Below are 72,089 nucleotides of genomic sequence, written 5' to 3'. Positions count from 1 at the left end.
GGATGTACAACTTGTAGCTTTATGATTGCTTCTAAATACATTGTGCATCAACATAATGGGCAAAAATTCCTGATTCATTATCCTCTTACATGTCTCAGCACCTATGTAATCTATGCTATAAAATGTCCCTGCGGCCTGTATTATATTGGCAAGACTATCAGAACATTTAGAGAGAGAATTTCCCAACACCACTCCGCAATCAGAGCAGCTATTTCAGGGAAAGACAATGATCAACCGGTAGCAAGACACTTTGCTCAGGAGAAACACAATTTATCAACGTTGCGATATGTAATTATAGATCATGTTTCAGATGATCTCCGTGGTGGAGATAGAGGGAAATGTTTGTTGTGTTTAGAAGCACAGTGGATATTTAAACTGGACACTGTCAGGCCTGGTGGCCTTAATGAACAATTAACATTTAGTTCTTTTCTTTAGAATAATACATCATATAGTTCACAGTGTTATCCGATTGATATTTAATATTTACTATATATAATTATAATATGAAACAAATTATCTATGGACATGGTATTAGTAACATAAGATGTTTTGTAATATGGTTTCATACTAGGTATTCCGGATTGTGCTACAGTTACATGTTTTTTAAACACTTATATGTACTTTGTTTTCATTTTCCATAGTGCATCCCATTTCCTATTTATTCTGGTTGCTATGCCAACGCCCCGACAACCAGCAGACAACACTTTCCGGAAAGGTGGGCGGTGACGACACTGAGGATGTTGACAAGGGGAGTGAAGCTTCGGCCCCCTTATACATCATGTCCTGGTGTTTGGTTGCTAAGCTACATGCCGCCGGCTAGTGGTAGGATGCGGCGTGACGTCACTAAAACGTTTGCGGAGACGTTCACCGGAAGTGACGCACACCGGAAGTGCCGTCGGCCCAGGATCGGGAACTGGAGACGCACGTGTGGAGATGATCTTTTGGAGGGTATTTAGGTAAGAACACTGAATGTTTGTTTGTATGTTTGTTGCTTGAAAAAGGAGTAAAATCCGAAACGTCGCATTTGCCATCCGTGGTGTCTGCCTATTCTTTTACACAAGACCGCTGGAGTGCCTCTCATCTTGTCCATCTACATCCTTCCTGGAGCAGAGCACCGCGGCAGTTGATCCCAGGAATGGGAGTGCCAGTCATTTGCTTGTATATATATATATATATATATATATATTTATATAAAACACAATTTTCATGAATAAGTATACATGATAACGAATACCATAATGATGTAAGTGTTATATTAGAAAAAAAGGTATAGAAATTATTTTCTAAATTATCAAGGAAGAAAACAAAGCAAAAATAGTGAGGGATAGAGGTGGAGTGTGGTGAAATATGTGTGACAGTGAAAAGGTTGAATGAGTGAAAAAGTAACACAATAATTTATTTATTTATTAACAATTTCTTATATAGCGCAGCAAATTCCGTTGCGCTTTACAATTGGACACAATGATAAAACAAAACTGGGTAATAAACAAACAGTCATAGAGGTAGGAGGGTCCTGCTCGCAAGCTTACAATCTATAGGGAAAAGGACACTTACGGCCCTGCAAATAGTCCAAACAAATAAAACCACAAAATGAATTGACTGAAATTAATGTCAGTCTGCTGGGTATATCAGAGAAAAAAAAATGAAATGATATATAAATTGTAACCTTCCTAAAGATAAAAAAGAACTCAGAATATCAGTGTCTGTTTGCTTATTTCCCTCATGGATCTGTTTTCCCCTGTTATACAATGTATCATACAGGTGATGAGAGTCTAAAAGGTGGCAACAAGAAGAAAGGAGGGCTGTTTCTGCTTTCAGCATAAGACCCCAGGGTGCAGGGTGGCCACCTCAAGCTGCAGCTGATGGGAGGAAACTGAAAATAAGAGAAAGAAAGTAAGTACACCTATCAGTGAGGGTCACCCAGTGGGGCTATGGACCATGGTATGGGGGACCCCTGTGCGCAGCACAGTTGTCCCAAGGAAAAGGCCAATGCGCATTTTACCTGGGTCTTTCTCTTTTAATGTAAACTATGACAACAACTTAAATATCATATTGAAGAATAAAAATAATTAATCTAGAAATAATGAAATGCAATATTTGTGTTTTTTTATATGATAGAGATATAAATGCTCAAATGTAACACATAAACATTTGAGTATTAAGAAAACAAAAAATACATATTGCTCAAAGGACAAATGTTCACGAGCAGAGCAGGTAAATTATACAGGTTGAGTATCCCTTATCCAAAATTCAAAATCCCACATTTTTGGGTCCCCTACTGAGATAATGACATATATATTATTTATTATGTGCATATATAGATATATTATATAGATATGTAATATACTATATATGTATATGTGTCATTATCTAAGTAGGGGAACCAAAAATGTGTGTCTGTATTGTGTCGTCAGGGCCGGTGCTAGGGTGTTTGACGCCTCCCTGCAAACTATACATTTTGCTCCCTCCCATAGTTTACAAAGGGATAGCATGCGGCATAAAAGGGGTGTGGTCTCACAAGGAAGGTGCAGTGCCACACAATAGTACTCCCATTTCAAATTACGCCGCACAGTAGCACAATCTTATTCACATTACCCCGCGCATAGAAGTGTTGTTTATACACATAATAGCCCCTGTAGTAGTGCTACTTATACACATAATAGCCCCTGTAGTAGCACCGTTTATACACATAATAGCCCCTGTAGTTGCACCACTTATACACATAGTAGCCCATGTAGTAGCACCGCTTATACACATAATAGCCCCTGTAGTAGCGCCGCTGATACACACAATAGCCCCAGTAGTACTGCTTCTTATACACACAATAGCCCCTGTAGTAGCGCTGCTTATACATATAATACCCCCTGTAGTAGTTTTGGTTACATATAATGCCCTCAGGAGTGCCATTTATACAAATTATGCCCCCTCCCACACACACATAGATACACACATGCATGGCCGGATTAAGGGAGGCGTGACAGTGGCGGCCGTCCAGGGGCCCCAACACAGCGCGTTTGGAATTGGAGGAGTTTACCTCCATTTGTCGCAGTGTCCTGCTTGCCTTGTAAGAGTCCTGTGCAGAGGGGAGTGCCGTCCCTGGCTGCCTGCCTGCTATCTCTATATGAGTGTATCCTGCTGCAGCAGCAGTGGCTTCTTCCTGGCAGCAGTGGCAGCAGCGCCGCTCATCTTACTCTCCTCTACTGCTGCATGCTCTTGCGCTGAGCGGTCCCCCCCTCTCCTGGCTATGAGGATCTGGCAGGGCAGCGCAACCTCCTTCACACTCACATAGTAGCACCTGCCGCAAACAGAATAGGAAGACCCATCTACTACTGGGGTGACTCCTTCCCTACCCATCCCTCCAGATCAGCAGGGGCACCACCTGCCATTAAGACTAATTGGTAAAATGTGGAGCAGACTGAAGCATTTAACCCAAAACTTTTATGGTGTCATGGCAGGATTAATGGAAGGGGGTACATGTTGTGGATTAGGTGGGGGAGGGGGTTTGAGAGGCTTTGCCAGCAATAGTGGGAGCCCCCACAACCTTCGTTGTCCTGGGCCCCCATCTGCCTTACTCCGGCCCTGCACACACATACACACACACTGTAGATACACACTCACACATAGATACACACACACATACACACACACACACACACACACACACACACACACACACACTTTCTCACTCACTCTCTCTCTCCCTCAACATACCATCTGGCTAACTGGCCGGATCTGTAGTAGCACTAGCATTTTCAGTCCTCTGCACTGCAGCCTGGTCCCGTGCAGCTCCGCCCATCAGTGCCATGTAGCTCCACCCCCTTTTCGGCCAGGACACGGACATAGCAAGGGGAGCTAGGAGGAGGCTTCAAGCTGCTGATGCCGCTGCCTGTCAAACAGTTTGACAGGCACAGCAGCCGGCAGCAGCAGGGTCCCAGGTGCAGCACAGGGATGCAAAGCAGGGGGAGTGCCTCTCCTGCCTGGCACCTACCTGCTTTGCATCTCTTTGCTGAGCGGGTAGCGCCGGGCCTGTGTGTGGTGATAAGATCCGAGATAATTCACACAAGTCAAAGAGTAAGACTGCTAAATATTATAATAAAAAATAATATGTCATATAACAAACTAGTAAATATAGCACCATATATAGAATTTATGAAACCCATAATGAACACACAAATACATAAATTAACTCTAACTCTAATAAACTAACTCTAAATATTTTGAGTAAGGGCCAAAGCATAATGATGTCAGCCAAAAGTCCATCCATAAAGTTATTTATCTGGCTTGAGAAAGAAGAATAAATATATGTGTAAGAATACAGTACAATGAATAAAGTAGCCACTAAATCCTCTCGAGTGAGATGAATAAAAAACAGCATCAGTCAGAGTTCTAGACTCAATTTCTAACAGCTTGTGATACAACTGAAAGCATAGTATCCATTGATAGAAAGTGTGTCTATTTTCCTATGGCACTTATGCAAAATAAACTGTGCACTTAAGGAAGCAATGCTGATAAAGAATTCCCACTGGATGTTTTCAATACAGACATGTGTCCACGAAGAATGTGTGCCTGAGAAAAACACCTCTCTCATGCTGACACATATCAAAAACACCTATCTCTCTTTTCAAAGCAGATGCCATGAATAACGCCCACCAGAAAGATCTAAACATGTCAGTTACAATGAATTGCAGGGACAATTGTGCATTTAGAATTCTCAGCAAAATCTAATATGCAATGTATAATGCCAGCTTCTAAAATGCTAGTGATTAACGTACTGTTCATAAACATCCTAGTGACATTTGGTGGACCCCTTCATTCAGTGGTGGATCTTGCCACGGGCAAGCAGGACTTTTGCCCGGGGCGCCACCTTCCGGAGGGCGCCGGCGCCATCCGGAGGGCGCCGCATCATGGCAAGATCTGCCACTGTGCAGTGTGCGCCCCAGCAGTGTCCCCCCGCTGTGCCCCCCCTCCCGCTGTGAGAAGGGAACCAGACGCTACTCATCTGGTTTCCCTTCGTGGCGCTGGTCCTCCCCCACTATGAAGGGAATCAGACGCTAAGCGTCTACTTTCCCTTCATGTAGAGGACCTTTGGTGTGCGGTGCGCGATGACATCATCGCACACCGCACAGCATTGTGGCACAGACGCTAGGGGTCATAATTGACCTCTAGTGCCTATGCTGTGGTATGGGAGAGACGTCATGACTGACGTCTCTCCCATAGATCCGAGGAGAAGAGCGGCGCCGGTCTGCAGGGTCTGGAATCAGGAGCGGGGTATAGTAAGTATACGTTTTTTTTTATTCTTCCCTTTCAGCGGCGCTACAAATGGGGGCGTGACTGACCACGCCCCCATATTAAGCCACACCCCCAACTTTTGCCCGGGGCGCCACAAGGGCAAGAACCGGCCCTGCCTTCATTCTAAGTAAAGCATTCGTTACCTCTAATACCCAGAAATAAAGACACGGAGACTTGAATTTGGCAGAAAAATTGCTAGCTATTTATTTGACCCTAACCATAGCAAACCTGTAAATAAAACTTTGTTAAGATGCCGATTCAGCCGGCATATGGTGGCAGAAAAAAGAACGGCTCTATTAAACTGACGCTAACCTTAAAATGCTAAAATCAAAACCATCCTAATTTAACTACAAACTATCAAAACGATAATAGGTGCTAGCTCAACCCCCACAGTGACTTCCCACCCTGATGGGTGCCCATTCCGCTGCCTCCCGGTCGGGTGGTCGAGCGGCCAATAAGTCGATGGAGGTGAGTGCACCTAAACCAAATCAAACTGTAAATCACTACAGCTTACCATACAACAACAAACTGCCGTTCTTTTCCGCCAATAAATAGCCAACGATAAAACCAGCCAACAATTCAATGCCAAGGCACTCCGTGCCAGAAACTCTACCAACAGGGCGGGAGGGCGGGAAGGCAATTTCACCAACAAGAGAGAGACAAAATGGCTATCCTTCCCTATATATACTAACCTTCCCCTTTTCCAAAGGGCTGTACTTTCCTTTCCAGCTAGGTCCACCCCTCACAAGATGTTTAACTCATTCCTTTCCTATGCTGTCAATTCTCTCTCCTAAACATCCTAGTGACATTTGGTGGACCCCTTCATTCTAAGTAAAGCATTCGTTACCTCTAATACCCAGAAATAAAGACACGGAGACTTGAATTTGGCAGAAAAATTGCTAGCTATTTATTTGACCCTAACCATAGCAAACCTGTAAATAAAACTTTGTTAAGATGCCGATTCAGCCGGCATATGGTGGCAGAAAAAAGAACGGCTCTATTAAACTGACGCTAACCTTAAAATGCTAAAAGCAAAACCATCCTAATTTAACTACAAACTATCAAAACGGTAATAGGTGCTAGCTCAACCCCCACAGTGACTTCCCACCCTGATGGGTGCCCATTCCGCTGCCTCCCGGTCGGGTGGTCGAGCGGCCAATAAGTCGATGGAGGTGAGTGCACCTAAACCAAATCAAACTGTAAATCACTACAGCTTACCATACAACAACAAACTGCCGTTCTTTTCCGCCAACAGCGAAAGACTCCTTCCCAGAGTCTTCGCACCGCCACTATAACCTCACCCTAAGTCCTGCAACACTAGGAACAGATCCTCCAGGAAAAGCATCATCCCCTCATTGGATAGATGCACACCATCAGGCCGAAAAAGGTGACTGTCTCGGAACCGAATCCTAGGGTGGCGAACCACTTGGCCTCCGTGGGACAACACACACTTCGCCACCGCCCAATTCACCTTCTGCCTGGCCTCATCAATTACGCGACCGTCCGCCACACCTTGCCAACTCAACCTTGGCACCATCAAGGAGAACACCAATACACAATTGGTCCATGCTGCGGCCAAACTTGCCAGATCCTGTATCATGGCCCACCGCATCTCCAAAGAAGTCCTCTTCCCCAGGTCATTGCCACCTAAATGGACAACCAACACCCTAGGGACTCCATGCTTGCTGGCCTGACTTACTAGTCTACTTCTCAACTCCGTCCACATCATCCCTTGCCAACCAAGCCAACGAACTCCTCGAGCCCTAGGAAACATCTGTGCCCCCTCCGAGGCCAAAACTGGGCGGCCCAATACACATAAGAGTGGCCAACCACCCAAATAGGCAAGTCATCTTCCAACCAACCTGAAGAGGAGGAAAAGGGGGTAAAAGTGGTTACTAATCATCTATACCATTGTTTAATTTACTGCATTAACCTGAAGGATCTGCCAAAAAGAAAAATTTTGTTTCCGTATTTTGCAGCAGTCGTTGCCTAGCCGATCTGCACGAGCTTCCAGCCAATTTGAAGCAGAACATGAACACACAAATGGGAAAGATGAAAACAAAATTAAGAAAATAACTTTAAAGGGGGGGGAGGGGGGGGGGAGGGGTAAAACATGTAAGAACTCAGCTGGAGGTGAAAGCGTAAAGACCTGCTGAGGGACTCTGATTAGAACAGATTAGCCGAATTGTGGATTAGAATTCAGTCGGTCAAGTCAGGCAAAAAAATCGCAAAATAACTCCAGACCCCCACTGCCGGCTCAAGCCCGCAACGGCGAGTAGCTAATCCCTGAGTAGGATAAAAATGGGTAGACAGACAAACGCATAACACCATAACGTACTGAACTGTAACAACATGATTAAACAACTGCAATTGAACAAAAAGTACGCGCGAGCCAACATCTCATGCAACGGGGCGAATATACCGTCTGTAACTTGCCGACTTCCATTGCCCCACTGCCTGGATCTCAGCCATGAAACATCCCGCCGCCGCAGCCGACGTCACAGCTCCTATGCGGAAGGAATGCGTCCCGAACGCAGCGGGTGGAAGGCCCAAGCTCGCAAAACAGCGACCCAGCATCCAATGAAATTGATACTTCGTCATCGGCAGCCCGTCAGAATGCAGCAGCCATGACCCCCGACTGTCGAACCGTACTGCCTCATACTGCACTGCCAAACTTACTGGGCAAATGCTCTCCTCAAGTGCCGGAACCAAGGTGACCCATCGACCTCTCCCCACCTGGTCCGCCTTAGTGCGACGCAATCTGCAGAGCAAGGACCTCTCACCCACCACCACATCCCCGACAAGCATGCGCGAATCTGCTCGCTTAGAAGGCGCTACCAATACCGATACCCAAAGGCCCCGTGGTAAGCCATTGAGAACGCCAACTGAACAACAGCGACTCAAATATGGACGACGCGACACCTGCCACCGCCCTGATGACAGCCGGCAACAAGGCCACAACAATGGGCCGCCTCCTGTCAGGCGGCGTCGGCGCGACCCCACCCATCCTTTCATCACCTTCAGCAGAATCCCACTCTTCGTCACGTCGGGAACGCCCTTTATTTTGCTGAAAAACGAAATGCCAGCCAAGTACCGGGATACCACCGCTCTGGACCTACCCGAAACACACAGCTGCCAAATAAAAGAAAGCTCCAGAAGCAAAAGGTCCTTAGTTAAAACTTTCGCGATGCCATTCCGCTGGCCACGAGGCCTGGCACCAAGATCCCTCCAGACAGCAACCGAATCCAGAGGCACCTGCTGCATCGGTGAACAGCTGCAACCTAGCGCTGTCCACCGTTGGGGCCTGCCATATACACACCCCGTTGAAGTCCTCCAGGAACGAGGCCCATACGGCCAAATCCCACTTAATCTCGGAGGACAATCGCACGAAATGGTGTGGTCTGGCACACCCCGCCGTCGCCCTTTCTAGCTTCCGGCAGAAAACCCTGCCCCTCGGGATTACCCGACAAGCAAAGTCCAACACGCTCAGCAAGGACTGCACCTGCCGCAGTGTGACCTTAGGCGACCCCTCGAACCGGCAAATAGCGTCGCGGAGCTTCACCTCCTTGTCCCGAGGCAGCCGACACGATCCTGCCACTGTGTCAATCTCAATCCCCAAAAAAGGACAAACAGGAGGCCGGGCCCTCTGTTTTCTCCTCGGCCACAGGAACGCCGAAAAGGAAAAACAGCGCTCGAATGCTGAAAAGCAAATCGCCGCACCGCGAAGAATATGCCGGACCCGCACACAGGAAGTCATCGAGGTAATGGGCGACCCCGTGACCCCCTGACGAAGACTCCACGGACCAATGTAGAAACGTGCTAAACCGCTCGAAAACCGAGCAGGAAACGGAACATCCCATCGGCAAACATTTATCGATGAAATACTCCGCTCCCATCCGGAAATCCATAAAACGGAATGAGTCCGGATGTAGCGGCAGCAACCGAAAAGCGGACTCAACATCAATCCCAGCCATGAGGGCCCCAGTCCCGTAACTGCGGACCATCTCCAACGCCTCGTCAAACGACTGATACACCACCGAGCCATGAGCCGGCGGTATTGCGTCATTGACCGACGCCCCCGACGGGTAAGAAAGATGCTGAATGAGCCGGAAAGCGCCTGGAGTCTTCTTGGGAACCACCCCCACGGGAGAGATGATCAAACCATCCACCGGGGTTGATATAAACGGTCCCTCCATCCTGCCCAACCTGACCTCCTTCTCCACTTTCTCCCTCAGCACCAAAGGCAAGGCTCGGGCAGACTGGAGGTTCCGCTGGGCCCAAACCGACACCTCGCTCGCAACAGGCAAGCGAAACCAAAACTAAAACCGGAAAATAGAAATTTCGCATCCGCCCTATTTGGACACCAATTTAACCACTTGCCCATCGTCTCTAAATTAATTGGCGCTGGAGCTCTGCGGAGCGCTCCCGCCCGCTGCCTGCCTGGGGTACGTTTGCTTACCCCGGGCACCTTGACGACTGCCTTTGAAGCAGGAGGAGGCTGGGTGGGATCCGCCGCATTGCAAGCACAAGCATCGAAAACGACACTGCTTGCCGAAGTAACAGGCTGCGTTGTTAAACGCGAAACATTTTCCTTTTGTGGTGGCTCGCCCCCCCTGCACGGACGGCCGACCTACCTGGTTTGGCCAATCCGCCGTCTGCGCCGGACCCTTGGGCAGACTACCCTGTGCGGTGCCCGTCCGCCCCGGTTTCCGGAGCTCCTCCACCTGCTGCGAAGCCCGAGTGACTTTGAGCCAGACCTCGACGTCCTTGAACCCAAAGTCCATGCCTGCAAACCGTCCTGCTTCTCCCTGAATTCCTGGTCATACTTACGCCACTCCGAGCCCGAAGATGTGCGCTGCATATCATGTATGAGATGCAGGTACCGAATCACGTTCATGTGTTCGTCTGGCCTATCTTCCAGGTAACACGCCGCGAAGACCCAAAAACCGGCCAGCCAGTTATCGAAGGTACGGAAGGCCTCGGCCCCGATGCCCTTCTTTGCAGCCGTCGACTTATACTCCTTCTTCGCTTCCTTCGTCAAGATGAACACATCCACGACGTCCCCCTTGCGAATCTTCCTGCGGAAGCTATCCCGCAGCCCCCGCAGCACTGCAGTGTAGTCGCAGCGAACAACCCCGGGCAAATCGCGGCGTTTCTTGGCCCTGCGAGCTTCCTAACTAAACCGCCTGTGCCTCTTCCGCCTCTTCTGCTGACCCGCCGACCTCTTGGCAAATTTAGTCGCCCGCTTCCTCGCCCCAGTCGTACTACTGGCTTCGGACGCCTGCGACGACAGAGAAGAGGAAGAGGAGGAAGAGGAAAAGCTGCGAGAACTGGAGCTCGTGGAGGAGCCCGCTACCGCTGCAACACCTCACCTGATCCCGTCGACTGCACCGACACGGAATCCTCCGGCGTGGCAAAACCGACGTCTTCTTCCTCGTCCTCCACCATCTCCACTTCGCTGCGATCCCCTGAAGGCGAGAAAGGGGCGAAAGACCCAGGAAGCAACCGCGGCGCATGTCGAGCAACTCATGAGGGAGTTGTCCCCGCAGCGCGTCCCTGCCCGTCCTGTCCCGGACAATGATCCAGGTCCGAGGCGGCCTCCCCGAGCTCCCTGCAGGCGCAGCACTTCGCTGCGCTGCTGAAGCTGACCGCCTTCCGGACCCGCCTTCCACCGCGGCCGCGCTGGAGCTTGCCGCAACCCCCGGTGATGCAGCCGCAGCCAGCGGCCCTAACGCCGCCACCACCGTGGCCAGAGCCGACGCCAGTGCTCCGGAGGGGCCCTGACTGCCCCAAACCGCGGCGCCGGATCTCTCTGTACCCCCAGCCGGGGCCCGCTCACACCTACCCGCATGACGCCCAATGGGCGTCATCCGGGAAACCGACGTCTGCCGACCCGTCCGCCCTGGCGTGGAAAAGGGGGCGCCCCTGACCCACTGCGAACCAGTCCCCCACCAAACTCCGCCTCTACTGAGGGACTGGCCGTCGGCGCCAGCGCTGCCCTCGCTCTCTGAGCCTACACTCGCCCCCACCCCTTGCATACCGGAGCCATCTCCGCCCGCTGGGAGGGAGCTGCGGCGAGGCCGGGTAGCGCCCACAGCAGCCCTGTGGCCACCAACCCCTTCCCTGCCCCCCCTCCTCCCCCGCAAGCCGCCGCCCGACTCCCACTGATCACCCGCCGCGCTCGGAGGTGAGGGCAGCCGCCATTCCACCTCCGTGCGGCCGGGACGCACCGCTGGCCTACCCCGCCGCTCAAGTCCTGCCGGCAAAGCCGGCCTGGACCCCAGCAACAAAGCTGACCCGGACCGCCGCACCGTGGCCCTGCCCGAGCCCCTGGAGGCCCCGTCCCCCAGGCCAGCCACCCCTTCCCCGGGCCCAGCCCCACCGCCAGATGCGCGGTATGTAGCTGTGACCCCGGTGGAACGGCGAGGGCGGGCAGTCATGTCGAAGGGCAGAGGAGGAATGCAGGGAAGAGTTTTAGAAATTCAATGCCAGGGGAAAGCACAGTAAAAGTTTGGAAGTCTGCTATGCAGCACTCACCCACTCAAAGGCAATTTCACCAACAAGAGAGAGACAAAATGGCTATCCTTCCCTATATATACTAACCCTCCCCTTTTCCAAAGGGCTGTACTTTCCTTTCCAGCTAGGTCCACCCCTCACAAGATGTTTAACTCATTCCTTTCCTATGCTGTCAATTCTCTCTCCTTACGGTTATCTATAGCCAATATTAAAAGTACAAAAATGTCACACATATGTAACATTAATGACATACACAATGTCCATTAGTTGCAGTGATGCACAAAAAGATGTGCAGTAGTGCCCACCACAGTACAAATGGGGCAGGCCCTCCCCCAACACCACCATCCATGAAGCTCTTATGTTAGAGTAATATGTTTATTTTATGAAACTCATTGGACCAGAGGTTTAACTAAAAAAACAGAAATGTATTTTCAGGGACAAATATATTTGGCAATAAACTATAATATAAAAAAATATCAGTTTGCATGGTATTACTGTAAGTATTTAAATAAATAAATTTTCGTAGTGTAAGTGCACCAAAAATGGCTAACTAGCTAATCCTGTGATCATGTGTGGCAGTACTCTTACCACATAGGTCTAAGTGCATTCCATTATTGGTTTGGTCCGTTGAGATTAAACAAAAACCGTTAGAGGAATTTGCAAGGGAAAGTAAGATTTTTTTTCCATACTGACTGCATTAGTTACATCATCAGATGCAGATGCATCATCGTGAAACTGGGGAACAGTTTCAAGTAACTGGTGAGGCTACTATAGTGCCTCACACATTGCAGGCTGTACTCTAACTGGTAGAGCAGCATTCACTTGCTACTGCTGGCATATACAGGTACTGTAGGTTGTGAACAGAAAAAAGATGGTTTTGAGTTGCAGTCACTGACTATACTAATTCAATAGCTCTCCGCACTTAAGATGCATAATCACTCAAACTGGTTACTTGTGGCTAATTGGGTTTCCCCCTAGAAAGATAAGATTATTGTAAATATTAACATGTTAACCCATATCTAAATCCCAATGACTATAGCAAACAAGCGACAAGCAGTCATGAAACAAAGATACATCTATATATAGAGTCATTGATAACCTCTAGCTATATGTAGGGTCATTACTAAGCTCTAATCATAGGATCATTGATATAACCTATCGACATAGGGTCATTGAAAACCTCTAAAAGAAAGGTCATTGATGCAATTTCTTTGTTCCACGTGTCACGGATGATTTGGAATAATAAGAACCTATACCTTTATTCACTCTCAATACTAGTTTTGAACATTAAATAAATTATATAGACTGGTTTAATAGAACAAATAAAAATACATAATGTGGTGCCAATAAGTATTTAAATTGCCTTGTATTTATTTGTTGCAAATTAAATATTTTGTATAGTACAGTAAGTGGGCCCTAAATTATTATAAACCTTTATTTCAATAGCACCAACATATTACACAGCTGTTTATTCTCTATCAGGCAAACAAACCCAAGATAATACACTAATGTGTTTTTGGAGTATGGGAGGAATATACAAAGAGCACTGTGATGCATCAATGCTAACTAATATGCCACCATGCCACCCTAATACTTTATGGTGCATGCTATGGACATTGGTCAACAGCCTTTTCAATTTTAAGAAGCTCACTTATCAACTTATTAAAAGTAGAGATGAGCGGGTTCGGTTTCTCTGAATCCGAACCCGCCCGAACTTCATGTTTTTTTACACGGGTCCGAGCGACTCGGATCTTCCCGCCTTGCTCGGTTAACCCGAGCGCGCCCGAACGTCATCATCACGCTGTCGGATTCTCGCGAGGCTCGGATTCTATCGCGAGACTCGGATTCTATATAAGGAGCCGCGCGTCGCGGCCATTTTCACACGTGCATTGAGATTGATAGGGAGAGGACGTGGCTGGCGTCCTCTCCGTTTAGAAATTAAAATAGATAGGAGAGTGAGAGTGAGACACTTAATTTACTTACTGGAGCTTAGGAGGAGTTATACTAGTGACTGATGACCACTGACCAGTGACCTGACCACCAGTGCAGTTTTATAATTTATTATTATTTAATAATCCGTTCTGTTCTTGTTCTCTGCCTGAAAAAAACGATACACAGTGACTCAGTCACACTCACATACCATATCTGTGCTCAGCCCAGTGTGCTGCATCATCTATGTATAATATCTGACTGTGCTCACACAGCTTAATTGTGGGGGAGACTGGGGAGCAGTTATAGGTTATAGCAGGAGCCTGGAGTACATATTAAACAGTGCACACTTTTGCTGCCAGAGTGCCACTGCCAGTGTGACTGACCACTGACCACTGTGACCAGTGACCTGACCACACTGACCACCAGTATAGTATATTGTGATTGAATGTCTGCCTGAAAAAGTACACTCGTCGTGTGACTTGTGTGGTGTTTTTTTATTCTATAAACATTAAAAAACTCATTCTGCTGACAGACAGTGTCCAGCAGGTCCGTCATTATATAATATATACCTGTCCGGCTGCAGTAGTGATATATATATATATATTTTATATCATTATTTATCATCCAGTCTATACTAGCAGCAGACACAGTACGGTAGTTCACGGCTGTAGCTACCTCTGTGTCGGCACTCGGCAGTCCATCCATAATTGTATACCACCTACCCGTGGTTTTTTTTTTCTTTCTTCTTTATACATACTACATCTCATTATCATCCAGTCTATATTAGCAGCAGACACAGTACAGTACGGTAGTCCACGGCTGTAGCTACCTATGTGTCGGCACTCGGCAGTCCATCCATAATTGTATACCACCTACCCGTGGTTTTTTTTTTCTTTCTTCTTTATACATACTACATCTCATTATCATCCAGTCTATATTAGCAGCAGACACAGTACAGTACGGTAGTCCACGGCTGTAGCTACCTCTGTGTCGGCACTCGGCAGTCCATCCATAATTGTATACCACCTACCCGTGGTTTTTTTTTTCTTTCTTCTTTATACATACTACATCTCATTATCATCCAGTCTATATTAGCAGCAGACACAGTACAGTACGGTAGTCCACGGCTGTAGCTATCTCTGTGTCGGCACTCGGCAGTCCATCCATAATTGTATACCACCTACCCGTGGTTTTTTTTTTCTTTCTTCTTTATACATACTACATCTCATTATCATCCAGTCTATATTAGCAGCAGACACAGTACAGTACGGTAGTCCACGGCTGTAGCTACCTCTGTGTCGGCACTCGGCAGTCCATCCATAATTGTATACCACCTACCCGTGGTTTTTTTTTCTTTCTTCTTTATACATACTACATCTCATTATCATCCAGTCTATATTAGCAGCAGACACAGTATAGTACGGTAGTCCACGGCTGTAGCTACCTCTGTGTCGGCACTCGGCAGTCCATCCATAATTGTATACCACCTACCCGTGGTTTTTTTTTTCTTTCTTCTTTATACATACTACATCTCATTATCAACCAGTCTATATTAGCAGCAGACACAGTACAGTATGGTAGTCCACGGCTGTAGCTACCTCTGTGTCGGCACTCGGCAGTCCATCCATAATTGTATACCACCTACCCGTGGTTTTTTTTTTCTTTCTTCTTTATACATACTACATCTCATTATCATCCAGTCTATATTAGCAGCAGACACAGTACAGTACGGTAGTCCACGGCTGTAGCTACCTCTGTGTCGGCACTCGGCAGTCCATCCATAATTGTATACCACCTACCCGTGGTTTTTTTTTTCTTTCTTCTTTATACATACTACATCTCATTATCATCCAGTCTATATTAGCAGCAGACACAGTACAGTACGGTAGTCCACGGCTGTAGCTATCTCTGTGTCGGCACTCGGCAGTCCATCCATAATTGTATACCACCTACCCGTGTTTTTCTTTTTCTTTCTTCTTTATACATACTACATCTCATTATCATCCAGTCTATATTAGCAGCAGACACAGTACAGTACGGTAGTCCACGGCTGTAGCTACCTCTGTGTTGGCACTCGGCAGTCCATCCATAATTGTATACCACCTACCCGTGGTTTTTTTTTTCTTTCTTCTTTATACATACTACATCTCATTATCATCCAGTCTATATTAGCAGCAGACACAGTACAGTACGGTAGTCCACGGCTGTAGCTACCTCTGTGTCGGCACTCGGCAGTCCATCCATAATTGTATACCACCTACCCGTGGTTTTTTTTTTCTTTCTTCTTTATACATACTACATCTCATTATCAACCAGTCTATATTAGCAGCAGACACAGTACAGTACGGTAGTCCACGGCTGTAGCTACCTCTGTGTCGGCACTCGGCAGTCCATCCATAATTGTATACCACCTACCCGTGGTTTTTTTTTTCTTTCTTCTTTATACATACTACATCTCATTATCATCCAGTCTATATTAGCAGCAGACACAGTACAGTACGGTAGTCCACGGCTGTAGCTACCTCTGTGTCGGCACTCGGCAGTCCATCCATAATTGTATACCACCTACCCGTGGTTTTCTTTTTCTTTCTTCTTTATACATACTACATCTCATTATCATCCAGTCTATATTAGCAGCAGACACAGTACAGTACGGTAGTCCACGGCTGTAGCTATCTCTGTGTCGGCACTCGGCAGTCCATCCATAATTGTATACTAGTATCCATCCATCTCCATTGTTTACCTGAGGTGCCTTTTAGTTGTACCTATTAAAATATGGAGAACAAAAATGTTGAGGTTCCAAAATTAGGGAAAGATCAAGATCCACTTCCACCTCGTGCTGAAGCTGCTGCCACTAGTCATGGCCGAGACGATGAAATGCCAGCAACGTCGTCTGCCAAGGCCGATGCCCAATGTCATAGTACAGAGCATGTCAAATCCAAAACACCAAATATCAGTAAAAAAAGGACTCCAAAACCTAAAATAAAATTGTCGGAGAAGCGTAAACTTGCCAATATGCCATTTACCACACGGAGTGGCAAGGAACGGCTGAGGCCCTGGCCTATGTTCATGGCTAGTGGTTCAGCTTCACATGAGGATGGAAGCACTCAGCCTCTCGCTAGAAAACTGAAAAGACTCAAGCTGGCAAAAGCACCGCAAAGAACTGTGCGTTCTTCGAAATCCCAAATCCACAAGGAGAGTCCAATTGTGTCGGTTGCGATGCCTGACCTTCCCAACACTGGACGTGAAGAGCATGCGCCTTCCACCATTTGCACGCCCCCTGCAAGTGCTGGAAGGAGCACCCGCAGTCCAGTTCCTGATAGTCAGATTGAAGATGTCAGTGTTGAAGTACACCAGGATGAGGAGGATATGGGTGTTGCTGGCGCTGGGGAGGAAATTGACCAGGAGGATTCTGATGGTGAGGTGGTTTGTTTAAGTCAGGCACCCGGGGAGACACCTGTTGTCCGTGGGAGGAATATGGCCGTTGACATGCCTGGTGAAAATACCAAAAAAATCAGCTCTTCAGTGTGGAGGTATTTCAACAGAAAAGCGGACAACAGGTGTCAAGCCGTGTGTTGCCTTTGTCAAGCTGTAATAAGTAGGGGTAAGGACGTTAACCACCTCGGAACATCCTCCCTTATACGTCACCTGCAGCGCATTCATAATAAGTCAGTGACAAGTTCAAAAACTTTGGGCGACAGCGGAAGCAGTCCACTGACCAGTAAATCCCTTCCTCTTGTAACCAAGCTCACGCAAACCACCCCACCAACTCCCTCAGTGTCAATTTCCTCCTTCCCCAGGAATGCCAATAGTCCTGCAGGCCATGTCACTGGCAATTCTGACGAGTCCTCTCCTGCCTGGGATTCCTCCGATGCATCCTTGCGTGTAACGCCTACTGCTGCTGGCGCTGCTGTTGTTGCTGCTGGGAGTCGATGGTCATCCCAGAGGGGAAGTCGTAAGCCCACTTGTACTACTTCCAGTAAGCAATTGACTGTTCAACAGTCCTTTGCGAGGAAGATTAAATATCACAGCAGTCATCCTGCTGCAAAGCGGATAACTGAGGCCTTGACAACTATGTTGGTGTTAGACGTGCGTCCGGTATCCGCCGTTAGTTCACAGGGAACTAGACAATTTATTGAGGCAGTGTGCCCCCGTTACCAAATACCATCTAGGTTCCACTTCTCTAGGCAGGCGATACCGAGAATGTACACGGACGTCAGAAAAAGACTCACCAGTGTCCTAAAAAATGCAGTTGTACCCAATGTCCACTTAACCACGGACATGTGGACAAGTGGAGCAGGGCAGGGTCAGGACTATATGACTGTGACAGCCCACTGGGTAGATGTATGGACTCCCGCCGCAAGAACAGCAGCGGCGGCACCAGTAGCAGCATCTCGCAAACGCCAACTCTTTCCTAGGCAGGCTACGCTTTGTATCACCGGTTTCCAGAATACGCACACAGCTGAAAACCTCTTACGGCAACTGAGGAAGATCATCGCGGAATGGCTTACCCCAATTGGACTCTCCTGTGGATTTGTGGCATCGGACAACGCCAGCAATATTGTGTGTGCATTAAATATGGGCAAATTCCAGCACGTCCCATGTTTTGCACATACCTTGAATTTGGTGGTGCAGAATTTTTTAAAAAACGACAGGGGCGTGCAAGAGATGCTGTCGGTGGCCAGAAGAATTGCGGGACACTTTCGGCTTACAGGCACCACGTACAGAAGACTGGAGCACCACCAAAAACTACTGAACCTGCCCTGCCATCATCTGAAGCAAGAAGTGGTAACGAGGTGGAATTCAACCCTCTATATGCTTCAGAGGTTGGAGGATCAGCAAAAGGCCATTCAAGCCTATACAATTGAGCACGATATAGGAGGTGGAATGCACCTGTCTCAAGCGCAGTGGAGAATGATTTCAACGTTGTGCAAGGTTCTGATGCCCTTTGAACTTGCCACACGTGAAGTCAGTTCAGACACTGCCAGCCTGAGTCAGGTCATTCCCCTCATCAGGCTTTTGCAGAAGAAGCTGGAGACATTGAAGGAGGAGCTAACACGGAGCGATTCCGCTAGGCATGTGGGACTTGTGGATGGAGCCCTTAATTCGCTTAACAAGGATTCACGGGTGGTCAATCTGTTGAAATCAGAGCACTACATTTTGGCCACCGTGCTCGATCCTAGATTTAAAGCCTACCTTGGATCTCTCTTTCCGGCAGACACAAGTCTGCTGGGGTTGAAAGACCTGCTGGTGAGAAAATTGTCAAGTCAAGCGGAACGCGACCTGTCAACATCTCCTCCTTCACATTCTCCCGCAACTGGGGGTGCGAGGAAAAGGCTCAGAATTCCGAGCCCACCCGCTGGCGGTGATGCAGGGCAGTCTGGAGCGACTGCTGATGCTGACATCTGGTCCGGACTGAAGGACCTGACAACGATTACGGATACGGACATGTCGTCTACTGGCACTGCATATGATTCTCTCCCCATTGAAAGAATGGTGGAGGATTATATGAGTGACCGCATCCAAGTAGGCACGTCAGACAGTCCGTACTTATACTGGCAGGAAAAAGAGGCAATTTGGAGGCCCTTGCACAAACTGGCTTTATTCTACCTAAGTTGCCCTCCCACAAGTGTGTACTCCGAAAGAGTGTTTAGTGCCGCCGCTCACCTTGTCAGCAATCGGCGTACGAGGTTACATCCAGAAAATGTGGAGAAGATGATGTTCATTAAAATGAATTATAATCAATTCCTCCGCGGAGACATTGACCAGCAGCAATTGCCTCCACAAAGTACACAGGGAGCTGAGATGGTGGATTCCAGTGGGGACGAATTGATAATCTGTGAGGAGGGGGATGTACACGGTGATATATCGGAGGATGATGGTGAGGTGGACATCTTGCCTCTGTAGAGCCAGTTTGTGCAAGGAGAGATTAATTGCTTCTTTTTTGGTGGGGGTCCAAACCAACCCGTCATATCAGTCACAGTCGTGTGGCAGACCCTGTCACTGAAATGATGGGTTGGTTAAAGTGTGCATGTCCTGTTTATACAACATAAGGGTGGGTGGGAGGGCCCAAGGACAATTCCATCGTGCACCTCTTTTTTCTTTAATTTTTCTTTGCGTCATGTGCTGTTTGGGGAGGGTTTTTTGGAAGGGACATCCTGCGTGACACTGCAGTGACACTCCTAGATGGGCCCGGTGTTTGTGTCGGCCACTAGGGTCGCTTATCTTACTCACACAGCTACCTCATTGCGCCTCTTTTTTTCTTTGCGTCATGTGCTGTTTGGGGAGGGTTTTTTGGAAGGGACATCCTGCGTGACACTGCAGTGACACTCCTAGATGGGCCCGGTGTTTGTGTCGGCCACTAGGGTCGCTTATCTTACTCACACAACTACCTCATTGCGCCTCTTTTTTTCTTTGCGTCATGTGCTGTTTGGGGACGGTTTTTTGGAAGGGACATCCTGCGTGACACTGCAGTGCCACTCCTAGATGGGCCCGGTGTTTGTGTCGGCCACTAGGGTCGCTTATCTTACTCACACAGCTACCTCATTGCGCCTCTTTTTTTCTTTGCGTCATGTGCTGTTTGGGGAGGGTTTTTTGGAAGGGACATCCTGCGTGACACTGCAGTGACACTCCTAGATGGGCCCGGTGTTTGTGTCGGCCACTAGGGTCGCTTATCTTACTCACACAGCTACCTCATTGCGCCTCTTTTTTTCTTTGCGTCATGTGCTGTTTGGGGAGGGTTTTTTGGAAGGGACATCCTGCGTGACACTGCAGTGACACTCCTAGATGGGCCCGGTGTTTGTGTCGGCCACTAGGGTCGCTTATCTTACTCACACAGCTACCTCATTGCGCCTCTTTTTTTCTTTGCGTCATGTGCTGTTTGGGGAGGGTTTTTTGGAAGGGACATCCTGCGTGACACTGCAGTGCCACTCCTAGATGGGCCAGGTGTTTGTGTCGGCCACTAGGGTCGCTTAGCTTAGTCATCCAGCGACCTCGGTGCAAATTTTAGGACTAAAAATAATATTGTGAGGTGTGAGGTATTCAGAATAGACTGAAAATTAGTGGAAATGATGGTTTTTGAGGTTAATAATACTTTGGGATCAAAATGACCCCCAAATTCTATGATTTAAGCTGTTTTTTAGTTTTTTTGGAAAAAAACACCCGAATCCAAAACACACCCGAATCCGACAAAAAAAATTCGGCTAGGTTTTGCCAAAACGCGGTCGAACCCAAAACACGGCCGCGGAACCGAACCCAAAACCAAAACACAAAACCCGAAAAATTTCCGGCGCTCATCTCTAATTAAAAGTCAAATGAAGAAACAAATTGAAAAACAGTTCTATGCTGGCTGAATTGGTTTGACATAGCAATGGATTATTACAATAATTCTAAAAATGATATACTGTACTCTCATGATCTGGGCCCTCTTCCCTCTTGTGCTCTTCCTTTTACTTACTTACACTATCATCTCCTCCCCACTGCCAACAGCAACACTGAATCTTCTGGCTTAGCAGATGCTGCTGTTGTGGGTATGATGACTATATATGCAGAAATGTGTATAGGGCTTGTATCCTCCTAAATGTATGTTCTGCATTGTTTCAAAGTTTATGTTTTTTAACTTTATATTTTGTTATATTTGCACTATATTAGTACTGTATATGTACTTTCTAAGGTGCTGCAGACTACTTGTTATACACCTTCTGAAGTATAACAATAATTCCATCCAAAATGACAAATTATTATGAGTTTATCATTTGCTATGCAATGTTAAAGCTTCGTAAATACCAAATAATAATAATAATAATAATAATAATAATAATAATAATTTATTTCCAATGGAACTCAACAGAAAAAGTCCTAAAAATATTTTTATCCTATAACTAACTCTAGAAACAGGAATAATAATAATATATTTTCAGAAAATATTACAAATATTACAGGAGCTGCGCTGGCCGGGAGTTACTCCTCAAATACAAAGGCATCGCCTCTGTGCGATGCTTTTATATTTGTGCGGGGGGCCGGCACTGATATGTGGGGTGGACTAGCCCTGTGCTGGGCATCCCCCCGCATGTCTGAGTTAACGATCGTAGCTGTGCTAAATTTAGCACAGCTACGATCAACTCGGAATGACCCCCTATGTCTCATAGGGCTCTCTAAAAAGGAACCAGCAGTAGTCCACCATTATTGCAGGGTCCCAGCGTCCTTGGTAACGATGCTCCATTGTCAGAATGTCTTGGTGCAAACATTCCCCCAGTGCTTTACTCACACTACCCAGATTGTCAGTGAGAAGGTCTAGATGTAAATATAAAAAGTGAATTTTAAGTGACATTCTACAACCAATATTCTTGTAGTTGTCCAATAGTTCATTCACTATGGACATGTAGTTGGCCTATTTCTGTTCCCTAAGAATCCACGCACAGCATCTTTGAAGAAAGACCAAGCAGCAAACTTATTTTCCAGCAATTTAGCATGAAATGGTTAATCCATGAGCAGTTTCCTTATTTTGGGGCCAACGAATATTCCTTCTTTAAGCTTTGCTTCACTTTACATTGGAAACTTTTCCTTCAGATAACTGAAAGCCTGATTTTTTTTTCCATGGCTTTAATGAAATAGTTCATTAGACCCAACTTAATTTGATGCAATGTTAAATGATTTTATGCTGCACAATACGATGGCATCTACTTGACATTTTTCTCTTCAGCAACAGGTTTTGCTCTCTAGCCACATCTTTGTGAAAGGAGCCAGCAAGCAACATGACATTCAGTGCTAAGAGGACAGTTCTGCCAGAGGCCCAGCACATGGAGGTGAATGAGGAAGATGAGGAGAGGAATTCTAATGATATAGAAGATGATTAGTCTGGGCAGGATGGGTAACCCATACCACAAGCAGAAGGGAGTATTGGCAAGCATTTTTCTTTATATAATTTTTTTAAATATCTCAAGAAACTTGCATAATACAGGTTGAGTATCCCATATCCATATATTCCGAAATACGGAATATTCCGAAATACGGACTTTTTTGAGTGAGAGTGAAATAGTGAAACCTTTGTTTTTTGATGTCTCAATGTACACAAACTTTGTTTAATACACAAAGTTATTAAAAATATTGTATTAAATTACCTTCAGGCTGTGTGTATAAGGTGTATATGAAACATAAATGAATTGTGTGAATGTAGACACACTTTGTTTAATGCACAAAGTTATAAAAAATATTGGCTAAAATGACCTTCAGGCTGTGTGTATAAGGTGTATATGGAACATAAATGCATTCTGTGCTTAGATTTAGGTCCCATCACCATAATATCTCATTATGGTATGCAATTATTCCAAAATACGGAAAAATCCCATATCCAAAATACCTCCGGTCCCAAGCATTTTGGATAAGGGAGACTCAACCTGTATCAAATTTCTGATAGTACATTTGGATTCTATGCACAAACATAACATGGGAATTGATATAATTTAACATATACAGTATGTGTGTGTGATAGGTGGCACTCACTAGTCTTTAATTAAATTTTATATGAATCTCCTTTAATATATCCTAAGTTTTGGGGTTTAACCCCATCATCAGGGACAGCATAATAAATACATACAAAAAACATTTATACCTACACCAAAGACTCTAATCAGTAGCCATCTCACACTCACCTGGAAGACGCCACCAGCATGCTCCATGAAACTCGCATCTGGAATCAGGGTTGCAGGATCTTTGATGTCACCGGACACGTAGGATCTACTAAGGGACTGTGCCGCCTATCACTTGCAAACATTATAGATCCGAAAGAGCTTAGGATGGCACAGCAGCAAAAAAAAAAAAAAAAAAAACAGAAGAAAAGCTATTAACTATTTGCAGTACTGAGCAACTGGTATTTGTAAATATATATATATATATATATATATATATATAATATGCACATACTGGCGCTCTATTATCATCAATTTAATAAACACCTGTATTTTCAAAAACAGCAACATTTCAGACCACAGAAGTACTTTATCAAGCTACTGTATACAAAAAAATATAAACTATATATATATATATATATATATATGTATATATATACAGTTGTGCTCATAAGTTTACATGGTCTAGCAGAATTTGTGATTTTCCTGCCATTTGTCAGATAATATGAATGATAACTCACAAGCTTTTCTTTCACTCATGGTTAGTGGTTGGGTGAAAACATTTATTGTCAAACAATTGTGTTTACTCTTTTTAAATCATAATGACAACAGAAACTACCCAAATGACCCTGATCAAAAGTTTACATACCCCAGTTCTTAATACCGTGTATTGCCCCCTTTAACATCAATGACAGCTTGAAGTCTGTTGTGGTAGTTGTGGATGAGGCTCTTTATTTTCTCAGATGGTAAAGCTGCCCATTCTTCTTGGCAAAAAGCCTCCAGTTCCTGTAAATTCTTGGCTGTCTTGCATGAACTGCACGTTTGAGATCTCCCCAGAGTGGCTCAATGATATTGAGGTCAGGAGACTGAGCTGGCCACTCCAGAACCTTCCCTTTATTCTGCTGTAGCCAATGACAGGTCAACTTGGACTTGTGTTTTGGATCGTTGTCATGTTGGAACGTCCAAGTACGTCCCATGCGCAGCTTCCGGGCTGATGAGTGCAAATTTTCCTTCAGTATTTTCTGATAACATGCTGCATTCATCTTGCCATCAATTTTGACCAAGTTTCCAGTGCCTTTGTAGCTCACACATCCCCAAAACATCAGCGATCCACCTCCGTGTTTCACAGTAGGAATGGTGTACCTTTCATCATAGGCCTTGTTGACTCCTCTCCAAATGTAACATTTATGGTTGTGTCCAAAAAGATACATTTTGGTCTCATCACTCCAAATGACTTTGTTCCAGAAGTTTTGAGGCTTGTCTCTGTGCTTTTTGGTGTATTGTAAGCGGGCTGTTTTGTGGCATTTGCGTAGTAATGGCTTTCTTCTGGCGACTCGACCATGCAGCCCATTTTTTTTCAAATGCCTCCTTATTGTGCATCTTGAAACAACCACACCACTTTTTTTCAGAGAGTGCTGTATTTCAGGTGAAGTTATTTGTGGATTTTTCTTTGCATCCCGAACAATTTTCCTGGCAGTTGTGGCTGAAATATTTGTTGGTCTACCTGACCATGATTTGGTTTCCACAGAATCCCTCATTTTCCACTTCTTAATTAGAGTTTGAACACTGCTGATTGGCATTCTCAATTGCTTGGATATTTTTTTATATCCCTTTCCTGTTTTATACAGTTCAATGACCTTTTCCCGCAGATCCTTTGACAATTCTTTTGCTTTCCCCATGACTCAGAATCCAGATACGTCAGTGCAGCACTGGATGAAAGATGCAAGGGTCTTTCAGGAGTCCAGAAACTCACTGACCTTTTATACACACACACTGATTACAAGCAAATAGATCACAGGTGAGGATGGTTACCTTTAGTAGCCATTCAAACCAGTTTGTGTCAACTTGTGTGCATGTTATCAGGCCGAAATCTCCAGGGTATGTAAACTTTTGATCAGGGTCATTTGGGTAGTGTTATGATTCCAGCACTCTGGTCTGAGGAGATCTTATTGTAAGGACCGGAGCACTGGAACGTAATGCTGGGAAAGGGGAATGGAAAGGGAATAGCCCCTGGCGCCCTATTTCCGTTGTCTCGCCCATGCTGTCAGTACACTCTTGCGAGACTATGGTTGCTTGAGCCCATGGCAGCCGCGTTTGAAGGGCGGATTACGTCTGCCCAACTTCGATGCCCCCTCAGGTCTTAATGAGAGACAAAGAGTGTACCGAGACAGGGTGATAACAAGGGGCCCTCTTACTGAAACAACCAAAGCCAGGGGCTACTAACTAGCCTAAAACTAAATGTATGTGCAGCTTGCCGCCAAAGGAAAAGAACAACAAAGGAAATGCTGACCACACGCCAACACAATACTTTTGTGTACCGGCGGTGACAGCATAAGCAGAACCCTCTGCAAAACACCAGTGACAGAAATAATAATGGAATACAGCGGCCTCGGCCGACGGACGTGGCAGAGCCGCTACTCACAGAACCGATACGAATACTGGCAAACGGACAGGAACTCCCAATGCTGCTGACACAGACTCTTAGAACTGGAGGACAGGCAGAATCCCAAACGAAAGACCGGTGGACACCAAGAAGCCAGAAACTTGAACAGGCACAGGCAAAGGCACTGGACCTCAGGACAGGAACGCCTCATGGCAGGACACGGGATCAGACATAGGAATCGACACAGGGACTGACTCAGGAATCGACACAGGAAGCTCAGGAAATAGCAGGAACCAAGCTCAGAACTCAAGCAGACCGGATACCCAGAAATATCACCAGCATCTGTGAATTGCAGTCAGCCAGCATATAACAGAGAGGCCTAATTAATAATCTCATGCAGCTGCCCTGTTGCATGACTCCAAACTGACAAGATGCAATTAGCAGCCAGGTGAGGCTGAACACATGGGAACAAGCTGCAATTACACAGACTCACCAGCGGCAGCAGACAAGAGTATTCTAAAACAGAGCAACAGGAAATCCTGGCATGCAAGACAACTTTATAAACATAAAATAGGAATGAACCACTACCTGTGGTTCATAACAGTATCCCCTCCTTAAGGGTGAGCTCCGAGCACCCCATGACACCCACGGGGAACATGAACAGAAGTATAACATAAAATACATAACCAAAATGCAAAAATGGAAATGAGCCACAGCCGTGGCTCATAACATTACCCCCCCCCTTGAGGAGGGGTCAAAGAACCCCAAAATACAGACTATCCAAAACAAGGGAAACACAAAAAAAACCCTGACACACTGGTCTAACAGACACGAAAACAGAAACAAGCTGCAACCACAGCTTGTAACAGTGCCCTCCCCCTGACGGTGGCCACTGGACACAAGATAAGGAAAAAAAAATCTTTTTTTTTTATATATCAAGGCAAGAGTCAAAAATGATTTATTTTTCTTCTTCTTCTTTTTACAAAGCTCTTTAGGTCTGACCAAGGTAATTCCCCAAACATTGTCTGAACTGATGGTACCACCCAGCAAGGCTGCGTTCAAATCAGAGACAGGTTTCTTACCCTTGGGAGCTGAACTTTCTGGCAAAGTACTATTATTAGAAGAAGTAGTCAGAAAAGCACATCCTGCAGCCAAAACAACGGGCTGGGACTCTTGTGCCGAGTTTACAGTATTTGGTGGACTCTCAGCAGACAAGACGGGTGACTTAGAGGAACCTGAACCAATTTCTTTGGAACCATATCTTTTAATAATTGCATCACTGAATGCTGGGGGATCCTGAAGAATGGGATCTTCAGCTTTCATTAGGCTGGTCGCCCACTCAAAAGGCTCTCCTCTAAAAGAATAAATCAGATAAAGCACAAGGTTCTCTGAAGTGATGCCCAGAAAGGGTCAAGACAACATAATAATGTAATAGTGTTTGTAAAGTGCCAGAAATTGGGCTAAGTCCCCATCAAAGATTATGGATGTTGAGATATCAGAGTCAGGATCTGTTTCCTTCCCATCTGACTGACTGGAGTGCTTTGCTAGGACCTGGTCACTATTGACCTTACGCGAGGCTGAGACTCTCTGAACCCCACCCGGGGCAGTGACTTTCTGAACCCCACCCGGGGCAGTGGCCTCCGGGAACCCCGCTGGGGCAGTGGCCTCCGGGAACCCCGCTGGGGTCAGCACCTCGGATTCTTTTACTGGGACCGAGCCGTCGGCCTCCCCCACTGGGACAGAGCCATCGGCCTCCCTCTCTGAGTCGATAATTATCGAAACTTCTCCCGGGACTATGACTTCCGGGACTTTTGCTGAAGCTATAACCTTCAGCACCTCCACTAATACTACGCCTCTTAAGTTCTTTCCTGGGGAAGCGACCTCTAGACCCTTCTTAGAGGTTGCGTCTCTCGAGACCCCACTTGGGGATATTACTTCACAGATCCCTTCTGGGGTTTTGCTTCTCGAGTTCCCTTCTAGATCTATGGTTTCAGATACCCTTTCTGGGGTTGCGCTCTTCAAGTCCCTACCTGGAGTAACAGCTTCTGAGACCCCTTCTGGTATGGAAACCTGAGCTAAAATATTTGATGTCCCTCTATAAGCTAGAGCATCGGGTACCGCTCCAGCACTCTGGGCATCGGGTACCGCTCCAGCACTCTGGGCATTGGGTACCGCTCCAGCACTCTGGGCATTGGGTACCGCACCAAGATCCTGAGCATCGGGCATCTCTCCAGGACCCTGGGCAACGGGCACCACTCCAGGACCCTGGGCAACGGGCACCACTCCAGGACCCTGGGCAACGGGCACCACTCCAGGGGCTTGCAACTCTGCTTCAACAGGAACCTCAAGAGAGGAGAGAAACATTCTCTTTTGATTTCTAAATCTATAATGGGGCTCCCTTGCCCAAGGACCCCAATTATAGGACAGAGAGCTTTTTAGTGTGGGTTGTGTGACAAGTACCTCTGCCACAGTAGAGACAGGAGTAGGTCTTGTATCCTGACTCAACTTGGCCAGAGGGCAAGACTCGTCACCACACTTTGGCTTGCGCAACTCACAGGTCTGCAGATAGTGGCCTAAACCCCCACAATATAGGCATAAGTTTAAGTTTCTGCGACGCAGATGCTCCTCTGAGAGCCTGGGCCGCAGAAAACTTTTAAACCTTTTCTCTTCAATTAAACCAGAGGATTCTCTTGTCACCATACTGTGAACAAGAGTCTCTTTAGAGATAGATGTACTCTCAACGACTTCTGGCAAGATGAGCAAGATTTTAGTCAGAAGGTTTTGCAGTTGCTTTAGGGATTGCTGCAAAACTTCTAGTCGCTCTGGTCTCAAAGCACTGAAAATAGAGTTCAGGGCTGCGAGAGATGCCTGCAGGGCTTGCATAGTAGACATAGGAGGATTTAAAACTAGACAAGACAAGACAAGGCAAGACTAGACAAGGCAGGACTAGACAAGGCAGGACTAGACAAGGCAGGACTAGACAAGGCAGGACTAAATTTTTGCTAAACAAAACAAGACTTTTTTTTTTTTTTAAACACCGGACTGGATTCTAAACACCGGACTGGATTCTAACACCGGACTGGATTCTAACACCGGACTGGATTCTGCACACTGAATTCTAGACAGGACTGGATTCTAAACACCGGATTGGATTCTGCACACTGAATTCTAGACAAGACTGGATTCTAAACTAGACACTGGACTGGGCCAAAAAAGAAAAAAAGTTTTATTTCTTTTTTGTGGTATGGCTGGTGATAATGTTATGATTCCAGCACTCTGGTCTGAGGAGATCTTATTGCAAGGACCGGAGCACTGGAACGTAATGCTGGGAAAGGGGAATGGAAAGGGAATAGCCCCTGGTGCCCTGTCTCCATTGTCTCGCCCGTGCTGTCAGTACACTCTTGCGAGACTATGGTTGCTTGAGCCCATGGCAGCCGCGTTTGAAGGGCGGATTACGTCTGCCCAACTTCGATGCCCCCTCAGGTCTTAATGAGAGACAAAGAGTGTACCGAGACAGGGTGATAACAAGGGGCCCTCTTACTGAAACAACCAAAGCCAGGGGCTACTAACTAGCCTAAAACTAAATGTATGTGCAGCTTGCCGCCAAAGGAAAAGAACAACAAAGGAAATGCTGACCACATGCCAACACAATACTTTTGTGTACCGGCGGTGACAGCATAAGCAGAACCCTCTGCTAAACACCAGTGACAGAAATAATAATGGAATACAGCGGCCTCGGCCGATGGACACGGCAGAGCCGCTACTCACGGAACCGGTACGAATACTGGCAAACGGACAGGAACTCCCAATGCTGCTGACACAGACTCTTAGAACTGAAGGACAGTCAGAATCCCAAACGAAAGACCGGTGGACACCAAGAAGCCAGAAACTTGACCAGGCACAGGCAAAGGCACTGGACCTCAGGACAGGAACGCCTCACTGCAGGACACAGGATCAGACATAGGAATCGACACAGGGACTGACTCAGGAATCGACACAGGAAGCTCAGGAACTAGCAGGAACCAAGCTCAGAACTCAAGCAGACCGGATACCCAGAAATATCACCAGCATCTGTGAATTGCAGTCAGCCAGCATATAACAGAGAGGCCTAATTAATAATCTCATGCAGCTGCCCTGTTGCATGACTCCAAACTGACAAGATGCAATTAGCAGCCAGGTGAGGCTGAACACATGGGAACAAGCTGCAATTACACAGACTCACCAGCGGCAGCAGACAAGAGTATTCTAAAACAGAGCAACAGGAAATCCTGGCATGCAAGACAACTTTATAAACATAAAATAGGAATGAACCACTACCTGTGGTTCATAACAGTATCCCCTCCTTAAGGGTGAGCTCCGAGCACCCCATGACACCCACGGGGAACATGAACAGAAGTATAACATAAAATACATAACCAAAATGCAAAAATGGAAATGAGCCACAGCGGTGGCTCATAACAGGTAGTTTCTATTGTCATTATGATTTAAAAAGAGTAAACACAGTTGTTTGACAATAAATGGCATCACGCAACAACTAACCATGAGTGAAAGAAAAGTTTGTGAGTTATCATTCATATTCTCTGACAAATGGCCAGTAAATCACGAATTCTGCTAGGGTATGTAAACTTATGAGCACAACTGTATACTGTATATATATATATATATATATATATATATATATAGCCATACGAAGGGAGAGCACTCACCAGACTTGTTAAAAGGTAAATCCTTTATTTCAGAACAGGAGATCAAACAGCTACATCGACGTTTCGGTCCTGTCCAGGACCTTTGTCAAGATACAAACATAGTGCAGTGTCCGGACATTTATATACATATATATGTAACTGAGTCTGCATGTATTCAGTTAATTTTGATTGTGTGAATGGAATGTAACAAATGCAAAGTGGTTCATTAAAATTAGTGATGTGCACCGGAAATTTTTTGGGCTTTGTGTTTTGGTTTTGGATTCGGTTCCACGGCCATGTTTTGGATTCAGACGCGTTTTGGCAAAACCTCCCTGAAATTTTTTTGTCGGATTCGGGTGTGTTTTGGATTCGGATGTTTTTTTTACAAAAAACCCTCAAATACAGCTTAAATCATAGAATTTGGGGGTCATTTTGATCCCATAGTATTATTAACCTCAATAACCATAATTTCCACTCATTTCCAGTCTATTCTGAAAACCTCACAATATTATTTTTAGTCCTAATATTTGCACCGAGGTCGCTGGATGGCTAAGCTAAGCGACCCAAGTGGCCGACAGAAACACCTGGCCCATCTAGGAGTGGCACTGCAGTGTCAGACAGGATGGCAGATTTAAAAAATAGTCCCCAAACAGCACATGATGCAAAGAAAAAAAGAGGTGCATTGAGGTAGCTGTGTGACTAAGCTAAGCGACCCAAGTGGCCGACACAAGCACCTGGCCCATCTAGGAGTGGCACTGCAGTGTCAGACAGGATGGCAGATTAAAAAAATAGTCCCCAAACACACATGATGCAAAGAAAAAAAAGAGGTGCAATGAGGTAGCTGTGTGACTATGCTAAGCGACACAAGTGGCCGACAAATACACCTGGCCCATCTAAGAGTGGCATTGCAGTGTCAGACAGGATGGCAGATTTAAAAAATAGTCCCAAAACAGCACATGATGCAAAGAAAAAAAGAGGTACAATGATGTAGTTATGTGACTAAGCTAAGCGACACAAGTGGTTGACACAAACACCTGGCCCATCTAGGAGTGGCACTGCAGTGTCAGACAGGATGGCAGATTTAAAAAATAGTCCCCAAACAGCACATGATGCAAAGAAAAAAAGAAGTGCAATGAGGTAGCTGTGTGACTAAGCTAAGTGACACAAGTGGCCGACACAAACACCTGGCCCATCTAAGAGTGGCACTGCAGTTTTCTAGCGAGAGGATGAGTGCTTCTATCCTCATGTGAATCTGAACCACTAACCATGAACATAGACCAGGGCCTCAGCCAATCCTTGCCACTCCGTGTCGTAAATGGCATATTGGCAAGTTTACGCTTCTCATCAGACACTTTTAATTTTGATTTTTTTGGGTCATTTTACTGAACTTTTGTAGTATACTTGACGACACAGAGGTAGAGCAGTGGACTACTGTACCGTACTGCTATATATATACTGGTGGTCAGCAAAATTCTGCACTGTCCTCCTACTATATACTGCGCACAACTAAAATGCAGCACAGGTATGGATGCATAGTATACTTGACGACACAGAGGTAGAGCAGTGGACTACTGTACCGTACTGCTATATATATATACTGGTGGTCAGCAAAATTCTGCACTGTCCTCCTACTATATACTGCGCACAACTAAAATGTTGCACAGGTATGGATGCATAGTATACTTGACGACACAGAGGTAGAGCAGTGGACTACTGTACCGTAGAACTATATATATACTGGTGGTCACAGCAACATTCTGCACTGTCCCCTCCTACTATATACTGCGCACAACTAAAATGCAGCACAAGTATGGATGCATAGTATACTTGACGACACAGAGGTAGAGCAGTGGACTACTGTACCGTACTGCTATATTTATACTGGTGGTCAGCAAAATTCTGCACTGTCCTCCTACTATATACTACAATGCAGCACAGATATGGAGCGTTTTTCAGGCAGAGAACGTAGATATTTTCAGCACACTGAGCACAGATATTTGCAAGCACACTGAGCACAGATATTTGCAGAACACTGAGCACAGATATTTGCAGCACACTGAACACAGAAACTGAGAGAACACTGCACGTCCTCTCACTATCATCTCCAGTGCACGAGTGAAAATGGCGGCGACGCGCGGCTCCTTATATAGAATACGAATCTCGCGAGAATCCGACAGTGGGATGATGACGTTCGGGCGCACTTGGGTTAACCGAGCAAGGCGGGAAGATCCGAGGCTGCCTCGGAACCATGTAAAATGGGTGAAGTTCGCGGGGGTTCAGATCCCGAGGAACCGAACCCGCTCAATTAAAATTAAATTGTTACACGACTAATGTTCTTACAATTCATAACATAAATATTAAAAATCTATGAGAATAATATCTATTACCATTGACTTAAAGTAATGGAATTAATTTTGTCTTCTAATTACATACATAAAATGTATATATATTCATAAAGCCAAACTCATAGTGTTTGAATTTTGGTATTTCATATCAAAGCTCAAAATTTCCAATGCTAATCACAATATTTATTTTTATAGGGTTCCTTTTTGCTACTTTAGTGTAATTACCAGCTATATAAAACTCTCATTAATCATAGTTACAGTACTGTAAACTGTAGTAGCAAACTAGATTGTAATCACATTAATTGTATTTTCAACACATTAAAGTCTATACTATAAAGCATGGTTTATTTAAATTCAATTCTGTTTGATAGCATCAGTTCTATGTCTAAATGATAGCTTTAGTTATAGAATATATTAATTTTATTTCTGAGACACAGAACAAACAAAATATCATAATAAATATATAAATAAAAATATAGCTGTAATATGTACTTTCTGCATAACAATTATATTCATATTGTACTACTGACAGTATTGTTTTGGGTCAATTTTATGAACGTCATTTTCATTTTATATTCTTTATTTTCATAGCTATTTAATCACAAAAGACAGCATATAGACATTCATAGCAATAATCTGATTTTTTGGGGGTGCATTACAATCAGCTATTAAATAAATTTTGTACTAATTTTGATGTCTTTTATATCTGAGATTACTCCAGTTTTGAAATGCACATAAACAGTTACCAAAACAAGTATTTAGTGGATTATTTATAATTTTTTACAATTATAATGTGCCCATTAAGAAGAATTTTTGCTGCAATGCACAGAGAAATCTTCATAAATATTATAGGAATGTATCATTCTTGTAGAGCTGGGATAGCGGTTGTGAAAGTCTGCTGTCTGTGCAAATAATGACTTCCCATTCTTGTCTTTAGTGTACTCGTGCTGAATACATTTGGGGTATATGTCAATCTATTTATGATTCAAGTACCCACTTGTGAATATACTGTAGAGTTTCAAGGAACAGGAGCAGTCTATTATAACCTGGTCTGTGGATATTGCAGATTATACTGTATTACTCATTGCAAAGGTTAAGTAGTTTTTAAAATTGTCATATTAATTGATTATGTCATGTTGTACTATAATTACTTACCTTTTGGTAAGAGAGTGACCATTTATGGCTGCAGTGCACCCTCTGATTAGTGGGGACATAATTTCTGAGAGCCAGCTGATACAGTAGCTCAGCCTTTCAAGACACTTTGCTGTACAGTATTTATCAGAGATCAAGTTTTCATGTACAGTAGATATTTACATTAAGGTTGTCCTTGATGTGTCCTACATGATAGAAAGGCATACTGTATACAATCATACTGAGAGTTGGAGACACTGAGATACTTAATTTTTTATGCTTATACTGTATCTCAGCCTCTCAAAGCAAATTGATGCTTGGGTAATTGTTGTTATTGCTGACACACAGTTCCTACAAATTTCTACTTTATAATCTAATGGTTGATAAACAGATTGCAGATTGCATGGGCAGAGCTGCCAAGAAATCAGATGGGCCCCAGTACTCAGAGGTAAGGCCATGCCCCATTGTGGCATATGTTCCTACAGTGTCAGACTGTGGTGTGAAGGTCCCACCAGGGGAATGCAGTGGTATAGGCCCATGCTTAGGGGGCCAGTCTCCAGATGGAGTGTGGCCAGTCACCAGAGAGGCTTGTCTAAGTATCAAAGAGTGCACAATTTATGCCCCTTTATATATATATATATATATATATATACTGCTCAAAAAAATAAAGGGAACACTTAAACAACACAATGTAACTCCAAGTCAATCACACTTCTGTGAAATCAAACTGTCCACTTAGGAAGCAACACTGATTGACAATCAATTTCACATGCTGTTGTGCAAATGGAATAGACAACAGGTGGAAATTATAGGCAATTAGCAAGACACCCCCAATAAAGGAGTTGTTCTGCAGGTGGTGACCACAGACCACTTCTCAGCTCCTATGCTTTCTGGCTGATGTTTTGGTTACTTTTGAAAGCTGGCGGTGCTTTCACTCTAGTGGTAGCATGAGACGGAGTCTACAACCCACAAAGGTAGCTCAGGTAGTACAGCTCATCCAGGATGGCACATCAATGCGAGCTGTGGCAAGAAGGTTTGCTGTGTCTGTCAGCGTAATGTCCAGAGCAATGAGGCACTACCAGGAGACAGGCCAGTACATCAGGAGATGTGGAGGAGGCCGTAGGAGGGCAACAGCCCAGCAGCAGGACCGCTACCTCCGCCTTTGTGCAAGGAGGAACAGGAGGAGCACTGCCAGAGCCCTGCAAAATGACCTCCAGCAAGCCACAAATGTTCATGTGTCTACTCAAATGATCAGAAACAGACTCCATGAGAGTGGTTTGAGGGCCCGACGTCCACAGGTGGGGGTTGTGCTTACAGCCCAACACCGTGCAGGATGTTTGGCATTTGCCAGAGAACACCAAGATTGGCAAATTCGCCACTGGCACCCTGTGCTCTTCACAGATGAAAGCAGGATCTCACTGAGCACATGTGACACATGTGACAGAGGCTGGAGATGCCAAGGAGAACGTTCTGCTGCCTGCAACATCCTCCAGCATGACTGGTTTGGCAGTGGGTCAGTAATGGTGTGGGGTGGCATTTCTTTGGGGGGCCGCACAGCACTCCATGTGCTCGCCAGAGATAGCCTGACTGCCATTAGGTACTGAGATGATATCCTCAGACCATATGCTGGTACGGTTGGCCCTGGGTTCCTCCTAATGCAAGACAATGCTAGACCTCATGTGGCTGGAGTGTGTCAGCAGTTCCTGCAAGATGAAGGCATTGATGCTATGGACTGGCCCGCCCATTCCCCAGACCTGAATCCAATTGAGCACATCTGGGACATCATGTCTCGCTCCATCCACCAACCCCACGCTGCACCACAGACTGTCCAGCAGTTGGTGGATGCTTTAGTCCAGGTCTGGGATGAGATTCCTCAGGAGACCATCCGCCACCTCATCAGGAGCATGCCCAGGCATTGTAGGGAGGTCACACAGGCACGTGGAGGCCACACACACTACTGAGCCTCATTTTGACTTGTTTTAAGGACATTACATCAAAGTTGGATCAGCCTGAAGTGTGTTTTTCCACTTTAACTTTGAGTGTGACTCCAAATCCAGACCTCCATGGGTTAATAAATTTGATTTCCATTGATAATTTTTGTGTGATTTTGTTGTCAGCACATTCAACTATGTAAAGAACAAAGTATTTAATAAGAATATTTCATTCATTCAGATCTAGGATGTGTTATTTTAGTGTTCCCTTTATTTTTTTGAGCAGTGTATATATATATATATATATATATATATATATATATATATAGTAACATAAGTACATACGTATACCAGTAGTAACTCAATACAATCTTTTTAAATGTTATATCCCTGGATATCTTTATCAGTTAGAAATGTATCAAACTCATTTTTAATCTCAATTACCAGTACTACCTTCTCTGGCAAGGTACTGTATTCCAGATCCTTACTGCCCTTATTGTGAAGAACCCCCTCCATCGTTGGGTATTACATTTTTCTCTTCTAAACTCAGAGAGTGTCCGCGTGTCCTTTGTATAGTTCTCCTATTAAACAAATTGCCTGATAGCTCCATGTATTGTCCCTTTATGTATTTATATATATTGATAATGTCCCCTCCTTATCAATTTAGTTGCTAGACTCTGAACCCTTTCAAGCTCTGAGATATCTTTTTTTATACTGTGGTGCTCAAAATTGTACACAAAATTCAAGATGTGGCAGTACCAGTGATTTATATAATGGTACGATTACATTTTCATCCCTTGTCTCAATTCCCCATTTTATGCAGGCTAAAACCTTATTTGCCTTTGTTACTGCAATCTGACATTGAAGACTGATGTTAAATTTACTATCAGTGTGCACCCCCAGAACTTTTTCTAAAACCGTTTCTCCTAAAATCTCTCCATTTAATTTGTAGGATGCATGTTTTTTTGTTTTTGTTTCGAAGTGTAGGACTTTACATTTATCTGTATTAAATCTCATTCTCCATTTAGGTGCCCAAAGTTCCAGTTTAAATATGACATTCTGTAGGGACTCTGAATCCTTGTTTGAGTTAATTACGTACCCTACATAGTTTAGTATCATCTGCAAAAATTGGGGTTTACTACGTTATATCGACGCTCAGGATCCTGACACCCAGCATACCGGCAACCAGGATTCCAACTACTGGAATGCCGACAGCGGGCCGAGCGCAAAAGAGATCAGTCGGCATATCAAATGCCTTTCAAAAAATTTATACTGTGCTCTCAAGACCTATTCCTAGGTTATTAATAAATATATTGAACGGTAGAGCCCGAGTACTGAACCTTGCAGTATTCCACTAAATACAGTAGCCCAGTTGGAGAACATTCCTTTAACCATAACTCACTGTTCCCTTTTATCCAGCCAATTACTTACCCAAGTACAAATGGTGTTTCATATGCCAAGTTCTTTTAGTTTGAAAATCAGCCTCTTGTGAGGCACTGTATTGAATGCTTTTCAAAATCTAAATAGACAACATCTACTGCATTACCCTGGTCAAGATTATCGCTCACATTTTCTTAGAAGCTAATTAAGTTAGTTTGGCATGACCTGTCCCACACAAAACCATGCTGGTTCCTATTACTAACATTGGATGTATCCAAATACTCCTGTATGCTATTCTTTAATATTCCCTCCAAAATTTTTACCATTAATGATGTTAAACTAATTGGTCTATTGTTTCTGGGATGAGTTTTGCTTCCCTTTTTATTTATAGGCATTACCTCTGCTATACGACTGCCTTTGGTATCGTGCCTGTTTTAATTGAATCATGAAAAATCAAATACAGAGGCCTTGCTAATTTCGAGTGAAGCTCCATAAGAACCCTTGGGTGAATTCCATCTGGACCCAGTGATTTTATAATCTTAGTTTTGTTTATGCGCTCACATACTACTTCCTCCCTCAAACAAGTGCTAAGCAACGGTATGTTATCATTACTTATGTTAGTTGTTTCCTCTGACATCTGTTCCTTTCTAGTAAACACTGATGAAAAAAAAATTGTTTAATATTTCTGCTTTTAGTTTGTCATCATTTGTCAATACTAAACAAAAAATGAGACAGCGCTATTTCACGTTGTATATAGAAAATAACTTTTACTTTATATTTTGTACAGAGTACATACATTTTTTTTAACACATATACATAACACACTATGACACCGGCCAGTATCAATAAATCTAAAATATATACTATATTAAGAACAATTCCACATTAAGAAAAATTCATCCAGTTATATCCAGCTAAAATAGCAAAAATCTTATAACTCAATAAATCTCTTAATAAAGCTCTGGAGTTAGATTTTCTATTCTCTTAATATAGCACGGTATGCGTAATTAGTAAGCAGGTATGTTTTTTCAAAAAGCTCCGCATGCAGATGTTAGTCAAGCAGATAAGATTTGAAAACAGATAGTTATATCCATTCGTTCAAGCAAACTGTTTTGTTAGTGCACTATAATCGTAATTAATGATGCAGCTGTTGGTTGGAAATCAGCTGTTAATGCTTAAAGTCAAATGGTAGAGATGAACTTCTATTAATTATTACCGTCCATAGATCATACCAAGCTTAATGCTGTTAAACATGTATCACTGTTTTAAATGTAGTCAGCTGTCATGCCAAATAAAAATGGATGTAAGAGTCTAAAACCGAAAGTCCACACTTCACGAGTACAATATGCTGTGTACTCTATTTAGTACCTCTCCTCCAAGCGCTTGTGAGTGTAGCAGCCTCTCCCGCAAGGGGCGATGGTGATTGGGGTTTATGTCCCCCTCTCCGGTAATGGGTTTACCTCCTAGGTGCAGCAAACCTCAGTGTCCACTTTAAACAGCCGCAGCCGCGGCAGTCAGCGTGATAGCGGTCACAGAAGATCTCAGCTCTCCGTAGCACAGCCTGTGCTGATCGGGGCGCTTCCGTTAGCTGCAACAACAGCAGCAATTCGTGATGTGGTTTTACCCACAGAGAGTATCCCAAACGCGTTTCTCCGCCTATCCTCCGGCTTTGGCGGCTTCCCCAGTGTTGAAACACTGTTCAACACTGAGGAAGCCGCCGAAGCCAGAGGGTAAGCGGAGAAACACGTTTGGGATACTCTCTGTGGGTAAAACCACATCACGAATTGCTGAAACACTGTTCAACACTGAGGAAGCCGCCGAAGCCGGATTGTAGGCGGGAAACGCGTTTGGGATTCTCTCTGTGGGTAAAACCACATCACGAATTGCTGCTGTTGTTGCAGCTAACGGAAGCACCCTAATCAGCACAGGCTGTGCTACGGAGAGCTGAGATCTTCTGTGACCGCTATCACGCTGACTGCCGAGGCTGCGGCTGTTTAAAGTGGACACTGAGGTTTGCTGCACCTAGGAGGTAAACCCATTACCGGAGAGGGGGACATAAACCCCAATCACCATCGCCCCTTGCGGGAGAGGCTGCTACACTCACAAGCGCTGGGAGGAGAGGTACTAAATAGAGTACACAGCATATTGTACTCGTGAAGTGTGGACTTTCGGTTTTAGACTCTTACATCCATTTTTATTTGGCATGACAGCTGACTACATTTAAAACAGTGATACATGTTTAACAGCATTAAGCTTGGTATGATCTATGGACGGTAATAATTAATAGAAGTTCATCTCTACCATTTGACTTTAAGCATTAACAGCTGATTTCCAACCAACAGCTGCATCATTAATTACGATTATAGTGCATAAACAAAACAGTTTGCTTGAACGAATGGATATAACTATCTGTTTTCAAATCTTATCTGCTTGACTAACATCTGCATGTGGAGCTTTTTGAAAAAACATACCTGCTTACTAATTACGCATACCGTGCTATATTAAGAGAATAGAAAATCTCACTCCAGAGCTTTATTAAGAGATTTATAGAGTTATAAGATTTTTTGCTATTTTAGCTGGATATAATTGGATGAATTTTTCTTAATGTGGAATTGTTCTTAATATAGTATATATTTTAGATTTATTGATACTGGCCAGTGTCATAGTGTGTTATATATACTGTATGTGTTAAAAAAAAATGTACTCTGTACAAAATATAAAGTAAAAGTTATTTTCTATATACAACGTGAAATAGCGCTGTTTCATTTTTTGTTTGGTTTTCTTTAACTCTTGGGATAACTGGGATCAGTGTCCCGAGACTAGCGGCTTTTCACATTGTAGGTCACAGCGCCAAGTGTATATTCCTATATCTATTTGTCAATACTCCCAATTCTCCTTTTATTGGTCCAATATTCTCTTTTTTAACCTTTTGCTGTTTATATACTTAAAAAAACTTTTTTGGGTTAGTTGTACTCTTCTTAGTTATTTATTTCTTGCATTTCTTTTTACATTAATTGTAGTAGTAGAGTGACCCCACCTTCCTATTTGATTTAAAAGCTTTGGATGCACTTTTTATCCATTTCTTCCTGAACCTTATTAAGCCACATTGGTTTGTAATTTGAACTTTTGTGTTTGCTGCTCATGGGAATGAATTTACGAGTATAATTATTGAGCAACCATTTAAAAGCATCCCACATTTTAGCGTTCTTACCACTGAACAAAGTATCCCAGTCAATGCCCTTCAGTGATGTTTGAGACTGTCAAAATTAGCTTTTCTGAAGTTAAAAGTCTTTGTTGTACCCTTATAGTGGTGTTTTTGAGAACCAATACCGAATGTGACCATATTGTGATCGCTGTTTCCCAATGTCTCCCCTACTTTAGTATTTGATATTATCTACACATTATTAGTTAGTACTAGGTCCAGTATTGTACTGTTTCTAGTAGGCTCCTTGATTAATTGAGACAAATAGTGGTCTTTTAGTATATTTAAGAACCTTTTTCCCTTAGCTGTAACACATGATACATTGTTTCAATTTATGTCAGGGTACTTAAAATCCCCAATGATTATGACTTCCCCCAATCCTGCTGCTTTTTCAATTTGCTGCAATAGTTGAATCTCCTCAGTCAAACTAATGTCAGGTGTGTTGTATCATGTACCTAATATTAGATTTTTAGTTACTGATCCCCCACATGATATTTCAACCCACAGTGCCTCCATGTTATCTTCTGTTCCCTCGTAGATCACCTCCTTTATGTATGGTTTTAACAATGGTTTAATGTAAAGGCATACTCCTCCTCCTTTTTTGTTAGCTCTATCTCTCCTGAACAGAGTATATCCCTCAAAACTTGCTGCCCAGTTATGTTAGTCATCCAGCCATGTCTCCATAATACCTATAATATCATATGGGTCTTTTAATGCAATAATTTCTAATTCCCCTATTTTAACTGATAGACTTCTTGCATTTGTTAGCATACACTTTAGTACAGTTATCCCCTTTTCTTTATGCTTTTTTGCTGATACTGTATCCTTGTTTAAATGACTATCTCTTGTCTTACCCTTGTTGCCTGATTTTCCCCTCCCTCCTTCTCCATCCCCATTATACTTAATATATCCCTCATTACTGCTCTCGCTGATCGTCCTGTTAAATCTTACTAATTCCTCCCCACAGACACCTAGTTTAAAATCTCCTCCAACCCTCTAACCATCCTTCCCCCCAAAACTGCTGCCCCCTCCTTCTTCAGGTGCAATCCATCGCAAAAAAAGAGATGGTGCCTGTCCGAGAAGTCTGCCCAGTGTTCCGGGAACACAAATCCCTTCTTCCGACACCAATCTCTTAGCCACACATTAATCACTAATCTCCCTCTGTGTCTCTGGCCTAGCGTATGGCAAAAGTAATATTTCTGAGAATATTACCTTAGATGTCCTTGCTTTGAGTTTGTGACCTAGATCCCTGAAACCTTTTTTAAGGACATCACATCTACCACTAACTTTGTCGTTGGTGCCAACATGCACCAAGACCGCCAGGTCCTTCCCAGCCCCTCCCAATAATCTGGTATAGATATATCTACAGAGCTAATAAGGCGCCAAGTGAGCCCCTATTAAGCAGCACCCCTTTGAACCAATGGTATTCCCTTATACCTAGATAACAAACTGTGACATGCAAATAGTAGGTGCAACAGAGTGCGCTAGTGGGCTAGATGGTTCCCAAATGTGAAGATATCGTAATCCTTTGTACAAAATAAAAAGGTGATATAATTCCCACAAAAGAGGAATCAAAATACTTCCCTTACTACTTCATGAAAATGCTCAAAGTTTTCCAACGGATTCCATATGCAAAGGAAACAACAAAATGGCATATAGTGTAGTAGGTATATACAAGGGTATTTAATAACAAAACTTTTCATAAAAATTTCAGCGTGTGATAAAAAACACAAAATTATACACACAAACAATGTATAAAATGAATAGGTAAAAAATACACCCAAATGAAGGGTGATGTTTAGGGTGGAGGATTACCAGATGGTAGCGAAAATCAGGCCTTAAGATGTAGTGATAGGGTGTTTGGCTACGGAACCTTGTTCCCTTGACCGTATTCCCCTTCCGTCTGGTTCACCTTTTCCCCAATTAGATAAAGGTAGACACTCCACTCTTCAGCTGCAATGCGTTTCGGGGTATTCCCTTCCTCAGGCAGTGAGGGTGGAGTGTGATGGACTTCCTTTTAAGCTCCCTTCCGTAATTACTTCCAGGTTAGAGGTCAAATTCATTTTTTTAAAACATTATTAAAACTTTCCACAATACATATTATCATATTACTTAAGAACTATTTCCATTATCATCCAATTTATAATTAAACTGTATAGAATATAGTCGTAAATTATTGAAATTATTAGATTTTATGTGTACATTGACCGGAAGTGATCATTACACAACTTCCGGTTTCGGCCTCCCAAAAATGATCCGCAAACATCTTTTAACATAATGACAAAACAAACTTCAATAGTGTCCGGGCTCCTTGATCATTCATCTATATGATGCCTGGAGTCTGTAGTGTTGTGTCCGCACCCGGCGTTGTGTCCGCACCCGGCATCGTTTCCTCGTGGAACGCATTTTGGAACGCATCACTAACTTCCTGTTAACTTGCGATTACGTATTTCTGCTTCCATTCGGGGCCGTGAATAGCGTGTAATCTCCCCATGTTATTAAGTCTGGATTTTGCAGTCATATTCTTAACACAATTTATATAGAAACTTATACTATTAGTCCTATATACTGAATGCATGTATACATATATGGAACGCATTCTGGAACGCATAATAAATATCCAGTCACTTCCGGTGATGCGTTTCCTGTATAGTCCTGCTGCTTCCATATTATTTGTTGGCAACAAATTCTTAACACGATAATGCCTACAATTAAAACAACCAATATTGAGTCAATTAAATTGTGATGGGGTTACTGAATGAAATTTATATATATAAAGCACTATGTAGGTATAATATGGAAACATGTATATAAAATCGTGAACTATAGTGGGGAGACAGCTTAAAGGAACCCCTTTAATTCAAAGTCTGCGTTCAGACCTTGCGGAATGAGGCTCTTTACTTTATGTATCCACCTCATTTCACTCTTGGCCAAGCGTGTAGCTTCATCCCTTTGTTTCCAATTGTTCTTGATGTTTTCAATCGCCAAGAAGCGAATAATATTTTTAGTTGAACAGTTGTGCTTCTCTTTAAAATTATTAGACAGTGAATGTGTCGTCAGTCCCTTTTTTATATTTCGTATATGTTCACTGAGCCGGGTTTTTAAGGCTCTGCTTGTTCTACCAATATACACAAGATGACAACTGCATTCTATAAGGTATACCACATTCGTGGTGTGACAGGTCATAAATTGATTTAATTTGTAATTATTCTCATTTACTGTAAAATCTTCATATTTTAATTTCTCCATCTTGATCTCCCTACATGCTTGACATGTTCCACATCTGTAGAATCCTTTATTCCTTATAGGATGCTGATCTTGATAGGGCAGAGCACTTCTGATGAGTTTATTTTTAAGGTTGGGAGCCTTCCTATAGATGAATTTAGGCATTTTTGGAATTACTTCTTTCAATATTGGGTCCTTTAATAACAGATGCCAATGTTTCCGCATGATGGATTCCATTTTCTTGTGTTTGTGGCTATATTGTGTGATGAACGCAAACTGTGCTTTTCCATTATTGACTTTCTTGTTCTTGGAGTTTTCCAGTAGTTCAACTCGATCTTGATTAAGTGCGTCTTCCTTAAACTTTTCTAGTTTCTCTTTATTGTAACCTTTCTGTTCAAAGCCCTTCTTCATGACGTCAATTTGATCTTCGCAGGTTTTTATATTGCTACAATTGCGTCTAAGTCTAAGAAACTGACTCTTGGGAACACTTGAGAGCCAGTTGGCATGATGTTCGCTTGTCACGGCTATATAATTATTTGCGTCAGTTGGCTTCTTGAAACATTTAGTTTCGATCTTTCCATTTTCTACATAGAGAGTAAGATCAAGAAAATCAATTTCTGTTTGGCTAGTCTTAACACTTAATTTCATATTGAGATCGTTGGAATTAAGATTTTCTGAAAAGCAGTCTAAGTCAGTTTTGTTCCCTTTCCAAAAGAAGATTATATCATCTATATATCGATGCCAAAAGGGGAGATCTTTACCAAAAGCTTCATTTGTTTTGATGTTCTTTTCTTCCCAATATGACATATAAAGGTTAGCAAAACTTGGTGCAAATTTTGTCCCCATCGCGGTCCCAACTAATTGATTGTAGTAAGTGCCGTCAAAATAAAAATGATTATTCTTCAGTATAAATTCTATACCTTCCAGCAGAAATGCCTTCTTATCTTCTGAATAATCAGTTCTTTCCAAATAATACCTAACTGCTTCTAGTCCTTTGTCATGTGGTATGTTGGTGTACAATGCTTCCACGTCTGCAGTTGCCATCCACATCTCATGCCACCATTCCAAAGTGTTGATCTTCCTTAGTATATCTGTTGTATCTTTAAGATGGAATTCTGTTTTAGTCACCATCGGTTGTTAGTGTGCATCTATAAATTCCGATAGGTTCGCAGTCAGACTTCCTATCCCTGCTACAATTGGTCTACCTGGGGGCTTTATAGGATTCTTATGCACTTTTGGTAGTATATATATGGTGAGAATTGCAGGATCTGTGACATTGAGATATTCAAATTCCTTCTCCATAATGGTTTTTTTGTCCAAATGTGTTTTCAGAAGCTGATTGAGACTGTTTTTCATTCTTGTTGTTGGATCATTCCTTAGTTTGGAATAGGTCTTCCCATCATTTAATAGGCGATACACTTCCTTGATGTAATCTTCTTTATTTAAAATGGCGACCCCCCCTCCTTTATTGCAGGGTTTGATAATGATGGTCTCATCCTTCTGTAGAGACTTAAGTGCAGTTCGTTCTTTTCTTGTAAGATTCCATTTCTTTGTCTTTATTTTATCCAATTTTTCCATGTCTTCAAGTATTGATTTCTGGAAGCTATCTATTAAGCTACCCTTTAAATGCTTGGGGTAAAATGTGGATCTCTTCTTAAATGATCTTCCTGAGGGGTCCTCTGTTCCTTGTTCGTTTTGGTCTCTGGTAAGGAAGAATTTTTTGACTGTAAGTTTTCTTATGAACTTTTCAATGTCTATGAAGACATCGAAAGAGGAGGTCTTATTGGTAGGTGCATATTTAAGACCTTTAAGGAGTAGTTTTTCTTCTGTACTAGTTAGTGTCTTGTTACTTAGATTGAATATTTTCCCTTGTGTGGTTACCTTGGTAACGTCACTCATAGTGGTGGAGATAACCTTATTCTTTTTCTTTCTCTTTCTCTTTTTATCCAGACCTCCTCTTTTCCCTCGTCTTCTTTTGGTTAGAACCTTCGATGCTGGCGTCTTGCCCGAAAAGGGGTAACATCTTCTTGTCTCCAATACTCAGTTCTTGTGTTCATCATTGCTCTATTTTCGTAGTTGTTCCTGGGGTATTTATTCCAATTATTCCCATATTCCTGTTGTTTGTAAGAATGGTCTGTATTCCAGTACGGAATTCTATTTCTTGCATTTTGGAACTTCCGATTCATGAAATATCTATCCCCTCTCCTCTCGGTTCTTCTTGGGGGTGTGAGGTGAGTATCTCTTCTTCTCCCTCTTTCCTGAACATGATGGAATGATTCTTCCCTTTCCGGCATGATTTCCTTATAATCTTGTTCTAATCTTGTATTATCAGCTCCTTTAAACCGTCTCTCCCTTATGGGTGATTTTCTTAAATTGTATGGTTTAGACCGATATACAGGACTCATGGATCCATTTTTTCTTCTGAAATGCGGACAGTCTTCCTTATAAGATATTATTCTGTTAGGGCTCAGAATAATCGGTTCATCCTCTTCTATCACTGAACACATGGAAACCGAGGTGTTGTCTTCTTTCATATGTCTAAATGGATCTTTTCCCTCATTCTTGTAGTAATCATGATCCTTTTTAGTTTTTTCTGTTTTTTTAGGGTAATTTCCTTGGTGCTACTATTGATTCTCTGTTGGATTTCTTTTTCTTTCTTTTTGTATTCCTGTAATTCTTGAAATGGTTCAATCTGTGTTTGAATCACAGAAATTTGTTCTTTGATGGATTTGAGTTTCTCTTTACGTTCCTTCATGATTAATTCTATAAGAGTGAAGGAGCATATTTCTAATGTGCGCATCCATTCATCCTTAAATTTCTCGCTACTTTCTTCAAATGAGGGTAACTTTTTAATTAATTCTTAACCCTTTCTGAAAACACATTTGGACAAAAAAACCATTACAGAGAAGGAATTTGAATATCTCAATGTCACAGATCCTGCAATTCCCACCATATATATACTACCAAAAGTGCATAAGAATCCTATAAAGCCCCCAGGTAGACCAATTGTAGCAGGGATAGGAAGTCTGACTGCGAACCTATCGGAATTTATAGATGCACACTTACAACCGATGGTGACTAAAACTGAAGTCCATCTTAAAGATACAACAGATATACTAAGGAAGATCAACACTTTGGAATGGTGGCATGAGATGTGGATGGCAACTGCAGACGTGGAAGCATTGTACACCAACATACCACATGACAAAGGACTAGAAGCAGTTAGGTATTATTTGGAAAGAACTGATTATTCAGAAGATAAGAAGGCATTTCTGCTGGAAGGTATAGAATTTATACTGAAGAATAATCATTTTTATTTTGACGGCACTTACTACAATCAATTAGTTGGGACCGCGATGGGGACAAAATTTGCACCAAGTTTTGCTAACCTTTATATGTCATATTGGGAAGAAAAGAACATCAAAACAAATGAAGCTTTCGGTAAAGATCTCCCCTTTTGGCATCGATATATAGATGATATAATCTTCTTTTGGAAAGGGAACAAAACTGACTTAGACTGCTTTTCAGAAAATCTTAATTCCAACGATCTCAATATGAAATTAAGTGTTAAGACTAGCCAAACAGAAATTGATTTTCTTGATCTTACTCTTTATGTAGAAAATGGAAAGATCGAAACTAAATGTTTCAAGAAGCCAACTGACGCAAATAATTATATAGCCGTAAAAGCGAACATCATGCCAACTGGCTCTCAAGTGTTCCCAAGAGTCAGTTTCTCAGACTTAGACGCAATTGTAGCAATATAAAAATCTGCGAAGATCAAATTGACGTCATGAAGAAGGGCTTTTAACAGAAAGGTTACAATAAAGAGAAACTAGAAAAGTTTAAGGAAGACGCACTTAATCGAGATCGAGTTGAACTACTGGAAAACTCCAAGAACAAGAAAGTCAATAATGGAAAAGCACAGTTTGCGTTCATCACACAATATAGCCACAAACACAAGAAAATGGAATCCATCATGCGGAAACATTGGCATCTGTTATTAAAGGACCCAATATTGAAAGAAGTAATTCCAAAAATGCCTAAATTCATCTATAGGAAGGCTCCCAACCTTAAAAACAAACTCATCAGAAGTGCTCTGCCTTATCAAGATCAGCATCCTATAAGGAATAAAGGATTCTACAGATGTGGAACATGTCAAGCATGTAGGGAGATCAAGATGGAGAAATCAAAATATGAAGATTTTACAGTAAATGAGAATAATTACAAATTAAATCAATTTATGACCTGTCACACCACGAATGTGGTATACCTTATAGAATGCAGTTGTCATCTTGTGTATATTGGGAGAACAAGCAGAGCCTTAAAAACCCGGCTCAGTGAACATATACGAAATATAAAAAAGGGACTGACGACACATTCACTGTCTAATCATTTTAAAGAGAAGCACAACTGTTCGACCAAAAATATTATTCGCTTCTTGGCGATTGAAAACATCAAGAACAATTGGAAACAAAGGGATGAAGCTACACGCTTGGCCAAGAGTGAAATGAGGTGGATACATAAAGTAAAGAGCCTCATTCTGCAAGGTCTGAACGCAGACTTTGAATTAAAGTGGTTCCTTTAAGCTGTCTCCCCACTATAGTTCACGATTTTATATACATGTTTCCATATTATACCTACATAGTGCTTTATATATATAAATTTTATTCAGTAACCCCATCACAATTTAATTGACTCAATATTGGTTGTTTTAATTGTAGGCATTATCGTGTTAAGAATTTGTTACCAACAAATAATATGGAAGCAGCAGGACTATACAGGAAAAGCATCACCGGAAGTGACTGGATATTTGTTATGCGTTCCAGAATGCGTTCCATATATGTATACATGCATTCAGTATATAGGACTAATAGTATAAGTTTCTATATAAATTGTGTAAAGAATATGACTGCAAAATCCAGACTTAATAACATGGGGAGATTACACGCTATTCACGGCCCCGAACGGAAGCGGAAATACGTCATCGCAAGTTAACAGGAAGTTAGTGATGCGTTCCAAAATGCGTTCCACGAGGAAACGACGCCGGGTGCGGACACAACGCCGGGTGCGGACACAACACTACAGACTCCAGGCATCATATAGATGAATGATCAAGGAGCCCGGACACTATTGAAGTTTGTTTTGTCATTATGTTAAAAGATGTTTGCGGATCATTTTTGGGAGGCCGAAACCGGAAGTTGTGTAATGATCACTTCTGGTCAATGTACACATGAAATCTAATAATTTCAATAATTTACGACTATATTCTATACAGTTTAATTATAAATTGGATGATAATGGAAATAGTTCTTAAGTAATATGATAATATGTATTGTGGAAAGTTTTAATAATGTTTTAAAAAAATGAATTTGACCTCTAACCTGGAAGTAATTACGGAAGGGAGCTTAAAAGGAAGTCCATCACACTCCACCCTCACTGCCTGAGGAAGGGAATACCCCGAAACGCATTGCAGCTGAAGAGTGGAGTGTCTACCTTTATCTAATTGGGGAAAAGGTGAACCAGACGGAAGGGGAATACGGTCAAGGGAACAAGGTTCCGGAGCCAAACACCCTATCACTACATCTTAAGGCCTGATTTTCGCTACCATCTGGTAATCCTCCACCCTAAAAATCACCCTTCATTTGGGTGTATTTTTTACCTATTCATTTTATACATTGTTTGTGTGTATAATTTTGTGTTTTTTATCACACGCTGAAATTTTTATGAAAAGTTTTGTTATTAAATACCCTTGTATATACCTACTACACTATATGCCATTTTGTTGTTTCCTTTGCATATGGAATCCGTTGGAAAACTTTGAGCATTTTCATGAAGTAGTAAGGGAAGTATTTTGATTCCTCTTTTGTGGGAATTATATCACCTTTTTATTTTGTACAAAGGATTACGATATCTTCACATTTGGGAACCATCTAGCCCACTAGCGCACTCTGTTGCACCTACTATTTGCACCTCCCAATAATCTGTCTTTCCAATCTGGGATGTGTTGTACCCAAGCACCCGGAAGACAACATACTGTACGATGATCATGGTCACGGTAGCAGATTGCCCTATCTGTTTTTATAATGATTGAGTCCCCTACCACCACAGTCTGACTAGGTACCTATCTTTCCCCTCTGTGCTGGAGTAACCATTCCTCTGGTTGCTAGAAGAAACCATCTCAGCCAGCTCCACCAAATCTGTGCTTGCATTCACAGTGTCTTCATCCGGTCGGGTTAATCTACTTGGATTGTTCAGCTCAGAGCTGGCCTGCCTCTTTCTGCTCCCTCTACCCCTCCCAACTGTAACCCAGCTACCTACCTGTTTGTCCTCCTCTTTGTCCTCCCCTTCCAAGCCCCCTATAGCGTCCACAGACTGTGTTCCAGAATGGCAATCTCCCTCAGATTTGCAATGATCTGCCTTAGATCAGTTATCTGGGATTCCAAAGAGAACATTTGCACACATCTTGTGCAGAGGTATTCACCCTGGAACTCTTGTTCCAGGTATTCATATATCTGACAAGATATGCACTGGGTGTGCATATCGTTCATACTGATTCGGTTATCTAACTCCCTCTGGCCTGTAGTTAACCTTTTTTTCTCCCTCAGTAAATTCTGGTGAATTAGGTGTACCTGCACTACATGTAGTTTTCTTATACCTGGACAACATTTTTCCATTCTTATAATAGCAAGAGATTTTCTATACACCATACCTTTACCTGTAACAGTAACTTTATTGTGTATCAAATCATATGCCCATGCGGGCTATCCTATATAGGAAAAAAGGATTGGACCTTTAAAGAGCACATGACGGCGCATACATCAACCATTGAGGTGGCTATCAATACGGGCACAAGTGAACAGGGCATTTTGCCAACACTGCTTACCCGATAGCAACATTAAAATACTGTATGATTGATCATGTCCCCACATACATATGGGGAGGTAATAGATCCCGCAAACTCCTACAGTGTGAGACCAGGTAGATTTGCTGTTTAGATACAGTGTTTCCTAAAAGTCTCAACAAACACCTGGGGCTTAGTGCCCTATGTCAGTTCTGAGTGTCTGCTCATAGTACTGTACTGTATTTGCTAGATCTATTTTATTGTGAGTTATGAGAGTGTATCTTGCGTAGTGATAACTATACCCCATATGCCTAAGTCACTGAATTAATGCCATATACTTATATTAATATATGTAAGTTTGAAGTGTCATGTATGGGATTCTGTGTTGCATTGTATTGTACTTCTCTTTGTGTATGTATTTGTTTATAGAATGTTGTCATGGTGATGGTACATGCACTATGTCAGTACCAGTGCACCAGAAGCAATGACGTAATTCCAGGCCACCACTGCCCAAGGATGCGGTCTGGGCCAGGGCAACCATTCACCGTGTGCTGCACATTTTATAAGGTAAGCATGTTTTCTGTAGCTGATGTCCTGATGAAAATGCTTATTAAATAGTATTGAAACATTGATGATTTACAGTAACAGCATAATGTATTTGTTGACCATTCACAGCATAATGTATTTTCTGAGGGCCTACAGTTCCTGCAGTGCAACTGCATCCCCAATAAATATATATATATATATATATATATATTCAATTTTCAGTAGGGAAGTACTCACCAGACTTGATTGTAGAAAGAAATACTTTTAATAATCACTCACAAGACCAAGTCATATTATGGACCTTTTTCAAGACCAAGCACAAGCTTTTGATCCCAGTAGCTGCATGACTTGGTCTTGAAAAAGGTCCATGCCAGGACCAATACATCAACCTCTGCATTTGTTTTGTGAGTGATTATTAAAAGTATTTATTTCTACAAGCAAGTCTGGTGAGTGCTTCCCTACTGAAAATGTATTATTATGTAGGCTTTGTTTTGCAACATTGCTCTCTGGAAAACAATGCACCCCAGCTGTTGAATATGCATGATTATTAAGAGTGCAACTTTCTCCACATACTATATATATATATATATATATATATATATATATAAATATATAGGTAAATATACCAATAGTTAATTGGAACCCCTGTGTTATTAAAGTCCAAAACTGTTCACATTAACATCAGTAATTATTGCTAAGTTGCGGGATGTAACAACCAAGATATTAAAATAACAAACGTCAACTGTGTTCCATTTGATCAATATATTTATTTAAAATGTATAAAATATAGTGATAACCATGTCCAATATTTCACAGAAACACTTTTTTACTCCTTCTGTTCTTGTAGATTGGCGGTCACAAATAGAAACAGATAACCCAATGCGTTTCGTCTCTTTGTCGAGACTTCATCGGAGGTACATCTTACTATAAGTGAGGCAATCATCAAAATCAGAAGTGGTTAAAATCTAACCAAATGGTCATAAGGTTCTTATATATGTGGCCCAATCACCTGGTTAATTCAAAATGGCATGAGATAAATCAGATACTAAGAGTAATTAGGTTCAGGGAAAATCTCCAATGTATTCAACCTCCTGGTAATACAATATGAGCTTTCCTATGGATCCAAGTATCTTCAGAGCCCACTGAATGGGTATTTAAGGTGAGCACTTTGTTTATGTTATTTATGTCCTAATTAAAATGCCGTAGGAATAAAGGTGGCTTTGAAAAGTTTTACCTCACACTGCTGACTGAATTGGAATTATTTGTGCATGGAGTGCAGCTTCAGATGGGTAATGTGTGTGTGCATGTGTGTGTGCATGTGTGTGTGCGTGTGCGCGTGTGTGTGTGTGTGTGTGTGTGTGTGTGAAAGAACCACGCTGCCATTGTCATTTATTGATACAATCTTCAGCAGTTATTATTGAAAACACAAATGTGGCACTAGTAAAAATTTTCCAGCAGAACAAAAGCTTGTGGTGAGATGTGGGTTTGCTACATAAGCTGGTTTCCTTTAATTTAAATTGTCACAGGTTTGTTTGCCACATGGATACAAAAGTTTGTTAGTCATTTAAACAGACTTGTATTAACTGCGATTGGATACATGTGAAATGTTACTTGACCTATATCGGATTACAATAATTGTTTATATGGACGTATATATATCAAATGTCCAGCACTCAATAAATAGATATATAGTCACTCAGGTATTGTAGTCTGTCTTGGAAAACTCTGTGTAAATACAATAGCAGCACAAGTGACAGGGTGAACCAAGCATTGTCATCAGGTTGTACAGAACAGGCTGGGTATGCGTGACCGGCAGTCAAAAGACCACCGATCACCATACCAACACCAGGATCCTGACTTTCAGATGCCAGGGGGTTGTGGGAGGGGGGGGGGGGTGGTAGGGAATGTGGGCTTGGTAGCTCACCAGATACACATATGACCCCAATAGTGCCTGATACATGTTGCCCCACAGTGCAAGATGCACATATGCCCCCACAATGCCAGATGCACAAATGCCCCCACAGTGCCAGATACACATTGCCCCACAGTGCCAGATACACATTGCCCCACAGTGCCAGATACACAAATTCCCCAGTGTCAGATATATATTGCCCCACAGGAGCAGATACACATTGCCCCCCCCCCCCCCCACAGTGCCAGATATACATTGCCCCATAGTGCCAGATACACAAATGCCCCCACAGTGTCAGATACACAAATGCCCCACAGTGCCAGATACACACTGTCCCAGAGTGCCAGATACACAAATGCCCCTACAGTGCCAGATGCACAAGTACCCCCACAGTGCCAGATACACATTGCCCCACAGTGCCAGATACACAAATGCCCCCACAGTGTCAGATACACAAATGCCACCACAGTGCCAGATACATGTTGCCCACAGTGCCAGATACACAAATGCCCGCACAATGCCAGTTGCTCAAATAAATAGTAACATAGTAACATAGTATCTAAGGTTGAAAAAAGACAATTGTCCATCGGGTTCAACCTATTTGTGGTCTCCTATGCACGATTATTTTGTATAAAATTTTGACTGAAGTTGCTGACTGCCGTTCCGATTAACCCCTCTTTTTTATAGTAACCATAGTGCTTGCCTATGCCCCGTAACCCTGGATATCCTTATCCCTTAGGAATTTATCTAACCCATTCTTAAAGGTGTTGACTGAGTTGGCCATTACAACTCCCTCAGGCAGGGAATTCCAAACACGTTTCGTCCTTACCGTAAAAAAGCCTTTACGACGTATTGTGTGGAATCTCCTCTCCTCTAACCAGAGCGAGTGTCCACGAGTTCTCTTTGTTGATCTAACCAAAAACAGGTCCTGCGCAAGATCTGTATGTTGTCCCCTTATATATTTGTAAATGTTGATCATGTCCCCTCTTAATCTCCTCTTTTCCAGTGTAAACATGCCTAGTCTTGCAAGCCTTTCCTCGTATTCCAGCGACTCCATACCCTTAATTAGTTTGGTTGCCCGCTTTTGAACTTTTTCTAGCTCCAGGATATACTTTTTGTAGTAAGGTGCCAGAATTGTACACAGTATTCAAGGTGTGGCCTCACAAGTGATTTATATAAACGGGAGTATAATACTCTCGTCCCTAGCATCAATTCCCCATTTTATGCATGCTAATATCTTATTAGCCTTCTTTGCTGCAGTCCTACTTTGGGTACTACTGCTTAGTTTGCTATCTATGAGGACACCTAAGTCCTTTTCCAGTACAGAATCCCCTAATTTTACCCCATTTAGTAGGTAGGTGTTATTTTTGTTCTTGTTACCACAGTGCATTACCTTACACTTGTCTGTATTGAAGCGCATTCTCCATTTCGCTGCCCAAGCTTCTAATTTAACTAAGTCATTCTGAAGCGACTCAGCATCCCCCTCCGCATTTATAACTTTACACAATTTGGTATCATCTGCAAAAATTGACACCATGCTCTCTAGACCTTCTGTTAGGTCGTTAATGAAAATATTGAACAATAGCGGTCCTAATACTGAGCCTTGCGGCACACCACTTAGCACTTCAGTCCAAGTTGAAAAAGATCCATTAACCACAACGCGCTGCTCCCTATTATCTAACCAGTTTTTGACCCAAGTGCATATAGTGCTTCCTAGCCCTAATTCTTGTAGCTTGTAGATAAGTCTCATGTGTGGTACAGTATCGAACGCTTTGGCAAAATCTAAAAAGATTACATCCACCTCTTTACCCTGATCTAGGTTTGCGCTTACTGTTTCATAAAAGCCAATGGTTTGACAGGATCTATCCTTCATAAACCCATGTTGATTCCTTTTAATGACCTTATTGACTTCAAGGAACTTCTGAATACTATCTCTTAGAATACCTTCCAAGACTTTCCCCACTATAGATGTAAGACTAACTGGTCTATAATTACCTGGTTCAGCTTTACTTCCCTTTTTGAATATAGGCACTACTTCCGCTATACGCCAGTCTTTGGGAACCATACCTGATATTACTGAATCCTTAAAGATCTAAAATAGCGGCTTTGCAAGTTCAGAATGAAGCTCCATTAGAACCCTTGGGTGAATACCATCGGGACCTGGTGACTTATTAATCTTTAAATGTTTTAATCGGTCACAGACTACTTCCTCGCTTAAATAAGTACCTATCAGTGGGATATTCTCATTACTGAGATTATATGTTAGTCCCTGAATTGGGTCCTCTCTAGTAAATACTGTTGAAAAAAACTCATTTAGTGTGTCCGCTATGTCATTGTCATTTTTGCTTAAGAGTCCCAACTTGTCTATTAAAGGGCCTATACTCTCCTTCTTTAATTTCTTGCTATTAATGTATTTAAATAATTTTTTGGGATTCGCTTTGCTTTCCTTTGCTACTAGTTTTTCAGTTTCTACTTTAGCCACTCTTATTTCCTTTTTGCATATTTTGTTACATTCCTTATAGTGCTGAAATGACTCTGCTTCCCCATCAGATTTGTATTTTTTAAATGCTCGCCTTTTCTTGCCCATAAGTTCCTTAATGTTTTTGTTAAGCCACATCGGTTTATGATTTTTATTCCTTTTTTTGCTGCGCGTAGGAATAAATTTGAGTGTATTTTTAGCTAGCAGGAAGTTTAGTACCTCCCATTTCTCCGTAGTATTTTTTCCTAAAAAAAACCCTTCCCGTTCAATATCCCTGAAAAATACCCTCATCTTATCAAAATTTGCTTTGCTAAAGTTTAGAGTCCTAGTTGAGCCAGTATAGGGCTGTTTATGAAAACTGATATTGAATGTGACCATATTGTGGTCGCTGTTTCCTATGGGTTCCCCTACTATAATACCTGATACCAAATCCCCATTGTTTGTTATTACCAGGTCTAAGATTGCATTGTACCTAGTTGGTTCCTCAATTAGTTGAACTAAGTAGTTATCATTAAGTGTGTTTAAAAACATATTGCCCCTAGCAGTATCACACGAATCGTTTTTCCAGTTTATCTCTGGATAGTTAAAATCTCCCATCACTACTATGTCTCCTACTCTTGCTGCTCTTTCAATTTGCTTTAGTAACAATTCCTCATCAGATGCGTTGATACCAGGCGGCCTATAGCATACACCCAATACTAACTTTTTTATTCCTTTTCCCCCGCATGCAATTTCTACCCATAATGTCTCGACAGTGTCTACAGTCCCCTCCTGAATATGTTCCCGTATATCAGGTTTTAAAAACGGCTTTACGTAAAGACACACCCCTCCACCCTTTTTATTTAGTCTGTCTCTCCTAAACAGTGTATAGCCCTCTAGATTGACTGTCCAATCATGAGATTCGTCCCACCAAGTTTCAGCAATGCCTATAATATCATACTGTTTGCTTGCTGCAAGTATTTCTAGTTCACCCTTTTTACCAGTAATGCTTCTGGCGTTTACATACATACAACTAAGATAAGTATTTTCCCTTGCGTTAGGGACATCTTTCACCTTATGTAGCAATGATGACCTGTAATCGTCATTGGTTAGTGCTTTGGTAAAATCTCTTTTAGTACCCATGTTAGTTACCTTACCGCCTGCTCTTACCCTCCCCCCAACTTCTCCCCCATTTCGTTTACTACCGCCATCCCCACTATTCTCACTGCATGACCCGTAGTTTCTAGCTAAACCCTCCCCCCAGGCTCCTAGTTTAAAATCTCCTCCAACCTTCTAACCATCCTTCCCCCCAGCACCGCTGCCCCCTCCTCAGACAGGTGCAATCCGTCACGACAAAAGAGATGGCGCCTGACTGAGAAGTCTGCCCAGTGTTCCAGGAACACAAACCCCTCTTTCCTGCACCAATCCCTAAGCCACACATTTACCTCCCTAATCTCCCTCTGCCTCCCTGGACTAGCACGTGGCACGGGTAATATTTCCGAGAATATTACCTTAGATGTCCTTGCCTTCAGTTTCTTTCCTAAGTCACTATAGTCTTTCTTAAGGACATCCCACCTTCCGCTAACTTTGTAATTGGTGCCAACGTGCACCAAGACCGCCAGGTCTTTCCCAGCCCCTCCCAATAATCTATCTACCCAGTCCGCGATGTGCCGTACCCGAGCACCCGGGAGACAACAGACTGTACGGCGATCACGGTCCCGTTAGCAGATTGCCCTATCTGCCTTCCTGATGATAGAATCCCCTACCACCACCATCTGACTAAGTACCTCACTATCTTTTATCCCAACCGCGCCAGAGGGACCGCTCCTCTGGATGCTAGAGGGAGCAGTCTCCTCCGGCACCGTCATTTCTTCATTATCATCCTCCGATTCCTCGTCCAGTCGGGCAAATTTGTTTGGGTTTGATAGTTCAGAGATGTCGAGCCTCCCCCTCTTTTTCTTCCTTCTAACTGTGACCCAGCTGGCTACCTGATCATCATCCTCTTCTACCAGTGACCCCTCCTGCAACTCCTCCACTGTTCTGTCTAAACTTCGCTCGAGATTGTGAATCTCCCTCAGTTGCGTAACGGTTTGCTCTAGATCAGTTACCGGGGCTTCCAGGGCAGCCGTTCGCACACACCTCGTGCAGATGTAATCACACTGGGCCGGTAGCTCCAGGTGTGCATACATCATGCATGACATGCACTGAGTGAGGTCCCCAATCACAGCCCCTCCCAGATTGTTTGTAAGGTCTAACTCCCTGTTACTCTCAAAGAAAAAACAGCAAAAATAAAAAGTAGTAGACAAACAATCTCACTTATACAATAATTAAGCTGCCTTATACTGATCTATCTTTGTGCGGTTCTTGGTCCTTCACTTTTATGCAGCCGTAGTACTCTCTTCTGCGGCACCTATACTCCACTTAGCAGTTGTTCCAGCTCACTGCACCTCCTTTTTACTCAGCTTCCAGCTACTGCTAAAAAAAAATTAAAAAAAAAATGCCCCCACAGTGCCAGATACACAAATTCCCCAGTGTCAGATATATATTGCCCCACAGTGCCAGATACACAAATGCCCCCCACAGTGCCAGATATACATTGCCCCACAGTGCCAGATACACAAATGCCCGCCGATCACCATACCGACACCAGGATCCTGACTTTCAGATGCCCGGGGTGATTAGTGCAATGAAGCCCCTTGCGGGCTCGGTAGCTCACAAGGGATTACATTCCAACTCTATCGATGTCGCGGACACCCATGAGTGGGAATAATCACTGTTAGTCAGTGGTGCAAGTAGAAAAAAATGTCTTATAGGTACTGTGTGTTAGCGCAAAAAATGGGTCTGGCCAAATGCCACATGGGGCGTGGCCAATGAAAATGGGAGTGTGATACACATATGGGGTGCCAGATACACATATGACCCCAATAGTGCCAGATACACATTGCCCCACAGTGCAAGATGCACATATGCCCCCACAATGCCAGATGCACAAATGCCCCCACAGTGCCAGATACACATTGCCCCACAGTGCCAGATACACATTGCCCCACAATGCCAGATACAAAAATTCCCCAGTGTCAGATATATATTGCCCCACAGTGCCAGATACACAAATGCCCCCCACAGTGCCAGATATACATTGCCCCACAGTGTCAGATATGCAAATGCCCCAATGTGCCATATCCACAGTGCCAGATACACATTGCCCCACAGTGCCAGGTACACAAATGCCCCACAGTACCAGATACACAAATGCCCCCACAGTGCCAGATATACATTGCCCCGCAGTGCCAGATACACAAATACCCCCACAGTGCCAGATACACATTGTCCTACAGTGCCAGATACACATTGCCCTACAGTATCTCAAATGAGGTGCCGCTTCATTAGCCAATCAGAGCTCATGGACTGGCAATCAGGATCCATGGATACCGGTCCGTGAGATCTGATTGGTTTGGAAACTGGTACCTTATTGAGATTCACCCCATCGCCGCCTCAGCCGCAAGAGACCGGACATCACAATCATTTGGGGGACAGGAGAGGCGCTACACTCTCCTCCTCTCACACAGTGACAGCAGTGGGATGCAGGTATGGTGGATGGGCAGGCGGTACGGCGTACCGGCTGGGAATTTCTTACAGATACACCGTACCGCCCTGTACCGCCGTACTTGCAACATGCTGTTAGTCAGCATGCCAACTGTCGTGACTGCAAGGGGGCAGGATACTGGCATTGGTATTGTGCCTAAACTTAACCCTCCCTCTCCGGTATCTAACCCTAACCTTCCCATCCCTACACCCTAATCCCCCTTCTAATGTTTAATCCTAACCTCTCCTCCCCCCTACCCAGCGGCAGGACACAAGCGCATCCCACTTAGAGGATGTTCGGGATTCTAGGCATTGGTATTTTGACACAGGGATGTCACGATCCAGGTAATTTCTCATCAGTATTTACCTTCCAAATGCCTCCTGAGACTGGCCCAGCGTTCCAAGCCTGGATTCCATCTGCGCTGTCTGCGTGCAGCGCGCTGCATTCCATTCCCTTAAGTCTCGTCCCTGTGATCCCGGCAGCGCTGTCATGGCAGCATCACTGTTAAAACCCACTTGCTCTAAAGTATGGCATCTACTGCCCTCCGCAGCCTCTACCACCATTACTGCTGATTACCACATGCAAGTTACAGTCTTTCCCTCCAAATTCAAACATGGGTGCAGCCATGTTTGTTCACATCACATGTTATTCTACAGCCTATCCGCTGCACTCTGGACTCTGCCTAATTATCCAGCCAATGCCTGCTCACCAGCTGGAATAAATATCCTGTTCCAGGGCTGGATAATCATCAGTGCTTTGGTTGTCTAACCCTGTACACATGTATCTCCTGTTTGTGGATTCTACAGCTTGTTTCTCCAGGTATTCCAGCTCCTGTGATCCAGCTCCACTAAGAGACTTGCACCAGCTACCATCCAGCGGAGCAGCCTGACTTCTGCAGTGTTCCAGCATTGTTCCTGGTTATCTCCTGCGATCTGACACCGGCTTCCTGCTCACAGCGTTGGTCTTACTTCACCTCCAGCGGTGTCCTGTTATCGCACCTTGCTTCCATTCTCTGCAGCATCGCTCTCTATGCTCCATGGTGTGTTCATCATGGGTTTCCAGCTTTCTACAGCGTGCATGTGTCACTAACCACCGTCCAGCAGTGCCTGCATCATCTCCAGCATTATTCTACATCACCAGCTGTACTCCGATATATCGCTCTGCATCAGTGACCACACAACATCGAACCACAGTCTCCATCGATGCTCACCATCAGACTCCAGCTTCATTGTTGAGCTCAGTATACCTCTTGTGCTATCCGATTCCATCCAGCATTCTCTGCAGTTCTACCAAGTATCATATCTACTACTGTGCACCTGTATTTACCCAGCCTCTGTGTATCATCTGCTGGGCAGTATCAGCTTGTTTCTTACCTCAGCAGTTAGCTGTGGCATACGGACTTCCTAGCTCCGGATTTGGCAAGGATTATTACATTCTGTTCTGCAAAGCCACAGCACTTATTACCTCTGTGCTTCTAGGAACTGTACTGTGATATCTCTCTGCACATCTACTATTGAAGTTACTGCATAACCAAAGTGTCTATACTGTATGTTCAATAAACTAACTTTTGCTTACAACTCCGTTGTCATGGTCACACCTTCGGGCAGATGGTACTAGATCTCCTGCATGTCTAGGAACCCAATCCTACCTCCACAGTTCACCTACACGCCAGCCCCTACACCTGAGGCTTTCCCACGTCAGCCTCAGCCCTCAGTTGTGACACGGAAATCCCACTGCTGTCAACATTTTGATGTTGGTATTCTGCCTACAAGTGGGGATTCCGGCATCAGTATTTTGACCACCAGGATCCCACTTGGCGGCATTTTAACTGTGTCCTATATATATATATATCTTATGCAAACAGATAATCACTAATGATCAGATCAGTTTAGAAAAATATTAACTGGATTGTTCTCATTAAGTCTACAGGGTGCAATAGTATTCAGTCTTTTAAATCCATTTTGCCTCAAGTTTTTTTTGAGGAGTAAGTAGTAATCACCACCCCTAAGTGGTTTTGGGACATGATTGATAATCCTGCATAGCAATGTGGAGTCTTGGTATCCAAATAGCACATGTTTTGTAAAAGGTTTATCAGTTAAACCCAAATTATATGCAGCCCGAATAGAGGTTTGATGGTTAGCCATCTGATCACGAAATGGGCATTTTGTTAACCTGAGATAGTATAGTCTGCAAGTATATGTCAGAAAATAAATTACATATTGGCTAGTACATCATAATTTATGCTTGATGGCAATCCATACGCCACTATGTGGATTTAAGAACGAACTACTGCATAACACTGAGTGGCATGTAACACAGTCCATATATCAGAAACACCAAGTTTTACCAGGATTCAGCCACTGTGCAGATCTTTCACTGGGTCGCATGGTGGGGCACATCAGTATTGGCATGATTATTTAAAATGAATAAACATAAAGACAGTAAAATACTAAATAATAGGAACATAGGTTCAATTGTTCAGAATAATAAATGCAGCAGTATATAGTATCACTGTGATACTAAAAAATATAAACCAGTGGCAGTACCTGGACTTAGGTGAATAGGAGAGGAAGTGAAAGATAAAATAAAGACGTTTCAGGATGGTGGCTTGAAGCAGTGATAGAATAGGTGAAGGGTTACAGATATTGGTCAGGTAGCAGGGGAGAACAGTTTTTGTAAAAGGTTGATGCGATAGTGTTCAGAGACAGTATATTTAGGGTAGAAGTACATATTAAAACAGATTAATAGCACAGCAGATATTCTGCAAAAGAAATTAATAAAGAGTAATAATAATAATAATAATAATAATGCAAAAATAAGTAGAGTTAGCAGGTTAAGGGATATTTGAATTGGGTATAAAGTAGTATTCTGCTAGTGCAGTCCTTGAGAACTGGTGAGCGGGCCAAAGTCTAGTTAAAATCTAGTCAAAATCAAGTCCAATATCCAGGTACATCACTTTGTGCTTGAAATTACTTTTTGAAAATGCAGTTTGTAATAATGTTCTTAAATAAGGGTCACTGAAAACTGTTGTTGAGAGAAGGAGTGCTAAACAATAGGAACAGCAGGATAACCAGTATACTGTAGGGGAAATGAACTCACAGTTAAAGAAACAATGATTCTTCAGAGAAGGAGAGGTAGATAAGATCACAGTGCAAAGCACTGGTGGGAAAAGCAGAGCCAGTGAGATACTGTAGGAATACATTAGAATTACCTGTAGAGACACTGTAGAAAGGGGGTCACCTTGCACCAGAAAGTACTTCCCAGGTCTGCAGCCAAAGAGATTGTTGTGCTTCCCTAAAAGCCCTAATGTATCAAAATGAAGGCAATAAAGTCAGTAACTAGTCTGTAGATGAATAAACTCATGAGGTTAACCTTAGTAGTTGTAAGCAGTGCCACTGCTTTGAAGCCCAGAGGCTTATAGGGGCCTGTATACCTGTTATAAAGTTGCAGACCAATTTCCCATATTTGCCTGCTAAGCAATTGGGTCTGATCCATTGCCCAACCTGAATTGTGTGACATTACGGGGGTAATTCAGAGTTGATCGCAGCAGCATATGTGTTAGCAGTTGGGCAAAACCATGTGCACTGCAGGTGTGGCAGATATAACATTTGCACAGAGAGTTAGACTTGGGTGGGTTATTTTGTTTCTGTGCAGGGTACATACTGGCTGCTTTATTTTTAAACTGCAATTTAGATTTCAGTTTGAACATAAACCCCACCCAAATCTAACTCTCTCTGCACGTTATATCTGCCCACCCTGCAGTGCACATGGTTTTACTCAACTGCTAACAAATTTCAACTCTGAATTAGGCCTTACATTCTCAGTGAGAGGAGTGTATAGTGGATGTTATAATGGTAAGAGGCCACTGCAATGTTGCATCATTTGAACGGCAGGCCACTGTAATTTGGTGCAAAATGAATTGGACGGCACTGTAATGTGTTATAATCTGATCTGGTCAATGTAATGTGGAGTGAACCAAAATGTTACATAATAAGAACCTGGGTACTTTAATGTGGCATTGTAAAAAATGCAGGCACAATAGTGTGGCATAATATGAACAATAATAATTATAAACAGGGAGCGCAATATTCATACATTTATTATAAAAGATAGTAATTAAAAATCACAATATATTCTCAGCATGTAAAAAATAGTGAACACACTTAATACTGGATTAGACCATCAAAGAGTTACCAGTGTCCAATTCTCAGTGTTAGAAAAACACTTTATCAATGGTTATGTATGTAGTCACACCATATGCTGTTTAGCTCTGATCCCACTCTTTATTATATGCACATCGGTACAATGTTACACCTCCAGTAAGGCTGCTGTAATTAGTGTTAAAAACACAATTCGATCTTTAAGCACTGTGGAGGAGAAAACCGTCTATTTAGAACAGTTCTACCCGGCAAAGTTCAGATGAGTACTAGACGATGCGTCTCATAATTGCCGTATAATTAATGCTTGGTTCTCACTCTTTTATGATCTGTGAGTCAGCACTGTGTTCCACCTACAATATACTTGCCACCATTACTGTTATGAGAGACAGTTCAGTTCTTAAATGCTGTATGAATGGTAGCTGTCTGCTAACAAGCAGTTCCACTTGCAAGACCGAGGTATTGGTATGAAATGTCATTCTTTGTTACCCTTTTGGTCTCCAGCTGCTCGCGGCTCCAGTACCTTAGTTGTAGATGATACGGCAAGGAGAGAGGGCACTTTCTCTGGTGTAGAAGTGGCAAGACCAGGTTAATGATGGTCATATCCAGTAAGCGGTAATTAAACCTTAACGCGTTTCTCCATTTTTAGGTTATTAACGGTTTCATCAGAAGGGATTTTTCCTTTGTGGATCACAGTCCATGTAACTAAGCTCACATCCAATCAGAGTAGTGCTTTAATTATGTTATACAGGTGTGTTATTCAGGTGTGTTCACATAAACCACTTTTTTAATTATTTCATTCTTTTATCTTATAAAATAGTGAGCAGTTTTAACAATATAGATACACAAAAACACTTTTATAGCATATCAGCATTAAAAACATTCACATACTGTATATTACAATAAATAAAGTTCTGTTTTATGGAAACACATGTCTTTTTTCAACATAATCTCCTAAGACATTTCTAGCTATAAATAAATCAACCAGTTCTATTGAGAGCCATATGATTCTCATAGCCTAATGGTTAGCTCTCTGGACCAACAAAGTACAGATTACAGATAATAAGATAAAAGAATGATTTATTTTAAACTATGTGGTTTATGTGAACACACCTGAATAACACACCTGTATTACATAATTAAAGCACTGCTCCAATTGGATGTGAGCTTAGTTAAATACATGGACTGTGAGCCACAAAGGAAAAAAATCCTTCTGATGAAACCATTAATACCCTGAAAATGGAGAAACGCGTTAAGGTTGAATTACAACCATCATTAACCTGGTCTTGCAGCTTCTAAACCGAAGAAAGCACCCTATCTCCTTGCCATATCATCTACATCTAAGATGCCAGAGCAGCGAGCAACTGGAGACCAAAAGGGTAATAAAGAATTACATCACATACCAATACCTCGGTCTTGCAACTGGGACTGCTTGTTAGCAGATGGCTACCATACATACAGCATTCAAGAACTGAACTGTCTCTCATAACATTAACTGTGACAGGTATATTGGAGGTGGAGCACAGCACTGACTCACAGAACATAAAAAGGTGAGAACCGAGCATTAATTATATGGCAATTATGAGATGCACCGTCTAGTACTCACCTGAACTTTGACAGATAGAACTGTTCTAAATAGACGGGTTTCTCCTCCACAGTGCTTATAGATCGAATTGTGTTTTTAACACTAATTACAGCAGCCTTACTGGAGGTGTAACATTGTACCGATGTGCATATCATAAAGAGTGGAATCAAATCTAAATAGCATACGGTGTGACTACATACATAACCCATTGATACAGTGTTTTTCTAACACTACGAATTGGACACTGTTAACTCTTTGATGGTCTAATCCAATATTAAGTGTGTTCACTATTTTTTACATGCTGAGAATATATTGGTATTTTTAATTACTATCTTTTATAATAAATGTATGAATATTGCGCTGGTGCATTATAAAATGGCATCATTTGAACTGGAGGGCACTCAACTGCGGCACAGCTTGAACAGGGGGCACTGTAATGTGGCATAATATGCACTGGGGATACTGTATGTCCTAATATGAATTGTGGATACTGTGTGATTGCTGAATAATTCTATGGTTTTCAGTTGGTGACATGGCAAGAAAAAATTGTGACGTGGGGCATCACAATTAAAATTGCACCTAGGGTCCACGGGCATTTATTATGCCACTGTAAACACAATGAAATGTTATGTTTGCTTTTGTTTTATTTTTTTGCACAATATCTATCATTTTATTTTTGTTTGTGCTCCCTCTGTTGCATATTGCTTCATATAGTCTTGTTGCACTTTGGCACATTCAATAAACATTTTTGATTCATGTTTTCTGTTGCATCAGAGTGCCACTTACAGGTGCCACTTTTAGAGCTTTTCAAATCTTACCTATGAGGCTCACAAGATGTTGGTTCACATGGCACTACTGAGTAAATAGCTTTAATGAAAATACTAGATATTTTCATGGCATATTTTAATGTTTCATTTTTCTGAGTAAAAAGTTTAAAATTGCTTAAGAATAAAACTAATAAAGACATAGAAATCTAAAAGATTGTCTAAATACAAACAATTCATGAAGATTGTAATTAAACCATATTTAGATTTTTTTTCAAATTAATCTTTTCCTATAGTGATTTAATGATTGAAATTAGTCTTTCACACCTGTGCCTCAGTGCTGACATACACGTTGGGCATGACTCCCAGTGTGATATATAAAACCATAACCAGCTGATGTACCAACATATTCATCGAAGCATGAACATCTTGTCATTACTGATATGAAAAACGTACATCATCCTTTAACTGTGCTGATGATCTCTCTTGTTGTCAGTAATATTTTATGTTAATATAAACAACAGATGTATTAGAATGGCCAATACAAAATTCAAATACATAAAGAGCTACAATCATTTGGGGATTGTTTTATAAAGAATGAATTTATGAAATGTATTTTACTGGGGTGGGAGAATGCAAATCCATAGTCAAGTGAATGATGATAGAGTAAATGCAAAACCCTGAAACTTATTTACATTCTTTCTGAGCAATCTTTTATTTTATTTTTTTAACTGTAATTTGGAAGTTAAGAAGTGTAAAACAACTTGAAGGTTTGTACTAAATAAAAATGTGCAGAATATTAAATACAAGTTTCAAATTAGCATTTATAATAAATGTATTTTCATTTTCTTACCCTTTATTTACATTGGCCTAATGTCATGCAACCAAGAATCTATCTTTGAAGAACATGGTTATTTTCTTTAATGTGCATTTTATTGGATGTGCAATCTCTCCCTCCTTGTTTTACTTTTCCTGTTGTAGTTGTTTAAATAGTTTTACCTCTTTTAGTCCAGATGTTTGTCTCCCCATATAACCAGACCAGTTTTCCCTGTTACTAAATCATTTACTTTTACCACAAGTTCTTTCAGTTCTCTTTTACTGTCTTTTCAGGACAATAATTATTGTGCTACAGACATAGGCATGACACTGAAAATTACCAAGGACCTATTTTGAGAAGAGAGGGAGCTGTGATCAGTGCTGTGCTAGTGTGACTAATGCCAAGTGGGCATATACACCCCCTACACTATGAGCCAAATGTCTCCCTAAATTCATAAAAGTAGAAAAATAAAACTTTAATACAGTATTTATGATTTATGGCAGACCATGTGGTCAGTTGGGCACTGGCCAACACCATGCTATCATGATGATAGGCCCAGTTTTCTGCAGAGGCATGGTGTTGTAGTCCTATTCTTCCCATTGTTAATCTGGTCCTGGCAACAGAACTTATTGCTCTAAATAAATAAGGCCTTTTATTGTTGTTGTTCTTTTAAAGAAAAGCATAATGACTTTTACATGCTGCTTTTTATATATTAAAAATAGCATAACCTAGAAACAAATACAGTACACAATACAATTTTATATTCTATTGTTATATCATATGTTTTATGCATATTGCATATTTATATTTCAGAGCTAAGGAAACAAATTACCCCAATGATCATCTTTCAGGACACCTGTAGCCCAGTGATTCCAAAACTTTTTGGATTCATGGTGCCCTAGAGTATCAACATTTTTTTCATGGCACCCTCAGCCAGAAGTTTCTTATTGAGAAACTCTGCAATCATTATTAAATTAAGTAAATTGTTCTTATACGTCATCATTCAGTTATGTTGTGATAGACAGGGTTGTGCTTCTGTTTGTCCACATATTTTAGACTGTCAGCCACCAGCTCTGGTTTACCCTATCTCAAGGACCATAAAATGCTTGATTTGGCCCTGGTTTTACCAACCCATGGCACACCTGAATGGGTCCCTCCACATCCAAGGACGCCACAACACCAAGTTTGGGAACCAATGCTGTAATCTGTTTATTGGCAAGATTAAAAATATGGAAGAAAATGCTGAAGGAAAGTGCAAAAGCACATAACTACTATTATTATATGAGAGTGAACACTCCCCAACATTGCCCCCAAAATCATGCCCTGATCCGCCTAAACCATAAGCATAACTGTATGAGAATACACTTCATCTACACCAATTTTGTTTAGACCTGCATTGTAATGCAAAGAATGTTGCTGGTTACAACCAAATATTAATATAAAAACTGAAATCAACTCATACAAGCATCCCCCATTTCTCATCTGATCTCAGTATTTTTTTACTACTTGAGTTAACATTGTTTGCATTTTTTCAATGTATTTTACTTCAATTTACTAATGCCTACTAACATCCTCTTTTATTTTTCACACCCACCCCTCTTATTAACTCACTTCTTCCTCCCTCTCAACTTAATTCATTTTCAGTTCTGCCTCCAACTGTTTATTCACTTTCTTTAGACTGTAAGCTCTCAGGCATTGCCCTCTTCTCTCTGGTCCTTCCCCTTTATATGTCTTTACCAGTGGTCCTTGTCTTTGTTATTCTCCATTGTCTGAGATCTGATACTGTTTGCTAATAAGAAGGGTACATGAACATTGTGAGCTGTTGTACTTTCCCCCTATTACTTACTCCTGTAAGGTATAGTGAGTTTCCCTCCCTTCCAACCAGTGTGGGTGATTTTTGTGCACTATGTTTATGCTGTATACTTGATTTATTTTTATTTCTATACCAGATATTATGATGTGTACATTTTGTGGCACCTAATGAATATAAGATAATAATAAATATATACAGTACTGTATATGTGTTTGTAAGATACCAGTGTAAACCTAAAACAGTGTGTGAGACACTTGAGACTATCAGATTTCAGTGCCAAATGTATCCATAGCTCCTAACCAATTAGCTATCCCTATGGATCACACATCTCTAGTAAAAAGAGTATACGTCTGTGGGGCAGGCTAGTGGAGTATGTTTAAAATAAGCATTTTATTTGTTATGAGGGTACAATGTTTACCCAATGTATTGTATTTCTGCTTATGGACAAATAAACATAAACAATTGTCATAAAAGAATATAAGTACTTTAATAACTGTTTATACAAATAAAGATAAACAATAACTATTCAAGTGTTTCACTCTACCACAGATTGTTTTCAGGTCCTTTCCTTATCTATTTTATATACATCCTTGTAATGCCCAAGCCTACACATCATGTATTTCTATGCATGCCTTGTTCAGCCTGTTTATCCACTGCATATGTTTCATCAAACATGAATTCACTTGTGGAATGGCTTGTAGAAAATAAATGCAAAGCCAGCAAATTTTTACTGAGGTTTACAAAAGTATCTATAACTAAAGATAGTTCTGGTTTAAAAATAATCACAAACCCAGAAACATTCCATGGACGAATATTACATTTATTATAGATTATCTCAAGTTCAAAATATATATACTTTTAAGCAGAATAAGGGTTCATCGGCATAGGGGTGGTTACGTTTCCTAATATTGCAGCAAAACAATAATAGTGTCCCCTATCAAATACTGTACATGTAACCAGCTTCAATGTTAAAAAATGCAGCTGCTCTTTCGATATTGGAAACCTTCAGTACCAGAAAGGGTGCTCTAAGCAATTCATTAAAAACACACTCTGAAATAGTAATCTGATGTTGGGAGATCTCTGGTATATGACACTCCCTTATGAATTAATGAGCTTTTGGCTCATCAACATTTGGTTGATTGATACTGAGGATAACCTACTGAAATATAGAAAATAAAACCATGGCTTAAACAGGCCAACAATTTAGGGATATTTCTAGCTATACTTCTGCCACTGCCAATTTACAAAGAGACTTTGCCCAACCATGAGCAATAAGCCATTCACTCAGTTAAACAGAGTAAACTCTTATGATAGGGTCATCTGGTCACAGTAGGTGGGCCAATAATTTTGTCCAAAATTATGCTAAGTACCTCAATTTTACTCCATGTTAATTACAGACATTATTATAAATGTTCTGATTAGCAGTGTTCTTAGTATTTAGAGGCATTGGGTATGGGTTATCGGCATCCGTGATCCCGGCGGTCAGTATACCGATGCTGGGATCCCAGCTGCCAGAATGCTGGCAGGGGGGAATGCGCAATGAAGACCCTTGCGGGCTCACTGCTCTCTCCACAGTGGACACCCATGAGTAGGAATAGTCATGGGCTCCCTGTCAGCACTGTGGTGGTCATGATCCCGGCGTCGGCATGCTGACCGCTGGGATACCGAAGGCCGGGATGGTAACCGCATCACATTTATAGCGTGTGTCTGCATTTTCTCTTTTTTCTGTGTAGCACTACAAGATTCAGCATGGTAGCACCTATTATTATGTTTGGAATTAAGGTGTACAGTCCAGCCCCTCCCCACTACCATAAATTCTTATTACATTTTTTAACACCATTTTATTTTCTCCATTTTCTTTCTTTTTTATGCCTACTTTCATTCCATTTTTCATTTTTTACTCTTTTATTCCTGCTTGTTTAGCAGCACAGTTGATGAAGTGCTTAGCATTGCTGCCTTGCAGTATAAAGGTTTTGGGTTGAGTTCAATTCTCACCATGGCCCTGTCTGTGTGAACTGTGTATGTTCTTCCGTGTTTGTTGAGTTTCCTCCCACAATTCAAAAAAGGTTAATTGGCTCCTGACAAATATTAACCATAGTGTTTATGTGTGCACATGTGGTAGGAAATATAGATTGTAAGCTATACTGTGGCAGGTATTGATCTAAATGACTGAATATTCTCTAAAGTGCTGTGGAATATGTGTGCTCTATATAATTACTAGTTTCCAGTTATTTATATAGCTCGCACATACAGTATTCCGCAGTGCTTTACAGAGAATATTTGGCCATTCACATCAGTCCCTGCCCCAGTGGAGCTTACAATCTATATTCCCTATCACATGTACACACAGACACATTCACTCTAGTGTTAATTTTGTTGGAAGCCAATTAACCTACCAGTATATTTTTGGATTGTGGAAGGAAACCGGAGTACCCAGAGGAAACTGACACAAGTATGGGAAGAATATACAAACTCCGCACAGTTAGGGCCATGGTGGGAAACAAACCCATGACCTCAGTGCTCTGAGGCAATATTGCTAACCATTACACCATCCGTACTGCCCTATATGAATAACTGTAAATATATATTTTTTTTCATTTGTAATCATCACTTGTAAGAGCAGAGATTCTTACATGACATTTTATATAGGTTCTTCTCTTATCATTGATTAGCTGAAGGTTTCAACCAAAAATATTTTTCCCCAGCAGCTCCCATTTACTGTACTGTTTCTAGCTAACTACATTGAAGTTGATAAGATGCTTTCCATACAATGTTTTGGATTGGATTAAAGTTTTTAAGTGCCATTAGAGACTTTTAACTGATCAGTCTGCAGCATGACATGGCAAGTGCAACACATTACAAATAAAATTGGTCATGTTAATTCTGCTAAAATAGACAACGTGAATGAGCATTTTTAAAAAATCTGACACAGAGATGGAACAATTTTCTCTTCTTTAGTCACAATATTGCTTTGGGATAAAAAAAAAGAATTGAAAATGGCTTAACTGACAATTAAGGTGAATGCTCTACCTTATTGAATTGTTATTATTTAATATGAAGGGTGTTTCCTGTAATATGGTTTATATTCTAGTTAGTACTAATGTCACAAATAAGGGTCATAAAATGTCACTTACTTCAAGGACGAGATAAACACAAGAGTTTCTAGGCACTTTTGCACTGTTGACCAAGCAATAGCTATGCAGATTAGTTTGTGTTAAACTCAAGAGAATGTGATGGCAACTATGATTAAATGTGACTGAAACAGTTATGCAAAACATCAAGCTGTTTCCTAAATCTACAGGGAGCAAAAAGTATATCTGCATACATATAACACTACAAATGCAAACCATTAGAATGAATAATATTACCCAGAGGAAGTGTGAATGCAAAGCAAAATAGTTCCTAAACAGAGCACAGACATCATCTTCAGCTTGCTGCCTTTTTAAGAAACTGTAACCAGCTTATTGTAGACTACCAAAATGCAATTTCTATTTAGCAATTAATGAAAATGGTTGAAAATGTCAAAATGTTATAACCATGTGCCATGAGTAAAAAAAACTATGGCAGAAATGCTAAAACAGATTTTCCTACTCAATAAATCAATAATCGTGCATAAAGTACTCTACTACTATATAGTCCTTTGAAAGTACTGTAGTTACAATGATAGTACTATTTTTAGCAAATTGTGTAATTTAAATATAACATTTCCTCAAGTATTTCTAAAACAAAAAATTGTGGATAAGAATAGCTGATTTGCCATACAGTAATTTAGCAGTTTATTCTTAATAGTCCTATAACTCAAAATGTCTTAGATTTTATACAGCAATAACCTATGCATAAGTAGAGTATGTTCTAATTTCATGTTTTATAATTATTTACCAAATTGCATTTCCTTCTTTTTTCAGTGAGGGTAGTAAAGTTATTAAAATGTGGTGTTCAGTAAATGGCCCAATCTTTTATTGAAT

This window comes from Pseudophryne corroboree, chromosome 1, assembly GCF_028390025.1.
Source record: "Pseudophryne corroboree isolate aPseCor3 chromosome 1, aPseCor3.hap2, whole genome shotgun sequence".
NCBI lineage: Eukaryota > Metazoa > Chordata > Amphibia > Anura > Myobatrachidae > Pseudophryne > Pseudophryne corroboree.
Note: the sequence above shows the minus strand (reverse complement) of the source record.